Source organism: Pterocles gutturalis, unplaced genomic scaffold (genome assembly GCF_000699245.1).
Source record: "Pterocles gutturalis isolate BGI_N339 unplaced genomic scaffold, ASM69924v1 scaffold31506, whole genome shotgun sequence".
Classification (NCBI taxonomy): Eukaryota; Metazoa; Chordata; class Aves; order Pterocliformes; family Pteroclidae; genus Pterocles; species Pterocles gutturalis.
In genome coordinates, this window is record NW_010098842.1 from 1 (window position 1) to 59,472 (window position 59,472).

At 35.9% G+C, this 59,472-nt stretch overlaps 1 protein-coding gene across 1 annotated transcript; it reads left to right on the plus strand.

Moving 5' to 3' along the window:
• Nucleotides 1–10,715: 10,715 nt before the first annotated feature.
• On the plus strand, nt 10,716–57,984 carry HEATR5A (HEAT repeat containing 5A). The gene is made up of 31 exons (XM_010074473.1): nt 10,716–10,841; nt 11,901–12,112; nt 16,719–16,827; nt 17,346–17,495; nt 17,743–17,914; nt 19,013–19,173; nt 21,622–21,877; nt 22,983–23,138; nt 23,914–24,164; nt 27,322–27,433; nt 28,320–28,472; nt 29,799–29,898; nt 30,636–30,745; nt 34,975–35,138; nt 35,255–35,430; nt 36,887–36,992; nt 37,939–38,129; nt 38,584–38,743; nt 39,817–40,006; nt 40,733–40,902; nt 45,970–46,108; nt 47,242–47,421; nt 48,260–48,499; nt 49,214–49,395; nt 50,333–50,401; nt 50,821–51,000; nt 53,032–53,266; nt 53,686–53,934; nt 55,678–55,805; nt 56,738–56,885; nt 57,581–57,984. Exons 1-31 carry the CDS (start codon nt 10,716–10,718, stop codon nt 57,982–57,984), a joined length of 5,379 nt encoding a protein of 1,792 aa, XP_010072775.1.
• Nucleotides 57,985–59,472: the final 1,488 nt, after the last annotated feature.

Sequence of the window (59,472 nt, forward strand, 5' to 3'; positions counted from 1 at the left end):
AGCGGGAATGAGGGGAGGGGTGGGCGAGGGGGATGTTCCCCTGGTACGGGTCGATACGGAGCTTAATAGCGCAGGGATGGGTCTGGCATGCCCTTTGCAGTGAGTGTGCCTGCTTTTGGGGGCTGTTTGTACGTTTTTTTAAAATAAATCTTTGTAATTAAGAATATTTTTGGGGAATGGTAGCAGTATTGGAAATTCTAGTATGCAGAAGCGATGCGGGCTTTTGCAGTTTGAATTCCTGCCTGACCAGACAGGACAGCGAGCAAGTCTACACCATATAACTGGTAAAAACTTTGCACAGGGATGTAAAACCTATAAAGTTGCAGTAGTGTTGACATTTTGTCACGAGGGAAAAAATAATAGACATCGTAAGTTAGTTCAAATAAGAGTAAAGTTTATTGAGATATCGGTGATAAGAGAGGAGGCAGGCAGATGAAGTTAAGGTGAGCTCAGCTTTGTGCTTCTGTATGTGAAATCTGATATATTTGGAAGTTTGGATTCATTATTTGTAGTGTTTTGGGGTTTGATTTAGTAGGATTAAATGCTTATAGTTGTGACCATGAATTGTACTAAACTTTTAGTTTCACATGCCAGAAATATTTTCCCTGTCTTCAGAAATAGTCAGGCTATATTGTATGTTTTGGTGTTTTGCTACATAATATGTAATAGTCTCAGCTCGTGTGAAATAACAATTGAGACCGAGAAGATAGATTGCTTCTGGTTGTATGCTGAATGAACTTTGGGTTTCTTTTCCTCTTCCTGATGGTTTGACACAATGAAAAGGAGGTGGGGGGAGGGAGGAAGCCAGTTTACTGTTACACTGAGTCTAGCGATACATGGAAAACTTGTGCTTGATTCTTGAACAGAGGCTTGGTTTTATTGTCAGTAAAATAGCCCAATTACTGACTAGTTCATGGCGTTGTATGCCAACATGTCAAAAACTTTGTTAGTGAATGCAGGATGATCCTCTGTGTTAAAATTCTGAAGATCCTAATGAGGCAGGAGGTTAGAAACACCTTCTAAAAAAAAACAACTTTTCAGATTGTCGGATGTTTGTTCTGTTCAGTCCTTACCCTTGCAATTTTTACTGTTTTAAGGAAGCAGGAACTTAAAAAAGACATGCAGTATGCCTACGTGTACGTTAGAAACTAAAAAATAATGAAATTTCTATACAGTTACATATTTTTGAGCTGTTTTGCAGTTTTCTTTGAGGAACAGACCTTTAAAATCTCTAGAGAATCAGCCATCACAGTGAGGTATGTCAGTGATTTATACCTGGATGGTGGTCTCTCGTCAGCGAAACAAGTCTCCTGCAGGGTCTGCACCTGTGAGGGCTTCTGCTGCTAAATTTCTGTGTTGGTGTATTTCAGTGCAGTTGAAGTCTAGTGATAGCACTAGTTAAGCTAATACAATGATAACCATAAAGATTTTCAGGAAAACTAAATATACTTTTCCAGGATTTCAGGGCATCTTCCGCAAAAATTTTGTGTGGTTTAATTCAATGCTGAGCTAGACTGGATTCAGGGTTTATCTTAAGGGAACACTTGGAACTAAAATCAACCTGTGCTTTGGATTATATGCATATATATCACCTACTGTAAGTCAATTTAACTTTTTAACAAATAATAACGGCACTGTCAGGATGAAGTCATATTCACACATATATTGAAATTATTGTTAGGATTTAGGTGGACATGTATACTTCTGTGATTTTTAGGCACTTGCCTTGCTATCACATCAGCTTTCAAACCTGCAGAGAAATAAAACCAAAACATTCTTTGCATTTTTATTCAGCCTGAAGTTAGTTTTGCTTTTTTGAAGTTTAGTTAGTAAATTTTCTTGGGGGGTAGATATTTTAAACTCACTTTGTCAGAATCAGACTTCCAGATATGATACTGTTTTTTTTTAACTATTAGAAGCATTGTTTAATTATTTAGATGCAGTTTGACAGGTTGCTGGTAAAGTAATGTTCTGAGGCCCCTGTAATAGAGCCAAGTTATCTTTTGACTTAAAACTTTCTGAAATAAACCTAACTAATATTCAAGGGTTGTGGATGCTAGGGGGGACACAGTAGTGCCGGCTGTGGAGCTCAGGAAATGGCTGGTTTATGTTTCTCAATAACTGAATGTAGCTGTTTCTTTGTTTCCTGGAATAGTTTTCATGTGGACATAAAGTGATGCTAAGAAACATGAAAGCAAAGTATATGTACTTTTTAACACGATGAATGAATGTCTTCCAAAATCTGCATTTTTAAAAAATTTTTGAATGTTTTGCCTTGCTAAAACAGCTGTTGCATTTCCAGGCACATTTTTCAGGGTATTTTTTTCTCTTAGTTGCATCAAGCTTTGTCCTCAAAACTTCACAGCAATCATTCAGCATTCCTAGAAGACATTGTCTTGTCATTTCTTTCACACTTCAGCTAATGTATATTGTGTTGTAGTTCTTATCAATGTCACTGTTATGTATGAGGATTGTGGGTGGTCACATTCTTTGTGTGAATATTTTTAAAACCACCAAGCCCAGAACAAGGGTTCTGATAGATTTCCCTTAGATCTTTGTTGCCTTTAAGCTTTGTTGCTTTTTCAGATGCAGAGTGATTCTTCTGAAACTTGGAAATCAATAACATTTGATTAAGATTTTGCTAGGAAAACCAGTCATTTGGAACTGTTCCTGTGGGACTAAACAAGTACTTTGTATGAGCATCATTGTTCACAAAGCATCAAAATACAGCCCTTTTGTTTTGCAAGGCAGATGAAAGTAGCTGAGAAACTAACAAGAATTCTGTTTGGGCTGCATGGTATTTGTTCTTTAGCACAGCGTGAAATGCTGTGTGAACACGACAAGACCTACCTGGAAGGTGCAATATATGAAGATGCATTTGGGTTACATCTTTAACAAGTACCTGTGTAAATGCTGCCAACTTTTCAATTATAGAATACATACATAGTTTTCCTGGGGCAAATTGCTTCATCTAGAACACTGTTAAGCAGAGAGCCGGAAGGAAAGGGGTCTTGTTTCAACATGTATGATTTCAGAATCATGTTTCTAAGATGGATGATTGCATACAGAACTGTAACCTAAGTGGAAGTTGTTCTAGTCTGAAATCTTCAGCAGTAGTTAGAGGAAGTGGATGGTTGTGCAATAATCTGGGTTTTTTTGTTGCTCTTAGTCAAAGAGGTTCTTCATTGCTTTTTTGCTGTTTGGGATAAGCATGTGATGCAAGTGCGTACATATTTTTATTTAAAAAGGAAGATGGCTTGATTTGTGAGTGGAATTGAATGCCTTCGTGACACAGAATATGCAATAAAACATACGAGTACTCAACTGCGAGATTCACTGTCGTGCATTCACATGCTAGTGCACTTAAAATCTGACATTAGTGTGACAGTTCTGCTTGATTAAAAAGTCTTAAAATTTCAGACCTTCATCTCCATGGCCTGGTATTCTTTTTCTGTGTGCTCTGGATTCTGATCTTGTGATGATTTTCTCTTTTGGGCTGTTCTTGCAAACTGTTGGCGAACATCACTGTTAGTCCCGTTTTCTCTGTGCTTGGCTTCGAATTTCCCCACTGCTGGCCAATATAACGTAACACTGCAAAATATGTGGCATTCTTATGGCAATATATTAATTTTGAATGAAAAGCAAGCAAGTCTATTTGATGTCAAGGAGTAATTTGGTCCAAATTGATGAGACTGATCACTGATAAATTCAAGCACACGTTTGTGCATTGAAAGACAGGGCTCTGGTTTCATAAACCTCTTTGTAGTCCAGTGTGTACCAATGCTTCTGCTGAAGAAACAGTCAGTCTTCAAAGGAGTTAAGTTTCTCTTTCTCCCCTTTTTTCCCCTCTTTCTCTTGGTGTCTTGGTGCTGAAATGCCCTATACTTACTTGTATGTGTTGTTTGAAACTACATGCGAGAAAGCAGTGAAAGGGCGCATGAAATTCTCAGCTTTTTTTTCAGTTGGATGAGAGGCCCAGAGTGATTAGAACTGTGGAACATAAAATGTGTACAGAAGTGTCAATGTTGTGTTGGGACCAGCAGTTACCTGCCATTGCTTCACATCGCTCTGCGGAGTGAACAATTTCAGGCTTCTGTATATAGAGAAAAGGCACAAGTTGGCTGAATGCTGAGGATCCTGTCACACAAGGGCTATTGGAGTTCTGATGTACTTATGCTGACACTTTTATTTAGCTTTGTCTTCTCTTACTGAAGATTTTGAGGCAGACTTTGTTTCTGTGTGTTAGTTGGTAGTAGTTTGTGGAAGTCAATAAGTAAACAAAGGCTGCCTTGTCTTTCAAGAATAAATATCTTTATCTAGATGTTGGATGTTCACACTTCAATAGTGTTTCCAGTGTCTAAACTCCAAGCTCATCTGAGCTGGGATTTTAGTTATTGGCACTGAAAATCAGAACTTATTTCTTATCAAATTTTTAAGATTCTGTCATTATAGTTTATTTAAATTAGATTATTTCTATGTGTGCTAGAAATTCTAGCTAAGTTACAGCTGAAGATAACTCAGTCCTTCATTGACTGGGCAATTGGATCTCTGGTTTGAAGTTGCTGTGAGGTTGATCCTGCACTTTTTGGTTTCTCCAGACCTCTGTGCCTCCTTACCTTTGCCTACTAGCATAAACAGTACACTGTAACTATTGCACTTTGGTCTATGTTTCATTCCTTAATAGCTGAATTTGGCTGGTGTTTTAAGGTGGTTTTGCAACCCAGCTGGCAAAAAGAGCATCATACTCAGTTTCTCTTGTCAGAAGTAAGCTCAAGGGAGCTGGGCAGGAGTTTTGTTTATGTTTGGAGACAGTCTAAACAGGCATGTGCAAGGGCTTAGCATAGGCTTGAGCATCGATTGGCTTGCCATGCAGTCAGCTCAGATGCGTGGGTAACGATCATCCTATTAAACTTTTAAAACAGTGCTGCAGGAGTAACATCGATCTGAACTGTTAATGACTAGAACCAAACGTGTCAGGCAGCCTTCCTCTTTAATGTATTAGTTCACTTGTTGGATAGGTTATACTAAATCTTGCTTTTTGAGGGAAAAAACGTGAATTTGAAGTCATCACTGAAATGGAGTGAAGGACAACTTGAAGCTAATGAACGTGCTTCAGCTCTGTTTTTCAGCAGTGTGATGGTTATGGCATTGATTATACAGTCAGTCTAATAGGAGCTGTTATGAAAACACTGGTAATTATTACTGGTCATTTTTTAATCTTCCTCATTACTAATGCTTATTACGGGCAATGAGTAACAGTGATAATTTCTTAGAAGAATAGTGTCCTTTTTACTGATCTGCTAGGCTGGTCTTTGTTATGAAATTGAATCCGCAGGTTTATTATCTTTATGCTTTATGCCAGATTTAATGCAGAATTATTTTAGTACTTCTGAAATTAGAAAAATATAAATCATTATTCTTAAGTTAAACAGTGCTTTATTTTTGTCACTGCGTAGTGGATGTAAAGGACCTAGATCCTCATCTAGATTGTATACTAGATCCTCATCTGATTATCATGCTCAATTGATCTGATTTCTGTTTGAGCAGCACTTGTTCCTAGCAAAGAGAGGCAAACTGCTCGAACAACAAGAGATCAAATGTGAGAAATCTTAAAATAAAAATAAATTTCTAAGTACATACTTGATCTGTGTGGTAGTTTCCATTACTTGTGCTGAATCTTCCTTGAAATGATGAGTCATAATTTAAAGGCTTATTTTTTTTAGTGAGAGATCAGTTAGGAGTCTGCTTTATTGCATATTGCTTTTTTTTTCTTTTCTTTTTTTTTTCTTTTTTTTGAATGCAGAGACAAAATATGCCATGGGGTGAAAGGAAGGGGAAAAGTAAGATTCATTAAGTTGTTCACTATCGCTCTTAGCTTTTCGTTTGTTGTGTATTAATTTTTGTCTTAGACTTCCATGTGAAAGAAATATAACAGCCGATGGACTGCTTCCCTCAGCTTTTAAAGCCTGAAGAGATTAGCAATCTCAGAACAAACTTGATACACATGATAGATCTATTTGGTTTTTTGTCTCTGTTATAACTTTGTCATGGGTTCTCTGTTGGTTCCCATATTTTAAAGACAGTTGCTAAAGGCAGCTATTAATATCAGTCTTACCCTGGTTCAGTCACATTTTATTTTTTTTTCTTTTTTTTTAAATTTTTTTTTTTTTAAAAGAAGACACTTTTTTTTCAAGAGACCCTACAAGTCTCTTTTTTTCTCTTTGTAGTTTGTCAGGAACTTCAGAAACTCAGTTGCTGTCGCCTTTTAATGCTTGATTCACCCTATATTCCTTTCAACTTACAGGGCAGCATTCCATCTAGTGCTTATTCTAAGAGCTTTTATGAGCTCTCTTCTGATCAGTCTTGAACAATCTTGCTTGCCAAGTTGGCAGCTGACATATGAAAAATTTTTCATCAGTAATAAATAGGAACAACTTCTGCCATGTCCAGAAAATCCTTGTGACAGTTTTGAAGCATAGTATAAATGTGAAATAAACTTACCTCATAGGAAAAAAAGAGAGATTTTTGACTGATCTGCTTCTGTAGCACTGATGGGAAAGTAAATCTTGTAATTACTTCAGTTATCTGAAGACAAAACTAAAAGCATGGTGTGTCATGCTTGCTAGAAAATTCAATTTTTTTCATCACCCATGTATGCCTTTTCATTTTTTTTTGATGGCATAGTATGTGTTTCATTCAGTGAATTGTCACATTTATTTTTCCAGATTTCTTTTTCAGATTTAGAAGGATCAAAATCGTAACACTAGGGAAAGGGACTTGCAAATAATTCACCATTTTTAAACATGGGTTTCATGTAAATGTGGACGTATCTTTACATGCTTAGCTTGTACTTGCATCAATTACCAGTGTGTGAGGGTGTTCAAGAAACTGTAATAGCAGCAATGGCTGGCAAAACATCCAGTCTTTCATCGTGCTTGCCTAGCCCCCCACATGGCTATGACATGCCACTAATTAGAGCAGAGTTGCACCCATGTCTGGAGTGTATGTGTTTAGGTTTGATGTTTCCTTCTGCACTTAGAAATTGCCTAGTAACATCTTGTATGCATAACAAGGATGTATTTAATATTAAATACCCAGCTCGTCCTCATATTCTGTGCTTGTGTTCTGTTTCACATCGCCTTGTAAGCACCGTGCCTTTTGTGGCGTTCTCCAATTCCCTGCATTCTCACAAGGTTGTATGCCTGTGCCCTTTTTTTATTGTTATTTTTGAAGCTTCATAAGTATCTCTGGTGTGCAGGCTCACAACTCATTAAAGGGAGTCTCAGCAGGTGTTTAGGATAAGGTTTTTTTAATATGATGGAGAGTATAGTGTTTTGTGCGTAGCTTTGTGGAACCAAGGTTTGCTTGTTGGCCAGCATGGGAAAGATCAGGTCTGTGATTTTTTTGCTGGGTGGTTAGTTCTTGGTTTCTGCAAAACTAAATCCTGCATAATGAACAATCAGCCTCTGTAATTCAGAATTGATAGAGTCTTTCCTCTGAGAAATGCTAGCACTTCTAGCCATGTTAGCAGGTGTTCATTATAAAGATCAGCAAGTACACCATAACATTTTTATTTTTTAGATGATGCAAATTCTAAAAAAAAATTTCCAGTTGATTTTTGCAAATATATGCTTATACAGTAGAAGTGTCACATAGAAACGTTACAATAATAACTTCAGTGAAACAACATAAACTTTTGTCTTTGACAGACAGAAGAATGATGTCGGCAGTGTGAGTTTTGGCCAGGATAGTTGACAAAATGTAGACAAAATGTAGGGAAGGGGACCTAGGAGGTTTTTTTGTCCAACCTTTCACTCAAAGAAGGGTTAACTTTGAGTTCAGACCAGGTTGTTTAGGGTTTTGTCCGGTCTAGTCTTAGAAACCCCTGAGCATGTTCTGCGGGCTCTCAGCATCTGTCCCAGTGGCTGGTAATCCTTCCGGTGAAAATCTTTTTGTCTTCTATCCAACTGGAACCTTTCCCATTTCAATTTATGATACTTCTAGGATTTTTCCCTCCCATACACTTCAGTATAGAACCTGTCTTCATCTTCTTGGTAATCTTCCCTTGTAAAGCCTTCTGGTAGGTCCCCCTGAGCTTTCTCTTTGCCAGGCTGGACCCTGGTTCCCCAGGCTGAAAGAAGTTTAGATTACTTTGAAACCTATGTGTACTTTGAATTTGTTCTCAACTTCATTCTTTTAAAGACTGATTGAAAACTGATTAAAACTTTTAAAATAGAACCTGTATTTCATGTCCTGCCAGACTAAGTTCAAGTTGAATGAGGTTTAAAATGAAATGTTTTCACCCATTGATTCTAATGTTAAAATAATATCTGGGAGGTAGGAGAATGGATTGATAATCCTCATGTCATTTTGTATCCATAGTATCGTACAGGAATATTTCAGAACACTCGAATCACCTTTGGCAGCTCTGCTGGTTGTTGATTTAGACGTGAATGTGTTGTATTTTTTATGACTGAATGATAAGGACATGGTCATTCATGATAGCATTCCAGATTAATATAAAAAATATTCTCCACTTATGCTTCTTTAGGTATATTAAAGTAACGTTGGTCTGATGAAGGCACTGAAATAGTCTTCCTATAAAATAATTATGGTATTATGCTGTCTGTGTTTACTCTTTTTTTTTTTTTTCTTTAGAATTAATCTGACTTAACAAAACAGAAATAAGAGAAGTGTTTTCAGTAGTTAAATCAATCAAATTGTATGGTGAATGTGGTGGATCTGCCCAATTCAAATGCAACATATAAACAGCTAATAATATTTATGGAGATCCAGTTCAGTGCCTTTTGGTGAGCTATTAGCTCATTAAAATTGTCAGTATGCAAGACTTTGGAATTCTTGGGGTTTTCTTTGTAGAACAGACACTTGTATTTCGTGTTCTTTTAAAAAGTTGATTTTTGTGTTGAAGTCTTTTTCTAGAAAATTGGCCTCTTGACATCCTTTATCGAAGAACCTGGAGCAGGAGAAAGACAGTTTTTACAATGAGGAGAAATTATTTGTAGGTAAGTTAAGTGCCAATGTGTGACAATGATCTGTGATCTTTTCAGCTGGGCAAAACAGCTACGAGTTGTAATCCTCAACCCTGAATGTAAGTTGAATCAGTTGCCATGGCAGTAGGTGATGTAGATATACTAAGCATTGGTACAGGCCTTGGGTGAGATGAAGAGGAGGGTTTGTGACCTGTACGTGTAATTTTCATGCTGAGCAGTGATGAAACTCTACTCAAATATTCAATGAAATATGTAATCCTACTTTTTTTTTTGTGTGTGTCTCAAAAAATGTGAGGAGAGAGTTAAGTTCTGTGGGTGTTTTAGGATAACTGGTAAATTGTGAACACCTATGTACCTAGGCAGATGAACTATATATATAGGTATAATTAGGTATGTATATGTATAGGTATACTTAGGTATGTATATATATATCTGGTTGTAATTTTATAGTGTGGTGCCTTGTTAAGCTGCCTGGTATTTCAGGTAAATTTGAAGTGACAGTTCCATTACAGAAAATTAGATGTGACTAATTTCCTTTGTGAGTAAATTTTACATAAAAAATGTGTAGAAAGTAGTAAAGGTAACCTTCTGCTGTGCATTTGATGACAACCCAAGTACTGAATTATTTACCATTGCTTTGTATTGCCCCTTTGCTGTTTGACGGATCATTTTACACTATAGTATTGTGACTGCTTAGGGAAAAAAATGTGTGTTCAGCAATCTCCGTGACCTCTGGAAGGGATAATTTGTTTGGGAGTTTAAAATATGGTTGACATTTGACCAGAATCTCCTTGGCTATTTTTGTTTGCAGAGCCTGCAGAATATTATATTTTGTAGTTTGAGACTATGTGGCATTTAAATAGTGGGGAAAAAAGTTATCATTAGAAATATTTCTCGTCTTGGTTTTCTTCTTGTTATGCCTATCGACAATGTGAAAATTCCCAAAATAGTCCTAGAGACACAAGTAAAATATAACTTCTTTTGAACTTTGAGTTTTTGAAACATCCTTTTTTCAGGTGTGTGTTCTTTTTTGAAAAAAGACAGCATTCGAGGTTTGTTCAGCAGTGAAGTTCTGTTTTTTCTTTATGCCTTGCTTGGTATTGAGAATACATAAAGTTTTTTAATAAGACGTTAGCATTTCTATTTGTGAATATAATTAACGTGAGTTTGCTATGTGTAGGTTACTGCTATTCCTGCACTTAATTCTAGATTTCAAGAGTCATTATGTCTGGGGACAGCTGATCATTACTTTCAGGTGTATATTTGAATGAGTACTAGTAAACCTCACTTCATGAAAAACAAGATGAAAAAATAGTAGTTCACTGAGAATCCCTCTGATTTTTCTGAAGTATATTTAACTTTAATCCATATATTGCATCAATACCATTATCTAATTTCCGAAACCATTAAGTCTTAGTAAAGCCACATAAATAAAACTACTGTAATCCTTTTTTTTTTTAATTTTAAGTTTTCCTTTGCAAGTTTAGTGTTAATAAGCCAAAGATAAATATAATACGATTTCTGACTCTCTAGTAATTATTTCCTTTTTCTGCTTAGGTGTTTAAACTTCTGATTCAGTCACCACATATTAATGGGGAAGAAAACCTGATTGATTAACACAGTTCTGGTAGTTTTTTTGGTTTTGGTTTTTTTTTTTTTTTATTCCACGTTGTTTGAGGAGAGATTTGAGGAACATTTCAAGGAATGGAGTCAGCTCACAGTTTACTACTTAATGAAGAAGTGTATAACCAGCTTGGTGAATTTCAAAAAGCAGAGTTCATTTTTGAATGGTTACAGTTTTTGGAAAAACTTTTACCAGTGACTAGCAGAGTAAGTATAATAAGACTTGAGAAAAAAAAAAAAAAAGCACTTTATAGAGCTATTTATATCTGTCTTTTTTGTTATTTTGTTTAAAAGCGAAGAGCAGTATTGAGTTTCTTTTTGTTCATGTCTTTTATGTACACACAATGAAAGTATGTTCAGTGTTAGCAGTAACTATATAAATGTTACAAGTTTTTGGTCACAGCCCTTCAAGTGACAGAGCCACTTGTCTAATGAAACAAATTTGGGAAGTAAGCATCAAGTGAATTTTTTTTTTTAAACTCAATACTGCAATATTTTGCAACCGTGTGATGAAGAATGGCAGTCATGCTTCCACCTAGGATGGCACAACTCTTTGGTAGTTCTCTAGCAAGCAAGAGTATAACATCTTTCTCTGTTTTTTGTTTTCCTATTCAAATGATACAAGTTCTGTTTCCAGACAACTGTCCAATTGTTTGGTTCACTGTTTAATGTATATTAAGTAGCATGTGTGGGTATTTAACAGTGAACCAACCTAGATGATGCTATTTAAGACATATGTTATTTGTGTTAAAATATGCGAATGAAATGCAGTGCCAGGTTCTTGATTTTTTTATTTTTTAAGAAGCATTTTAAAAAATTGAGATAAGACTAAAATAGATTATTATTTTAAGGGAAGTTCTTTCCTTTGCATTGCTCAACCTCTTGAAATTCTGATAAAGTTCTTCTTTACTACTTAGATTACTATATTTCTATGAATTGTTTTATTTTAAAATAGGCATAAAAGAAGCAAGAAATGGCAATTTTCTTTTAGCAAAACATAACTCTTCGAGTGCCATAGGGAAAATACTCCTGAAATGCTGCTAGAAAGAATTACGCTCTGAAAAATTAGTGGTTTTTTAAAAATAATAAAATATTAATATATTTGATCTGACTTTTCTTTAAATAGAGAGGTGCAATAAAATGTTAGGTTTTAGTTAAGAATGTCAGAGTATCAGAATGCTAATAATGAAAAAAAAAGAGAATTAGCATCTTCAACTGACTTCTAAGTTTAACTGAAATTTAACTGGTTGCTGGTTTTATTTCCAGGCTGATATAAGGCAAAACCAGAAGAAACTGGTTGAACAATTGACTTCTTTATTAAACAATTCACCAGGACCTCCTACCAGACGGCTTGTTGCCAAGAATTTAGCTGTACTTTATAGCACTGGAGAAACTTTTTCTGTTTACCAAACAATTGACAAATGCAATGAACTCATTCGGAGTAAAGATGATTCACCAAGTTATCTTCCTACAAAACTGTAAGTATTTTTTTTTTAACCCCAAACTTCAAATCCAGTGATAACAAGAGAGGCAGATTTAAACGGTGAGAAGTTAATGTAGGAGATGGTGTACTCCCTCATTTCTGCCCATTTTTCAGTAGAAGCTTTGTACCATATGACACACAGAATTTGGGAGCCTCCCTAATTAGTATCATTATTGTGGGTGTATCCAGCTGTAAAAAGTAATTTTTTCTTTAGTATTACATCTCTAAAATTTTTAGGCTTGAGTATTACAAAGATAAACTGAATTCGTCTGAAACCTGAAAGCAAACTCAAATTGCTTCCTTCAATTTTTATTTTAATCGTTTAATATATGCTGTCTTCATGGCAGAATTACAAGTGGTCAAGTGCTTGTGTAGCATTTAATATACTCCTTTCTGTGTCTTTACTGGAAAGTTTTGAGTAAGAAGTTCAGCTGCCTATTGAGGGGAAAAATGTCAGTATTTCACAGCATAAGTTGCCTGTGAAAGTTTAATAAGCTTAACATATATTTCTCTTCCTTGTTTAGAAGTTTCTTGTTATGATTCACATAAATAGAACATAAAATCAATCACATTAAAATGCTTTAAAATTACATTACTTTTGAAGCATTTAATGCAGAGGCAGTTCAGTGGCTGATGGGAGTCAGTGTAGGTTGCCTATGTTAGCACAAAATTTGACGTACCTAGCTAGCTAGTATTTACTGGATCCACTGGAAAGAAATGCCTTGAGTGATTTGAAAGCTAAGATAAATTTATTTTTTTTAGGAGTGTAGGAATGCTCAACTTGTTGCTGTCATTCAGAACTATGATGACCATAGTATGCTTTAAGGTAATAGGGTAAGCTGAGGCTGGTTTGTGCTTTATGTTTTTGTTCAGTGAGGGGGACAAAACCAGCTTGCAATATCTATTGCTGTATTGAAGAAACCATGCTTTACAGCAAGTCAAACAAAATGCAGCTTGTTACAAAAAAGGTGAAGAATGCTTTTCATAAGTAACTTATTTAACATTAGTAAAAGAAAAAAAAATTACCTGACGTGGTGCATCTGAATTCACTACCGCAGGACAGATAGTAGAACGAAGAATGTGGTAGTATTATATACGATGTGTGTGCAGCAGGGACCAAAAAGGTAGAAGATAGTTGGTGATCTCCAGCCAACCAACTGAAAGTCAGGGCAGAGAGAATACCAGCAATGGGTACACAGTTATGAGGGGGCAGGTGTTTGAAAAACAGGGAGAAGGTAAGCAGTAAAACATAGAGGTACAACTCCAGGTGCAAAACACAGTTATTGAGTACATTTCTTACTCCAGCTGGGAAACTAGATCTAATTAGTTAGAGACATTTGAAATATTTGTAACTAAAGGCCTAGAACCTGGCCAATAGAACAGAGAAGTGTGAACTGTTATTGTTCCAAATCTTAAGGTGCAGAAAAATTATGAATAACCTTCATTCCTGAAACAATGCACATCTTTCACTATAGTGAAGAAAATTAACGGTAGAGGTAATAAAAGATCATTGTGCATTAATGATACTGTATACAAAGCAGAGCAGAATCTGTCTTTCTTCTTTGCTTTACATGCTAATCCTGTTTCTGACAACCCAGCTGAAGTTTCCTGAAAACAGATTTTTGCAAGGACTCAGTTGTATTTTCGAATGCCATAACATTTTTTGTTTCCCTCTTGTTCTAATTGACCTCTTGTGCAGTCATTTGAGTTAAGAATTAAGTTTGCTATAAAGTGTCGTAGTCCTGCAAAGTGGATTACTGCTGTAGTGCTGGCTCCTCAGCAGTGAGATGCATTAACATTATAGGTGAGTTGTAGTGTGGGACAGAGCTCTTGCAGCTGAAACAAGGAAGATGCCACATTGGAGGAAGTAGGATGATGTCGGCATAGCAAGGAGGGATGATGGAGACTGTTGGCAGTAAGGCAGAAATGGCAAGCACAGGCAGAAATGGCAGATAGCCAGACTCAGAAGGCAGAGGAGTAGCTGGGGGAGAAAGAGAGGGGTGGAAGTGTTCAGAATCTTGCTGAGTATGTAAGTGCTGGTGAGGAGAGGAAAAAAGTGATGAGGTGGAGAAAAAGGTAGCAGTAAAATATGGTTTACTTCAAAAAAGGTTTGGAAAAGGGATTTGTTATAGTACTGACATTGAAACAACAGACTACAGAAAAATAATTGGAACTACAGAACTCTGTTGAGTAAAATCTTTCATCTTGGGCTGCAAGTATATGGAAAACTTGGTGTTCAGTGAAGAAATACACTGCTTTTTCTTTTTTTTTTTTTTTTTTTAAATCTCGATTAAAGTGTTGTCTTTGTTTGCTGTCTGTCCTTATTTAGCATACATGCCCATGTTGTCTGGTAGCAACACTTCACCATCATTGTTCACAATACGTTGATTCACCTGAAAACTCCTTTAAATAAAGTTTCCAGTGAATTCTTCTCTTTTGTCATAAATAATAATTCTTCTTCTTTCATGTAGGTGGAAGATGGAAATGTTTTAGGCAAGCATTTTAAAAAGAATCTTAGTTAGGTGCTTATCTGCTACTAAAATTGAATGTGATATGAATGTTGTATCGGATCAGATAAACAGATCATGTAGTATGAGTACAGCTTATTTCTTTACTTTAAATTACAAAATTTTAAAAATATCCACTGGGGCTGCTTTTTTAACCATAAGTATTTTGAAGGCATTTGGCTGGCCAGCAAACTTTCATAGATGATCTCAGTGCTATTTTACCACATGTTTAAGTTCTTAGTTCTGCATTTTTGTTGGTACCTCTCCAAGTGCAATTGTTAAGGCAAAATTTGAGAGAAAGCTACTTAATTGTATCTTACCTAGAGAGTCATATATCAAAAGGGAGGTGTGCTGCCAGGGAGGAAAAAAAACAGAGTCCGAGAAGCTTTTCTCTGCAAAACTTGTATAAATTTACAGTCGTCTTTGGAAACTTCTGGTGGGTGCTTGTGAGATGACAGATGAAGTGACTCAATACATTTCAGACTTAGTGGAGAAACATTTGTGGAAAAAAAATAGACATCTAGAGTCATGATACAATCTTAGAAAACACTCACAAGAGCTTCCTAAGTCCTATGCTTTGAACTTATATAGAAACTTAAATATTGATATGCAGAAGTAGCTGGATTCTTGTCTTTAGTTGACTAGGTCTTACTCATCAACAAATATTGCTGCTTTGTTGCTAAAAATCACTGTTCAACACTGATTGGCTCTTCCATGCAACACTTAAGCACATCACAGTACAGCCAGCTGTGGAAGGGTGTTTCCAGGTTGTACCGTGATGTAATAAGGTTGTTCTGGTTTGGGGGGTTTTTTTTGTGTGTGTTGGTTAAATATTCCTTCTTTGGATTATGATGTGAAATAGATATTATTTAATCTTGAGGCTAATTAAGGAGAGTATTTGTGACCATCAGATGATCAATTTAGTAGTATGATGGTGCAGTACTAATTTTATGCTCAGCGACACCATGATCAAAATTAAAATCCAGACTGTTGGTGTGTACCAAGTTGGATAAAAGCAATAATTAAAAATATTGCTTTAAGGAAAATAGGAGTTTTGGTATGATAAGAGATAAAGAATATCAGTTTTGTTTTTCTTATGGTTCTTTGTCATTTAGGGAATTACTGTTAATATTAAATGCATTTTTCTAATTAAGGATGTGTTCAGTATGAGATTTTGAAATTCTTTGTGTGAAACTTCAGTTCAGTTGGGGAATAAGTAAAGTGTTGCTTTGTTGAAGGGGATGCTGAGCAGTGTCACTGCACATTTACGTAGGTCTGGCCAAAGAGCTGAAAGCTGATTAAAGCTATAATTACTTTTTTTCCTTGTGTTCATAAAATTAATTGCTTTAGTTATAGATCTGTCAATATGAAGGTAAAGTGTTTTCCTTAATCAGTCATTCAAAAGAGACTCTTTAATTAAACAACTCTTTCTTTAGTTCTTTTTTTTTTCCCCCTCAATATTTAGCAATTTTTGCTTTTGCTAAAGGAGTTGCCAATGAGCACAAAGACTCCAGTTGTCAGGTATTTCACCTGGAAACTATGTTCACAATCTGTGTGCGGTGAAAAGGACATGGGCTTATACTTTGATTTCCTTCCAAGTGTTTTCTTATTATGTATTATTATACATGAATATCAGAATTTTAATTACTAGACCATTTGCAGTCAGTCTACTATTGACTATGGAGTTGTAAATAAACCTGTCCCTGGCTACTTCTAGCAGCATCTGCCATAGCACAGTACATAGATGGCATGATGCCCAGCGTGCTTAGTTAGAAATTAATGTTAAGGTTTAAAGGTGGATATGAAAATTGCATGCCTATCATAAAATTTATTGGAAGATTGTATTATCTGAATTCTTGTATTATCCAAGTTATTTTCCCAACCCTTGTATCTGCATTTCTGCTAGAGCATGAGTATGGGCCACACACAGACCTTTTTTTTTTTTTTTTCCCCCTTTTGATAATCCACTTACATTTTTGGGACATTCTATTTAGTTATTTTGTTGTTTGCCCATTAATTACATTAGTCGTCTTAATCCCTTTCATCTATTACTGCATCCATTTTCACGCGTCTTTGGATTTGCTTTTGTTGTAGTGCTGCGGTGGTATGCTTGGGCTATTTATACAAAAAATTGGGAAGAATTTTGGGAAACAGTTTTACTGACACCGTTGGGAATGTGCTTAAAGCAATGAAGAATGCAGAGGTATTGGAACAGCATGTTTAAAAAATGATTGAAAAAATAATAGGATGTTTCCTGTTGGTAGCTGGACCAATGAACAGGAGAAAGTGCATGATACCAAAATATAAATAAATTGTGGAAAGTCATAGGATAAAATTCAGTGTCTAAATTCCAAAGAATTACTGGAGAGTTAAATGGATTATTACTATAAAAGGATGGATCATAGCTATTCTTAATCTGATTTCATGAGATAACTTGATAAACTAGAAAATTTAATTGCCTTATTAATGAGATATTTTTTGCTCCATTTGTACTTCACGTTTTGAGTTTTAAACTGCTAGTGAGTACTTTCCAGTAGAACATAGGATTACTATTTTCACTTGCTTATAGAGTTATAGAGCTTTCACTTACTTCAGCATAAACAGATCCCCAAAAGTCTAAAACACGCAAACCAGTGTTTACCCATTTCAGTAGTCAGCATTTTGTATTTCCAAGGAGCTTAGGGTTTCAAAACTTTAACATTTGTCTTTTTCATTTTTCAGTCTCAAGGTCGTTATGAAATCATGCTTAGTTTGCAAAATATATTAAATGGTTTAGGAGCTGCTGCTATCCCCTGTCATAGAGATATTTACAAAGCTGCCCGATCATGTTTGACAGATCGATCCATGGCAGTCCGCTGTGCTGCTGCAAAGGTAAAGTGCTCTAATAGCTGTTTTTACTAAGTAAGCTCCCTAAATAAAATTCTGATTTAATGGATGATGAACACAGCAGCTTATATCTATTTCTTTGATATTGCCTTCGCAGGAAAAATTCAAGTCATTTTAGTATGAAGCAACATGCTTGTTTTGTTGGGGAGAACTCTGTATATTATGTAGCAAACTGAAATTTGTACTGAGTGCTTTTCGACATTAAAACATTTTTGTTTCCCTTTTTTTCTAGTGTCTTCTTGAACTTCAGAATGAAGCAGTATTTATGTGGAGTACAGACCTGGATAGTGTTGTGACTTTGTGTTTTAAATCCTTTGAAGGTTCCAATTATGATGTACGATTAGCAGTTTCAAAACTATTAGGCACAGTATTGGCTAGAGCTCTAACATCTAAACAGGCAGCAGGTAAAGTATGTACTTTCTTTGCTGGTTCCTCATCTGTAAAAATCTGTCAGATGATAAACTCTCAAGTTCTGTTGAAGCCCAAATTAAAATCACAACGTAAGCTTCATCTGGCTGTTCATATCTCAGGTTTGGTCTTTTTTGTAACATTTTTCTTGTGAAGTGCTGGGGTTTTGGTTGTGTTAACATATACATAGTATCATTCAGACTGGGCATTTTTAGTCCAGTCTTAGGAGCCGAAAGTTAATATCTAACTGTAATCTAAGCAAAAAATGTAACAGGATGCAGAGTAAGTGTGACTGAGACTGTTCTGCTTTTAATGGCATCAGAGAAGATCTTTATTGCAATAGGCAGCAAATGACAAAAGTATGTGCCTTTAAGCCCAGCTTAATGCCTTTCAAAATTCTTGAGGCTGTGTATTTACATTGGAAACTCTGAAGTCTTGATTTATAAAGTATTTTTCTAAGAATCTTTTGGAGAGAATTATTGTTTTATATCAAACAGTCAGCACTTATCTTTTCCAAATAAAGTAAAAAAAAAAATACTCTGACCTCATTATAGGCTCAGTAGTTTTCTTTAATCTTTGTAAGCAATGTAGTTGAATTTCTAAAGTGCTAAGATAAGGTTATAGAATAAGCTCATCAACTGTTTGGTTGGCTGTTTTTATTGTTTTTAGTTATTTTTAGTTAAAAAGAAGTTAGAGCTAAGTGAGACAGAAGCTCGGTGGAGGGCTACAGGGGGCTGGGGGGGAGAGGTGGAGGGAGCAGCACATGAAGAAGTGCACAGTCCTGAAGTTGCTGCATTGTATCCGATAACCTGCTGATACTGGTTTGTTTGTGGTGGGTTTGTTTGTTTGTTTGCTTGGACATGATTATCCATTGTAGTTTAAGCTCACCCGGCAAACTAAGCACCACAGCAGCCTCTTGCTAAAAACCTCACTGGCTGAGGCAAGGACAGGGAGGGTTCACTCACCACTTAGGGTCGCGGGCATACTGAATTTGTGTGATTTTTTTCTCTAAAACAGTTAGAGTTGAAACTTCTCTTTTATAATTTAACAAGTTTTACAGAGCTATTCCTCTAAAGATTTACACCTATTCTTAGCATCCACCAGGCATAACTTCCGCAGAATCTCTTTGGAAGAAGTGATGGAGCTATTGGGAACTGGATTTCTGCGTGGAAGTTGTGGATTTCTACGAGCCAGTGGTGATATGTTGAAAGGAACCAGTTCAGTCAGCAGAGATGTTAGAGTTGGAGTCACCCAGGTTTGGAGTATATTATTTTTGAGGTTGATGAACAGTCCTATAATAACTGTTTTGCTCTCCATACATTTCTTATTTCATCTTTTTTTGTATCTGTGATGAAATGTAACTTAAAATAAGGATTTACATCTTGAGTTATGCTAGAAAGAAAAGAAAAGATATTTCTGATATTGCTTATTATCTGATTGTTTGAAATTTTCAGAGTTAAATATGTATTAATTGTGAAAGCTTCATGTGATATGAATTTCAAGTGGGCGATATAAATAAGTCCTTTCCCCAAATTTTTAATTTAAAACTTAATACCTTATGCCTAAAAAATGAAAGGAAGAAGTTGCAAGAATTCTTTGAACTTGGAATAGTTGCCTTCTGTACACTTCCAGTACTGTTCTGAGAGAATGGTTCTGCTTTGACTAAGTGTGTGAAAAACAAAGAAAACAGGATTTAGTGGGGGGAAAAAAAGTATCTGTTTTGCTGTGTTCCAGGATGCTCAGGTAGAGGACAGAATCTTGTTAACTGATTGAAGTCAGACTATATAGGACGTGCTGGTAAAAACAGTATAAATTTTTCAGATAATATCAGATTGGCTTATTCCTATAAATATTATCTTAAACAGTATTTACATGCTGAGACCTAGATATTAAAATGTTAAACTTGTGAATTAAGACTAAAAGTCATAATGAACATTTATATATGAAACAGCTGTGTTTATTTTAATATGTTACAGTCCCCACAGCTATTTGATACATTCCCTTTGCCAGCAAGAGAGTTTTTCAGTGCGTTTCAACTTCTGCAGTGCAAAAAATCTGTAAATTAGCTTGAATTACTGATAGAAGCTGCCAGACTGTGCACTGAAACAGCTAGAAGGTGCTCACAAATTGTCTTCTGTGCTCAGATCATACTGGGTGGAAGCATTAACTTCTGGCAGAGAGACAGAAAAGCTGGGGAACAATAATACCTTGGCAGCGCTTTGCCTAGAAAATGCATGCCAGACTCCTAAGGTGTTCTGTATACGTGGTGGTTTTATTAGTTTTCCAGGAACAGATATTTCAGTTCAGTGTTTTGACTATTTGTACTCTTTTTTGGAGGTTGTCTCCTTTTCCATGCAATTCTATGTTAACACAATAGTACCTGTGCTAGACGTTAGCAGAGAACGCTTAAAATAGGACAATGTTTCTATAGGAAAAAATTGAGAAATTGTGTGTATATCAGTGCCTGTGAACAGAAAAGACATTTATAAATTGTATTAATTATTATGTGAATTGCAGCTTATTATAAATTAAAAAATAGGAAAAACACTGAAGATTACTTCTTACATATGGAAGAAGAATTTATATTTGTTCAAGACATAGCCAGGTTCAAGATGTAGTTCAAAATATAGCCGTGGCAGTATGACTTTTCACAAGTGTATTTATCCTGTTGAATGCCTCAGTTTTCAAATCTATAAAACAGGTAATGTGCTGCTATATTATGAATCCTAAGTAGTATTCATCAAGAGCCATTAAATGCTAACAGGATCTAATGGTGCAATTTCTCCATCTACAGTACTTTCTTTTACGTGAATAATTTCATTGTTAATATTAGACACGAGACAAAGTATGCATGAGGCAAATATAGATGTTCACTGGTATGGGTAGTAGTTGTGAACTTTCTTATGAGGATTTTTGTGTGTTCATTTGCATATCCTCATTTTTTATATTCACTTTTCTTGATAGCACATTTATTCATTTTAAAAGATCCAACACACGCACATTGAAGGCATTTGTAAGGGAGCATATTATGTGGCAAAATAAATGGTCTTGTGGATTGGATTTGTAAAGTGACTCTGCATTCTTTCTCTTTGTTGTGACAAACATAGTCTTTTTATGGTACCTCCATTGCAAGACAAACAATTAAAATTCATTGAGATGAAAGGCAGTGCTTGGGGGCTGCAAATATTCCCTAATTCAAAGCCTATAATAACAAAATTCTCTCAGGGTTATGGGTTATAGTTTTGTAACATAGTGGTTCTTAAAATGCATTCATACATTAAATTTGGGTTCCATGTGCAGAATGTTAAATAGCTGGAAGCTGTTGTTCAGTGAGACCAAACACAATGTTTTACATAACAAGTGCCTGTGCAGGGTAAACTGCCATTTCTCACACTCTGGAATGAAATAACATGGGCAAGCAGCTTGAATTAATTTACAGTTAAAGCAGGCTGCAATATTGCCGGTACAGCTTTGATAGTAATTTAAAACACTTTAATAGATCAAAAAAAATTGCAGCTACCTGAAAGTGAGAATGTACGTGATTTATGGATGCATTAATGTATAAGTAATCTCAGTTTAGTGAAGTTCTGGTTGTGGCAATGTGCAGAGATTTAAAAAAAAAAAAAATGTATGTGGGGTAGCTGGGAGTGGTTTTCCAGATGATTTTGCTCTAAAATATGGCTTCTTTTCAAATCTCTTCCAGGCATATGTGGTATTTGTCTCTACGTTAGGAGCACGATGGCTTGAAAGGAACTTCTCTACTTTCCTTTCCCATATTCTAGATCTTGTGTCTCAGTCTCACCCTAAGGCTATTCAGAGTCAGATGGATGCTATCGGCTGTCGCCGCTGTGTTTCATTTATCCTTCGAGCTACAGTAGGAGGCCTTCTTGGGGAAAAAGCTCAAATTGCAGCTGCCAAGGAGATTTGCCAGGCCATCTGGAAACTGAAGAAAGTTGTGGGTATGGGTCTAACAAGATTATCCATTTGGGCCTCTGTTTCTCCTTTTTTAAGTGATTGTCCAACTTCCTAATCCAGAGACTGCAGAAACAGAGTATATCGTGCTGATTTATTACCATAATAATGTAGAGGGCTTTTGATGGGCTGGTTATTTGTTTGTGCGTGTTTCTGCGTGTGTGTACCCACACAAGTGTAAACATCTATTTTTAACACTTCTTCCCTGGAAAATATAATTTTAAGCAATTACAAATATAATTAAATAATAAATAAATGCAGTAATAAAAATATAGACAGTATTGTAAAATAATTTAAATTGTCAGTTAATATGCAACCAGGTTCTGCCTTCCTGTTCAGAGCAGCTGACACTACTGATGTTAGAAAAAAAAGAAGCATTTGTTCTCAGTCGGCAAAATGAGCATTTCTCCTGGAGGAAAACAGATCTCTTGCATGATAAAGTCTTGTACAGAGCTTCCAAAAAAAAGCTGCTGATCTCCCACAATCATCCTTGTAGGGGAAAAGAAAGACGATGCTGGGCATAACCAGTTGTCCCCTGGTGTACGGCTGCATATTGTATCCTAGTTAAATATGTAAATGTTAAATGTCTAAACTGACATAACCATTTGTGTATCAAAAGATGGACTTTCAAAACAGATTTTTCCCTCTCTCTTTATTCCCGGCTCCTGCCATCTTGCTTGCTTGCTCTTGCTCTATTTCACTTTTTCCTTCCCTTTTTTCTTACTACGTAGTAAAATCTGGCAAGTTATATCAAAGGTGACATCTTAAAGACATGTTTGGCGAGGCTGAGAATAGCATGCTTCTTACTAGCTGCTGTTCCCCATCACTTAAAGATAAGCAATTTGATAGTTTCCATTTTATCTGCCCTCCTGCCATCACAGACATTACTACACTGTCCATTTGAGTAGTAGAAATGTACTTGTCTCAGTGAAGGTAAACCTTTACGAAAACAGTTTGGACAGTAATAAAAATGGTGATGATAAAAGCTCATCTGGTAGTATAAACAGCTTACCATAGCAAAATCCTTTTTCTGATTTGTTTGTTTCATTTTGGTAATGATTTCATGGGGATCTTCCTGTATTGTGTTATCAGATGCTGCAATGAGTGACAGTAACTTGGAAACAAGAGTTAGTACAACAGATGTAACAGCAAGTCAGCATGTGCTTGTGTGTGCACTTCAGGAACTTGGAAGTCTCATCCATGGCTTAAGAACTACAGCAGCACCATTATTGCAAGACTCCAGTACAGGTACAAGCCCTGAATTATTTTGCAAACCAGAGTACAGAATATATTCCTTTGTTCTCTGTAATAGTCTCTGATTTCTTATAGCTGGACTGTCAGTTCTTTCAAATCTGTTGGGATCCGATGTCTGGCATTGACTTTCTTTTGGCATTCAGTCGCCTCACATGGAATTCCTTAGTTCTTCTATACTTTTCTGTTTTCTTTCACTAAACTAAAAAAAATGCTGGAGGAAGTCTTCAGGCATTACCCAAACAGTTCTGTATCTTCTCTGGCCTGTACTAGTATGTTAATTTAAAAAAAAAAAAAAATCAGCATCAAATTTAACTCCGTTAAGGGTTGTATTTAAAGTCCAACACTTTGTCATCTTTTTAGTAATTCAGTTTGATTGAGCTAGGTATCTTTGTCTACCTTTATTGTTTCCATTTAGCTGCAGAGGGAATTTTATTTTTTTTTCTGGATAGGCTCAAGTGGACATCTGTTTCCACTGCATGGATTTCTGCCTCCTTGGGAATACTTACATTTTCTATGCGTGTTGGTGAATAACTACGTAATATGTTAGGTTTTCTCCACATTGTTACTTTTCATTCAGGGTAGTTTTTTGAAAAGTATTGAACTATTTAAATTCGATAAGAAATATTTCACTATAAAAGTCAATAGTATTTTTTAAAGAGAGTACAGAAACTGGACAGTGCTATGTTCACCAATCCTCTGTATACATTTTTGCTTGTTTGACAATCTGCTTGCCTATTTATTAAGTGTGTTTATGCATTTTATTTTTCAGGAGTTCTGGAAGCAGTAATTTCTGTTATTCTTCATCCCAGCATTTCAGTTAGACTAACAGCAGCTTGGTGTTTACGCTGTATTGCAGTAGCATTGCCCTCCTACGTGTCCCTGCTGTTGGATCGTTGCATTGAACGTCTTAGTGCATTGAAATCCTCCCCAGAAGCAGTAACTGGCTACAGTTTTGCTGTTTCTGCTTTGCTGGGTGCAGTAAAACACTGTCCTTTAGGAATTCCACATGGAAAAGGGAAGGTATGGTCTGAATACTTTACTTATAGGCAGTTCTTTGATGTTTTTGCCGTAGTGTTTGCATGTATTCTTTTTAAAATTATCACATAACCTGGTATAGTGACAAGATGTTTTCTTTCCTCAATAAGGGGATTTTGAAGCATACCATAACTCAAATAAGCAAGTGTTTTTCTCACATGTGTAATTTCTCAGGAAGTGTCACTAATGACTTTACTAACCACTCATACTGCTGCCTTTTTCTAGGGGGGAAGTTTGTTGTTTTGGGACACAGGTCAGTTCTGTGGAGCTGTAAGGACTTAACAGTCTAATAAAAGGTTTACCTGGAGAAGACTTTTCTTGAGTAGAGTTAACGTTTTTCAGGATTTCAAACAAAATTCTTTACAGCAAGATCAAACTTTCTGCAATTCTGGCCCAGGTCGATATTGGCTTAAATTAGAAAGCTGACCTTTCAGCAGTCTTAATGGTGAGACAAGGCTAGTCTGGAGTACGTACAGCTGAAATGTATCAGACTTTGCCAAAGGAAAAGATCTTTCTTTTATAAAAAAATAATCAGAAGTATGCATACAGATCTATGGCATGCTGCGATGTTAGAAGTAAGTTTCCTGGAAAGAGACTCGTTCAAGCACAGATTAAGCCAAATTAATATTTCCCAGGCCCATCAATGACTCTCCACTGTACAGTTTAGTCAGGGCTTACACCAATAACAGCAATTATATATTACCTTGAAAATCTGTGTTCAAGTCCAATAAAATCTTTAATCAAGTCCAACAGGTACATGCTTTTCATTTTGTTTTACATAATTTAACAGAAAACAGTTTCATGCGTTAACATAGTCTAAGATGCTTGTACCAATCTCTCCACCAGTGCAAATAGGATATACTGTGCTCTGAAGTTTTAGGGATATGCAGATGTAGAAATAAAGACCAGAAGAAGAAACTGTTTCCATCTCAATGAGAACTTTATTCATGGAGTTACTCACAGCTGGCAGACCATGGTGCAACACAAATATCAGCAGTACACGCTAATTCTCTGCATAATGTAGAAACTTACATTCTCAGTTCTGAAATCTGTTTTGGAGGCAGTGGACATTAGAGAAGTAGCACACTTTGACACAAGGATTGTGGTTTTTTCCATACTATTACACCACTGTAAGATGAAAGGAATGCTTTAGTACATTAGGAAAAATGTCCCTTGCAGTGATTCCAGCCCACCCTTTCTGCATTGTTGAGTATTAACAGTTCCATGCCACTCCTAAAGAGGCATTGCTAGCTACAGTTCTCAGTATTCCAAGTCCCAGCTGCTGATGAAGGAATTTATAAAGGTAAAAGAAGCGCCTGTTTTTCTTAGCTTTTAAAAATTTTTTCGCATGATTACTGAAAGACCATGGGGAGAGAACAAAACAAATACTGTTTGCCCAGTTATGTAGATAAGATGCCGTTCAAATACTATACACCTAAGCTGAGCTGAAGTTTCTATTTAACAGAGAAACTTAATTCTTAACAAAGATTTCTTTCAGAGGAATACAATAGGTTGAAATAGGGCCAAGAGGAGGTGTGGGAGGGCACAGAAAAGTGTGGGAGAAACACTGTATTCTGTACTAAGCTGGCAGGGGGTAGGACAGAGGAGGTGACAAAAGCCCTTTTCCATTCTCTCCTAGGAACACTGCCAGCTTCCAGACTAGCTCCTCTTCTGAGGAGCTGAAAGAGACCGGTGTTAAATAGGGCAGTTTTGAAAAGGAAATAGCAAATGTAGACAGTAGTGACCTGGACAGAAGCTGTTTTATTAATATATTTTCCTTGGAGAGAGTGGTTAGAATTGCAGGTGGAACCTATTCAAGCAAACAAAATAATTAGTGGGTTTGTATATATTTAGCATTCCATACCAGTGCTTATACTTCAATTCAAAAAAATCCTTCAAAAATAAGACATTTCTCCTAGTACACAGAGACAAAAATTGTCAGAAATCATTAAATGAAATCCTTTCTAGGATGCTTGTTTATCAGGTAATTTAGGTGTACTAAGCTTATAGTAATTTTTAATAGTATCATTTAAAAAGTGCTGTTTTAATTTTGGAAGAAAGTATTTTAAATCTATCAAGAGCCTATCAAAATAAATGCCTTCATTTGCAACCATCTGATAGTGTTATAGAATTGGAGAAACTAATATTTTCAGATTTAATATTTCATTAAGTTTTTGAAGTGTACAAATTACAAGCTTTCATGTGCAAACTTTCATGAAGTTTTATAATTTTTCAAATAATTTATATTTAAAGATGCTGTCTACACTGACCAAATAAATTACAGCGTGCAAAAAAATTGTAGGAGGTAATTGGCTATACTGAGGCTTTTCATTATATTATTGATAATGGCACTTCTTACTTGTAATACTAATTTAGAAGCAGTCTGTTTTGGCAACCAGACATAATGCAAGATGTAAGAAATACTTTTTTTGGTACACGTGAAACATAATTGAAGCAAACCATTTGCAGAATACTTTTTCAAGTTGTAGCCATACTGTGGTAATTGTCTATGGAAACGCTGTATGTTCCTCTGTGTAAATTCTGGGTAGCTCGGGCTTTGGTAATGAGCACCTTGCATTTGTCAAATAATAGTAGGCACATGCAATTATTGTGGAGAAGCTAAGATAGGATTAATTCTAACTGTACCATACCATTCTAAATTGTTTGTTTAGTCATACCACTTGATCAGAAACTGTCAGAGAGAATGATAGACCTTATTCTAAAACAGGGATAAAAAGATCGTTACCCCTTTCATCACTTCTTCAGAGCTCTAATTTGTTGGTCTCATGCCATCCTTTTTCTACATAGTGGCATAAACAGAATATCAAAACATTTTTATCCTTGCTGCACATATTCCTGTGAGAATTATCAGCTCTCATTTTACTCTTGATAAAAGAATGGGACAAAGCAGCACAATATCTTACCTAGCACCCCATAGGAACAGTTGAAACTGTCCCAGGCTAGTACTGGAGCTGGCCATTGCAACTTCATGACTCTTGAGTTTCTTGCCATAGTGTGAGAAGAAGATGGCATTCTATTTGGGCACACTGAAATAGGATTACTTATCACAGCAAATAATATTGAAAAATCATTTGGTAGTTACTAAGATGGTGATGCTCTGTTTTTCTTTTTAACTTTGAAGGTAATCATGACAGTAGCAGAGGATTTGTTGTGTTCTGCTTCTCAGAACAGTCGCATTTCACTGCAGCGAACACAGGCTGGATGGCTGTTGATAGCAGCCCTCATGACATTAGGTAGTAGCTTTCTACAGTTTTTCTTAAACTAAATTAAGCTGTTCTGTGTTCTTTGTCTTTAGTTCTTTTGATGTTTCATTTAATTTAGCACTGCAAAATAATTATTAAAAAACAATGTAAGCTGTAATCTTTTAGAAAAACTTTCTAAAATAAACATGTAATTTCTTCCAAATTTGCTATTAGTTCATTGGGAACGATGTCTGAAAAACAGTGACTGCATGGAACCACTATTAATTAAATGTAGAAGATAAATTTCAAAGTCAATCTAACCAAATGTCTTCATGGTTATGAAGTGTTACACTGATACTTTTTAAGATCTATCCCTGAACAAAATGAGATAATTTTTATTTCCCTCTTGTCAGGTATTTGAAATCTTACAGATCTTTCTGATATTTATTAGTGGTCAGATTATTGACTGTGACCACTAAAGTACTCATGAAGAATGTGTTTTATCTATTTTGTTCATATTTTTAAGGCACCTTTCATGTTTTCAGCTATTACTTCTGTCCAACAGCTCCCTTTTTTTTTTTTTTTTAGACTAGGGAAAACACACCTTGTACATTAACCTGTAACAAATATTTGCTTTTCTGAACGTCACTACTGCTTATTATATCTCTTTTATGCTGGTGATCCACGGGGTCTGTACTTAGTAAAACAGAGATTATAATTGGCTTGGTGACATACATGTAAATGTGTCACTGGGTATGTAGTTATGTATGAAAATGGAGTACCAAGACAGTAAATGATACATGAGACAAGAGCTAGTAAAGTGGCATAAAGTTTTGTTCACAGCTGTTATGATTTCATGATCATAGATAAAAGAATGAAAGAGAAAATTTAATTTTATTAATTCTTACATTGGCATGACAACTGTCAATGTTTACAGGTCCTGCAGTTGTCCAGCACCATCTGCCACGAATGCTGCTACTGTGGAAATGCATCTTTCCATCATCTTCTAAGGACCTAGAAAGAGAGAAGACACGAGGAGATTCATTTACCTGGCAAGTAACACTGGAAGGTCGTGCTGGTGCTCTCTGTGGTAAGCGGGTTTTACTGTGTCTTCTCTGTGTATTTATAGTTTGGCTCTTTGTTTGTTTTTCATCTGAAAGAACAACAATACTTCATATTGATATTTTTTTCACTGAGTGGTAAAGGAAGTATTCACTCCCCAATAGAAGTACTTGTGTATATATATACTTAACCTGTATATATCTCTATACATGTGTTTCATTTTTGCAAGAAAACAAACAAACAAAAAAACCCAAGAGGGTTTTCCCTCTTTTTCTTCTGATCAGTCTATTTCCAAATAGTAGAGTGATATCAGAAGCTTCTCTCCTCTTGTTTAACATACATGTCAGAGAAATGAATGAAGACCCAAACCAGGGTATGTTCTGTTGTTTATACAGTCTGTTATATTTGGTAAATAGCAGTTGTGTTTCCTAATAGCTTACTTACTGTAAGCAAAATAGAATTGGTGAGTCAGTCAAACACATTTGTGAGAGTGGGAAAACTCAGGTAAGAGTTACGACAAGGAAGTTGCAATTCTCAGCCAGTAAAGAGTGCTATGTATTTGGCTGCTATCTGGTAGGTTGCAGTTTTTCATCGTGAAATATTGTGAATTTGGGTTTCCAAGGGATGACTCTAATGATTTTCAAATACTTCATGTGTTTCAGCCATATATTCTAGAGTACTCACGGATCCTTTGCATTGCAGAAATGTGAACACTAGTATAGTTATCACCCCTCTCTTTCACTATTAAAGTCTATCAAGAAGTGTGGAATTCAGTAGTGATTTCATTTTAGAAGTAACCTAAACAATTAACCCGTAAATATTTTCTTTTGCTTTTGGAAATATGTCTTTAATACTGTATATTCTCTAGGTGTTTTTTGAACTACTAACTCAAGTTTAATTTTCTCAAAATAATGAAAAAAAACTTGTGTACATATAAGTTGTTTCTAAAAGTACAGTAATTAAGCTAAATTTAAATAGAAAACTAGCAAAGTAAGCAGTAGGTCATCTGATTATCATCCTTCTCCCCCTTTTTTTTTATTATTATCATGGACTTATAATGAAGTTAAGTTATATCCTATAATTTGTAACAAAAAGCAAAAAAATGCTTGCATTGCAATTAGAAGTCAGAATATGAACATCCAAGCTGGGACACCAAAAGCATCTGTAAATATGACTTGTTTAATTTGAGATTTTTGTCAGTTTCTTAAATTATTTATCAAAGTACTTGAAAAAATTTTTGCATGCTTTCTTCTACTTTTAAATTATTGGTGAAGTAATAATGTGATTACTTCACTAATGTGATATTTTTTTTCTTCTTCACACTAATTAAGTTAAAATTCAATTCCTTTTCCAGCTATCAAAAGTTTGGTTTCCCACTGTCCTGGTCTTCTTACAGATGAAGTGGTTCGGAGACTTCTTCCTCCTCTCCCAAGTGCTGTTGATTTATTGACACAGTAAGTGTGTGTGTCAAACTGTTAAATGAGATTCTGGTTTTGAAAAGCTACAGAGTAATCTTCTTGTATTTGATTTAGTGCACTTTCTAAATAACTTTATTTTCAAAGTACAGAAATAGTGTATAGAATTTAGTTGTATAGCTGAAGACTTTAGCTGGCATAATGTGTCTTGCAGATTCCAGTTTCGTGTAAAAACGCTAGGGAATAAATTATTGCATGCTTTTGTTAAGTTAGTGGGTTTTAATCTGCTTTTTTAATCAAACATACACATTCATGTTTAAGCATGATCATTGTTTTATAAAATAAAGTTCAAGAATTTGCTTGGACAAAAAGTTTTAGAGCTGGGCATTTTTTATATCTAGATTCAGAGCTAAGCTGGAAAGGGTTTTATAATTTTAAAATTTTTGCCTTAAGAATATGTAGTGATTTAATGTATTTGGGCTCTAAACTCAAATTTACAGAGAGGTATCCACAAAAAAATTAATTGTGATGAAGGTAATTGTAATATAGTACAATCAAAGGCCATAGACAGCCTTATTTATTTCTCTAGTATTAAAGTACTAACTGGGAATGGAGGACAGAGAGGTTCTGCTTCTACTATCGGTAATACAAATTAAAACTGTACTTACAATACGTGTAGATTTTAAAAGTATTCATTAGAATGTTACAAATGAAACCAGATTGTTGCATAGTGCTTAAAGTCTTTAATATCTCTGATATGCTTTTTACATTTTAAGGCTTTCTTCAATATATAAATCATATGGAAATTCTTTAAAAATGTCATCAACAGTTTACAGACATAAACTTTATGAATTACTAGCAGTATTGCCTCCAAAGACCTATGAAGGTATGTATTTCCTTACAAAGAGAGATCTGTTAAAAATACCATGGGCTCATTTTAAAGATTTTGTTCAACATAGATTCAGCTAGCAAGGATTAGTTCCACCTTTTCCAATAAACAAATTTTATTCCCTCTGTTTAGATTTGATGAAATTATAGTGAAGTCACTATACGGTTTGAAAAGTTAGTGTTCATGATAATCATTTTTCCCCCTCTCCTATTACAAGTACAGACATTTGTCCTGTTTTTAGTTGAAACTTGAAGGTGGACAACCTTGCAATTTTAAATTACTTGAGGAATTGACTTTGTTTTGATACCTGTTTTACTTTCCATTGCATCTTGAATCCAAAAGGTGTAATCTTAGCATAAAGCAATTGAATATAGTCCATTAAAAGAATGTAATTGCTTCAAGTAGACCTGTATGTTACAGATATATTCATCTGATTCTGTGCAGATTGTGGATAAAAAATTTGTATTTAAAGAAAAATTTCAAAGACATCTGGGGTTAGGCTCACTTTTCTGGAGTGGCACATAACTAGCAGTATTTAAAATCTAGTCCTCTAATCCAGGAACTATGCACTGTAGTTAGACAGGTCTAACAGTTCAACTAAAACATTACATATCTTTGTCATCTTTAAATTGTAATGTGAATATAGTTTGCCATAGAGTGCTGTATGGACTGAAATTAGGAACCAGAGTGTTTCACAGTTGTAAAGAGAAGTACAGGGTATTTCATCAGGATGGAGAGAATATGGGCCAGCCAGCCACTGAATTGGCTGTGTTGTCTGGATCATGGAGGGAATCCTTACTGAAATAATCTGCTCCATCTAGTGGTAACTGCTAAGTGAATCTTCATAAAGACAAATCTGACCTTTGTCTTAAAGCTGTTGTCGCATTAGAAGTCTGTATATAACACTTGAGGCATAGTATATAGTAGTCATTTGTGATTTGGGCTTAAAAGACTGAAAATGACACTTGCATCCCTTACAGCAAATTATTTCTTCTGTTCTTTTATTACAGGGGCAATGTTTTACAGCATATGAATATTTGGGTATTGGTGATTTTGGTGATTTATTGGTTTGTTTGGGATTTTTGGATGTGATCTAACTTTATTGAAATATAGACAGTCTTTTACAGTGTGACCTGTAAAGTCTGAATCTTGTGAGAGAGCATCCTAGCTGAGGGTGCTGCAATCTAGAAACAAGAAATAAAGAAAAAGCTTAAAAGTTGTGTTATAAATAAGTGGTGACCCTGCTGAAACCTTTGTAAATAGCCTTAGAATCAAACACTAGTTTGACAGATGTAGTCTCAGAGTTGTTCCCCTCTTTGTAGTACAGCAGTATGAGACTGGGGTAAGAATGGAAATGGATATATTGCCAGAACTTATTTTCCAAGTCTGTTATATATTTTAACATGTAAATATGTATAATTTAGAAATGAAAAAAAATGTTTTTAAAGTAGCTTGAAACAAAAACCTTTCTTTCCATATTGCTTCCAGTGTGACAGCTTCGTGTAGAAACTGTATGTCTTGCAAATACTAGTGTTTTTTAAAATTATTTGGGAAAACAATATGATTATGGAAGCTGGGGTGCTTTTTTCGGTGTCTGGTTTTAGTCATTGTCACTAGAAAGAATAGTAGGTGTACTCTGTGTTGCACAGTCTGGCACATTTTACATGTCTCAGAGTGACACACTGAATGAGAAGCTTTCACCAGTTCATAGTTTTATTTATTTTCATTTTCTTCAATCTAGGTAGTTAGCCAGGGGCTAGAAACATACAAGTTTTTTCTTTTTGATAATGGGGATGTATGCTAGGAGTTGTTACTCAAGCTTTTAGTATTTGCAAATAATGTGCAAAGCTTTTTTTCTTTAGCAGAAGAGGAACAAAACAAAATACACAGCAAAATAAACAGTTGGTCTTTTTTTCACAGCTCCAAACCTCCTTCTCAACTCAAACCTTTAGATTTCTGAGGCCTGAGGTACTAGGACTTGTTAAGGCTCTGGTTGGTCTTCTGCTGCTCTCTTTTTGCCTCTCTTGCTGCTTTCTGTCATCAATGAAAATCACTATCTGTTCAAACAGCAGAACTACGAAGGCTTACTCTGAGTGTGCATGAGCAGTAGATGATTTTTTGCATTATTTCAGCAACGACAGATATGAGAAGAATGTATTAGGTTAACTTGAACATCAGTGAAAAACATTTAACATGTTCCAGTTGCTGTCTGCTGTCATGTGTGAACAGTTGAGACTTTGCAATTTAGCTGATACAAAGTATGTAGTTGTTAAGCTGGGAAAAGCAGGTCCTGTTTCCAAGAGGATGATTTATATTCTTGATCATTTTCACATCATTAGTTCCAGATGCTGATGTCCTCCTTTTTTTGAGGCCAAAACATTTATTTCCTGTGAGTTAATATAAAAATTTTAATTATTATAGTGTCCAATTTTATACTTTCACACAAATAATTTTGGTAGTTTTAATTTTGATTATTATGTTTGCTGATGTTTTCTGTGGTCTGAAATTAATGTGTTTTGTCAGACAACTCATTAGGGTTCTTTTCATTCTTCAGCTTTTTGTGCTTGCTGTGTTCCACTGTCCAAGCCATAACAATGAGTACAAGAATTTACTTCTCTGTCTTAATAGGATGAGATGAATAGCTAGAATGCTGGAACAGCATTCTGTCTCAAAATTTTGAACTGCTTTACGTTGGGATAATATTATTTGACATGTTGACAACGGCCAAGTGTCTGGGACTAAAATAAATATTAAGTTGGTTAAAAATTGCTTAGTATCTCCTTTAAACTTTATTTGAAAAGTTTTTTTCATAGAAAAGGGATTTTTCAATTTTTTTTATTGTGATCTATAATAATTACTGAAAGAACAGTTTCTAGTTTTTGTTTTTAATTAATGTGGTTTTTTAAAAGGCTCAATTTCTGTCCCTTTCACACACTATCTGTGCATCTTGGAATGTATTTGATAGTGCTAGCCTTTTACGTTCGATTTGAGTTAAGCATTTTGGGAAAAATTGCATACTTGCTAATTAATCAGGGAGTCAGGCAAAGCAACAAATGCAGGCAGGGGAGGGAGGCTGACGGGAACAGGAGTTTGGGGCGTAGCAGGGAGGAAGTCCGCTTTCTCAGAGCAGGTCTAAGATTCAGCAAGAGTAAAACAGCTAGTTGCAGCTACCAGCTCCGACTATGCAATGGTTCTGCTTGTGCTCATGAGGTGCTGGCAACTGTGTTGTCCCACTTTTTGGGAGTTCTCTGTATTGAAAGATTATAAGCAAAAACAGTGCAAGGAGGGAATTGTGTGATCATCTAACAAAAAAACTGAATGCGAAGAACTGGATATGTGGAGTTAAGCCCCTCCTTAATGCTGATATATCCCAATTCATGAGGACTTGACTTTGCAGTCTTAATGCTCTGGAGGTAAATTCTTATGTAATATTTGCATAAAGAGGGTGTACATTCTTTAAGATCAGTTCTGCAGTGTTTTTCAACGTAACTTACTCATCAGATGAGCCAGACCTTTTTCATCAAATGTGGTTCAGCACTGGAAATGTTCTCCCACTGCAGGAACAATTTTATTAACTTGAAATAGTCTGACTCAGAATGCCTAATGTTCTTGTTTATGTATAATGTACAAACTTGTCTGAAATATTATGTACACAAATATGTGAAAGTTTTAACTACCAGTGTAAATTGTCATCATGTAACCTACAGTAAATTCCTCATGTTTTGCTTTTCGAGTGCAAACTCCTGAAATAAGGGAGCACATTCCACAGCTTTTGGTTATTTATCAAACTTACAGATGTTTTAAATCACATCTGCTTGCCAAGTCCAAGTATTCCTGCATGGTTATGTAATACATTCCACAGCATTAATTTTCAGGAAATAGAAGAAAATATGTCTGTGCTTGTAACTGCCTTTTTTCCTCTACTTTAGTTCTAAATGTAACTAACTTACTGGATTAGCAGTTGTATGGCATTATGTCTTCTGTAACGGTAAAGGTGTCTGGTTTTCAGCTTCTAGGTTGCTCTATGTTCTTAGTTTGCTTATCTTTGATAGTGGTCTGTTGTTTCTGCTGTAGCGAGAGTGTTCTTCAAGTAACTAACTACTTGAAGACTTAAGAAAACTGTTAGATGGATGTTGCTATTTCAGTATAAATACTGTGCTCTCCAAGTTGCTTGTGGCAAGTAATTAACCAAAGATTTTGAATATTTTTTTCCCTTTAATTGAAAGGAAGCTTCTGCGCTGTTCTAAAGGAATTAGTGGCTGACTTGACTGTCCCAGATAGCCAGATCGATGCCTCTACGTTCTTGCTTCCACCACTTTGTCATGAGAATGATCTCCTTTTACTTGGTCCCTTACTGCAGGAGACTGACCACCGATTTATTGAAGAGCAGGTACTTTTTGAACTAGTCTAATGGTGGTATTACATTTTCCTACAGTTCTAGTTATTTGGGTCAGTGGTGGTTTGACTTGTTCAAAAACACAGCTCTCGCTTTTTGCCTTCTTGCAGCTCCTTTTAGGTAACAGCATAGCTGGCGGCAGCCTGGAGTATGACCCCTACTCAATTTATGAGAAAGTTGCAAAAGGCGATTCAGTACCTAAACCACTACCTCCTGTATTGTCTGTTATCAGTGCAGCAACTCGTCTTTTTGGAGTTATGTTTTCCCATGTAGCAGAATCTCACAGGTAAAGTAGTAAGTGTAACTGTTGGGGAATTTTGGAGATGCTAAAAGAAGGTCACAGTGTTTGAGACTGAACACAAAAGAAAACAATGCTGGTAAAATAATGAATGGTATAAGTGGATTCTGTAAACCATGTGAATAATATAATTCAGACTAACAAATGATAAGACTTTCTGTTTCAAGTTACTCACAATGAAAAGGTGCATCCGGTAAGAGGTTACTGTCATTGTAACAAATTCCGCTGACCAAGAAAAATAATGTTTTGTTTTGATAGCCAGATCAAAATTGAAGTTTTTTTAAGAGGTATTGCACAATTATTATAGTGCTTAATACGTAATCACTAAATGCCTTAGAACCAAAGAGGGACAAAAGGGGTAGGAAACTGTAGTAAAATTTAACCCTTATCCTGCCTCGTTCTTTATTAAAAAATGGATGGGAAGAGATAAGAGTGTATGTCTTAACACAGTTCTGTGAAGGTACAAGAATGCTTGAAAGGGATTAGAGACTTTTCTTGGTTTGGCATGTGTGTATCTATCTTCCTACTGCACACATGATGTTTTGGTTTGTTTCACATCTATAAGCACACTTATTGCTGAGGCATGACGTTCCTCAAGACTTTTGGATGCTGTTGCTCATTCTGTGTGCTGCTGGTAATTTTCTTGAATGCAGCATTAGAGGAAATCAATTATTTTTAAAAGAAACCGTTTTATGTTTTCAGAGCCAACTGTAGTTAGACCTTGGATCATGATTGTTATAGGTGGTGATGGTTTTGTAATTTCCTGTAAGGGATGAGTGCTTAGCATGCGAGTCCTGAGTCTTCATGTCTTGACTACTTTGAATGCTCAGGATTCAGTGTAATCCCAGGGCAGCTGTTTGTGTATGAGCATACCTGCCAATAAAATCAGCACATGCTTTATCATATGTTCTTCTGATTTGCATTTCCTTCCTTATGCTGTCTTCACTGGCTGCTTTTTTGTTGTTGTTTTTTCCTGGTTTTCTGGGCTTTTTGCCCTACTGTCACCAAGCTGTGATTGGTTTTCTTCACCTGTTTCTGAAGACCTGAACTAATTGCTGTAGATAACTGCACTTTCCTTTTCCCTCCTCCTTTCCCAATTGTAAGCTAAAATGCATCATTCCCATACACAGTTCGTTTTAATAACGTCTGTCTAATGTTATTCAGATATAAGTGATTATGTGTGAATAGACATTTTATAAGGAAACAAAGGCAAAAAGCTCCTGTTCATAGAGTGATTACCTATTCTAATATGGAATTTAAAAATTTTTGTAGTAGGTAGGGATGCCAGCTGAAAGAAAATGCTCCAGAGCTAGGGTAATAGATTTGTTCCACCTCTGTTTTTATAATATATAGGCTTTGTTACGTGTTTTAAAATAAAATAAAAACATTTTATTTGTTTCCTTAATTTTTTAATTCTGTGGTTTCTTTTCTGTTTTTGTTTAAGGATTCAGGTGTTAGAGCAGTTGTTGAATTCCATAAAACAAGCAAAAGGATCACGGCAACAAATAGTACAACTACATGTTGTGTCAGCCTTTTCTACGTGCTTAAAGGTGAATCTCCTCTCTTTCCTTTGTTTTTCTCTCTCTGTTACTAAAACATGTCATCTGTTGGTTCAAATGTGTCTACAGAGAAGTTCTTGTTTTGAATAACAGTCAAGGTGAAGATCAGGCCTGTCTTCTGTGATAACACATTTTTTTGTGATGTCACACTTAAGTGCTGAAGAGTCACACTTTACTTTTTCCTTTTTTTTTTAATGTTAAACGGTTAGGGAAAACTATTCTAGTAGAGTGTTGTGTACTATCACCCATACTAGTGTCATTCAAATAGGAGAAAGATGGAGAAATTCTGTTTGTGTAATTTCTGTCTTTATCACTCTCTTTCATATTTCTTACTGCATATATAAAAAAGTAACAACTGGTAAAATAAAGTAATCTTATAACTATCTGCTATTTGTTGCTTTTCCCTGATGAATTATTTGTATTTTCCTCTGTTGGTGTGCAGTTTTCATTCTTCCCTTGTTAAGGCTTTCTTCAAGCTAAGGCAAAATGTTTTCAGAATAGACAAGACCTTTCATTGTACAGTATTTGTATTTGGGGCATATTTAATACACAATCCAGATAAGTGCTTTAGCTTTTGCTCATGCTCTTTTTTTGACTGGGATTTTTCTTTATGTCATCATTCTGTTTTCACTGGTTTTCTTCTTGATATTATTTCCTGAGTTTTGTGCTAGTGTGTTGTTTGTGTTTTTTTTTTCTACTGCAATCTATCCAGTATTTCTTAGAATCTGAATGTTGATATTATAATGTTGTGCTCTATGATGTAAACTTATCTGGAGTTAGACTTCTAACTCTCCAACCAGCAAATAAAATAGAGGAGGAGATAAAAGGGGAAGAAAATAAAATTCCTTCTGAAAGTCTTGAAATTTTTGCATGACTGACAGAAAAACACATTCCAATTACTGTCTTGCTGTTTAGTATATTTATTATCTTTTTGTAGCACTTGGCTAACTGCAAGGGAAGTTTAGGTCCAGAAGAAGTTAGAAGGTCTGCCCTGACGTTGGTAATGGGTGCCTTGGAAAGCAATAATCCACTCCTAAGATGTGCTGCCTCAGAGTGTTTGGCCAGACTGGCGCAGGTGGTTTCTGACAGTGCCTTCACTGCTGGATTAGCACAAGTCAGTTTTGACAAGTAAGTTCAAAAAATGTGGTAGGTTACTTGTTGAGTTTATAAAAATGTTCGAGAATTCTATCTGGCCCCTATTATGATGATAATTTTTGAAAGCTGATTTCCTTCATGAATTGGATGTCACTTCAGAAATTAACAGGAAAAAGCACTGCCCGACTTCAGCAAAACTAAGAAATACAGGCTGATCTTTAACAAGATTGTCTAAGTAAGCATGTAGACTTTCAAATAAATTAAATTGGCTGCTGTTCTAGCAACATATTTCAAGTGTATCTAAAATAATTTTTAGTTCTTCCTTCAGATAAGAGATCATAAATTAAGTTAGAATTTTGGCAATATAACAATGTCTAAGAAAGTATTTTGCTAATTATATACAAGAAATTCCATTTGTAGATATGCTTATTACTTAGTATCAGTCTTGGTGATTGCACTAACAGCTGTCTTTCCTTATAATTAATAGGCTCAAATCTGCTAGGGACGTGGTGTCAAGAACAGGCCATTCTTTGGCTCTGGGATGTCTGTATAGGTACTTAGGAGGAATAGGTTCTACTCAGCACCTGAATGCATGTGTTGGAATCCTTTATACTTTATCTCAGGACAGTACTTCTCCCGATGTACAGGTACTTATCACTTATCTGAAAATGTTATATTACAAATTAACTGATTTATATTCTGGAGTGTAAGTGTTTTCTTGTAAGAATAACACTTCACAACCTCTTAGGCATACCTCACAGGTGATGGCTGGAGTGCAAAGACAGTGAAAACCATAGGCCGCGAAATCCACCTTCCAAGCAAGAGCTATGATGAGATACAGGAGCTTCTTATTTAATGATCAGTGAGGCTGATAAGGCTAAGATATGCTGCCTTCAAAAACAATATCTGATGTTTTAGAAATTCATTAATTTGATGTTCACCTACACCTTGACCTTGACTAGATAGTACCTAGGTTTTTTGTTTGTGTCAGTTTTTTGCTGCTACAATGTTAGCCTCACAGCATTTTTCCTTAAAGGGTTATGTAGTAAATTACAGGGATTTGTAGCCTAAATGCTGTAGAACTTGGTCAATATATTTCCTTGAAGATGTTTTGAAGACTAATTCAAATTATTTATGGCTAAAACTGTTATCTATCAGAATAGCTTTAACAGACATCAATTGTGTTCCATGTAATTGTCTAAATCTCAGTTAAAAAAAATTTTTAAAGCTTTATCTACAACATCTTTACACAGAGAAGAACTATTTGTTGACATGAAACAGATGTGGCTGTTGGTGCAAAGTAACTGAGAATAAAACAATCTGTTGTTTCGGCAACTTTGTTATGTTATTTTTTCATAATTCCTTTATTCTTGGACATGGAACTGTAAGGAATTTTATAAAGAGTAGAATGTATTTGAGGAATAATAATCACTATTAAATTAATTTACTATTAGATTTTTTTTTAAATTAACAGTGACAAATTTAAGATGGTTCTTTTATTGCAGAACATGTAGTTTCTTGTAAAATATTCAAAATTACTTCTTAAGAACCAGGTTCTTAAAGTTTCTTTCTATAACCTCTCCATTTGTCCCTTTGGAACCTAAAAGTGCAACTTCTTTTACACTTAATTACTGAATTTCACTTGAACTATCAAATTTTTAAAATTCCAATGTTTATTCTATCTTATAGATATTACATGACTGCTTCTTGTACTTTACAGGCATGGGCACTACACTCTCTGTCACTGATAGTAGATTTAGCTGGCCCCTTGTATCATGTGCATGTGGAACCTACCTTATCTCTTATTCTCATGTTGTTGTTGACTGTACCTCCTGCTTATGCTGAAGTTCACCAAAGCCTTGGTCGCTGTTTAAATGCACTTATTACCACGCTGGGCCCCGAGTTGCAAGGTATGCAATATGCAGTGTTGTTGGTTTGTTTGGTTTAGCAACAAAATTGCTAAATTTTCTTTGAATGTGTAACTCAAATGTTATCAACAAATAAGCATGTGTTAATTTTTTTTCTTCATTGCAAGGCAGTCTTTCACAGGCCCTGAGTTTATGCAATCAAGATGACATGACTGATAGTCTTCTAAAAATAGTGTTTCTTTTCAACGTTTTTTCCTTTGTTTGAACTGGTTCTCCAAGCCTTGCCTTGGACTGAAAATTCTTACATTTAGGATGAAAACCTAAAGCCCCATCCCTGGAGGTGTTCAAGGCCAGGCTGGATGAGGCTTTGAGCAACCTGGGCTAGTGGAGGGTGTTCCTGCCCATGGCAGGGGGGTTGGAACTCAATCATCTTTAAGGTCCTTTCCAACTCTAGCCATTCTATGATTCTATGATTGTATAAAATGGAAGGTATTGATATTTCAAAAGTTAGGAGCCAGTCTGTGTCTTCTCTATTATGCAGACATTTAAAATTCACATCTAAATCAGGTTTTAGATACCTAGACACTGAAATTTCCACAAAGCAATGTAACCTTACTTATTGATGTCCGAATATGATTCAGATATAGACAGTATCCTTCAAGAGGATGAGTTATCGGTGGATTGGAAAAAAGACAGACTATCATGTTTTGAAAGAAAAGGTGGTGTTTTAAAAACAAAAACCAAACCCCTTTTTTCTTTGAAATACAGGCAGCAGTACAACAGTTTCAGCCTTAAGAACTTCCTGTCTCGTGGGCTGTGCAGTGATGCAAGATAATCCTGACTGCCTTGTTCAGGCTCAAGCCATCTCTTGCCTTCAGCAGCTTCACATGTTTGCTCCTCGACATGTCAACTTGTCTAGCCTTGTAAGCTGCCTATGTGTGAGTATATGTTTACTAGCTTATATGCTTGTATTTTAAAACATTTTGTTCAGAAACGCATAAAAAGTGCAGATGCTTCTTTAACCAGAGAAACTGATCATTATGTAGTGGTGAGGTGTTTGATATCCTCCTACAGGCCTCTGTTTTTTCAGTTTTTTCCTCAGTTTCTGCTTCCACTTTACAAAACAAGCACATTCTGTAGAAATCTTGGCTTTCTGAACGGCTTGCAAATGAGTTCTGCTGCTCCTACTGAGACCAGTTGTCTGTCAGTATATACCATCTATTAAAACTTTGTGCTGTATTTTTACCAGCTGTTTTATGTTGGACAGTATTTTTGCTCTGTTGCTTTTTATGTCTCGGGTGAAGGATTGATTAAGAAAAATAATTCGTGTGTACTAATTACTGAGAATTGTTTTGTTAGGGTTTTTTTTTTTCATGGTAGTGAAAAATTGTAGCTTTCTCTAACTTGGTAATTTCTGTAGCACTAATGCTTCAGTGTACTGACTTCTTGTCGGTCAGTATAAAAATTTCTGACACATACGTAAGTAATAGTTAAACTAGGTCTTCGGAAAAAATGAACAAAACTCTTTTTCAGCCCTGTTTGACAAAGAGGTGGGGGTTTTTGTTTGTTTGCTGGGGCTTATTTCGTTTGGCCCTGCCGCTCACACCAATCTTCCTCTCCCAAAGTCTCTCTGTCTTTGAATAGCTGCTGTTTACAAACACTTAATTCTATCAAAAAAGCAAAAATAATTTTCTGGTAGTTATTAGTGTTAGTGGTTTTTCAAGGGCTAGCTAGTTTGGTATCTTTATTTTTTTAATGAGGCTATCTAGTCTCCCTGTAAATCAGAGGGAAGCAAAAAAACTCAGATAATAAAGTATGGTGGTGGTGGTTTGTTTTCTTTTTTTTCTTTTGTAATCTCTCTTGTGTATTTTAACACAGTTCCTATTTATATCTTCCCCTGGGTAGCACTTGTATATCAATAGTAACAATATATTGATTTTGTATGAAGTTCAGATTCCTTCCATTTATCTTTATTCAGTTTGACTAGAAACGTGATTGTGGGAGCCAGGAAGAACTGAAGGAGAAGCTCTTTCAGCCCCACATTGTGTTAGGCATGGATATACTAGTTTTGCAGAAGAACTGGAAGTCCTCTAAAGCATTCCTTCTTTTAACATGTACCAGCTATCATTTTTTCTTCTCTGGGTAAAATGTTTTTTCTTACCTTGATAAAATCACAGCAAGTCGTATAAGTCACTCTGTTGCTGAGAGGCTGTATTACATTTGTGATCGTGTAAGTTCATGGAGGTTACAGTCTGCTTCCGTGTACAGTATGATCTCTATAACTAATAGCAAGTACCTACTAATGAAGAGAATGTCGTGATAAAATCATGTCTATATGGTGTTGCTGATTTTTATTGTTTTTGCAAATCTTCTCAAAGTACTTCATATACTTTATAAGAACAATTAAATTGCTCAGTTGAGAAGAATCATGGTTCAGGTGTGTGTGTTCGTGTATCTGTACACACGTGCATGTTCACCTCTATCCCAGAAATGATTGTGAGCTTCACAGGGGAGGAGTCCAACAAAGTCAGTCACCTGACATGGATGAACTTTTCTCATTATAAACAACTTGTTGCAGAACTAAGGCCAGTGTTGCTGATACTGACAATTCAGTAAACGTCAGTATGTCTGTCATGAGTGTCATTAACAAAGAAGGTTTTTGAGTGTGTGCTTTGCAGGTCTGGGAGGAGATTGTTGCAGAATCAGAGTTCTGCATTTGTAAAACTCACCATCCATCCATGTGGTTTCCACCCACAAAATCACCATCTTGATAGGGAAGCAGAATAAACTGTTGGACTGGACCTGAAATCTCCTCCTGACTCTGTTGTTGGCTTGGAAGGTGACCCTCAGCAAGTCATTCTCCATGAGTTTAAATTTCGGCAAGTGGAGAACAAGGTGTGACTGTCCTTTGCACCACCTTTTGAAATCTGAAGAGGAAGTGGAGTATGAAAGGTGGATACTAGATACTGTGGATATTCACCACTGCGTTCTTTATTTAAGGCAGGAAAACAGGAGAGGCAATGAATCTGTGGTCAGATAAGTGATCTCTTCCCTTTCTGTCCATAGAAACATGAACTCTCACTCATAAAATCTTGAAAACAAATGTGCGAAGGATTTTTTTTTTCTTGAGTAACATTTGAACCAACTCCCCTCTCCACCCTTTTTTCCAAAGGTTTCTGGAAGATTTGTGTGTCTTCAAACCTGCCTTTTAAAAAATCTGAAATAGACATTCTCTTTTCTTTCTTTTCTCTCTTTTTCCCTTCTCTCTTCTCTTTTTCCCTTCTCTCTTCTCTTTTTCCCTTCTCTCTTCTCTTTTTCCCTTCTCTCTTCTCTTTTTCCCTTCTCTCTTCTCTTTTTTTTTTTCTTTTCTTTTCTCTTCTAAATAAATGTAGCATTAGGCATGCTAACACAATTGCTGTGAGCAGCTGCAAGCTGCCTCTTCCACCTGTCTTCCTAGCCCCTAGAGCATGAGGTGGTTCAGGTCTCCAAAGGCTTTAGACTATTCAGTTCACTAGCAGTAACAGCACATGACTCAGGCAACGGATAGTTTTTGTTGTTTCTTTTTAGTTCTGTACATGTGCCTGTCATTGTCTAGCTTCCCTTCTTCAGCTTCTGAAAGTATTCCTTGTTTGTCAACTGGATCTTTTTTCATGGGGCTTTGCATCTAACACAGTAATACTTATCCTGTCAGTTAAATTCTTGGCTCCAGCAGAATAGAAATCATATGCTTTTATTCATGTCTAACATTAGCTCTAAAGCTAACTTATGTGAGCACAGGCTTCTAAAGTAAGCTCTATGATGTAGCGAACACCAGTTCTCAGCTGCAAGACATTAAAGATATTTTGAAACACAATAAGTATACAATGTCAATAACTATGCTGTGCTGTTGTCTTGGTACTGTTTGTTTAAGTACTAATTTTAGGGGCAGCTGGCTTGCAATTTAAGTGTGTTGGACATTAAACTTAAGATAAACGAACTAAGCAAATTAGGGTTTTGATATGTTTGAGGTAAGATTATGAATGTTAAAATATGCTGAATTTACATGTAATGTTCTCCGTCTGTGGTTGGTATCACTGTGATATCTATATTTTGGTTTTGTCATGACTGGTTTGTCATTTGTTTTTGTGCAGGAAATCTTGTTGGATAATTCTGTGTTGGTAGGTCTCTGTGCCTTGTAATCCTAAACTTTTGCAGTTTGCAGTGGTGTTTTTGTTTCATCTTTTCCTTTTAACCATTTTAATTTAATTTACATTTTAATGTAATTTCTTTTAGCATGTCAAATGACATTTGATTGTCATCCTAACCAGACCCTTCCTAACTTTCTGCAGATGGCAGACATACATTTCATTTATGTGCTCTAGTGAGGCATAATTTTTTTTAACGTGTTAAGCACAGAAAGGGAACTGTTTGTTCATTTAAGTTTGTATGTGATGCTTGCATTTTGTGTCTGTTATTTAGTCCTGTCCCCTGCTTAGAATGTCAGTGAATGAGAGGGATGAAAAATGTGCATCTTGCATTATTCAGTAGCCTGAATTGGATCCTCTGTTTTTTCCCCTGTTAAAAATGAGCACGCAATTTATGCATGTCCACCTTGAAGTAGAGCGTGTAGCCTGCTTGCATAAATATTGCATTAAAAGCTTCACTTCTTGTTTTTAAAGTTTCAATTAAAATACCTTGCAGACATACTTATTGAGTCAGGTTTCTTTTCTTTTAGAAGAATTACGCAGGGAGTGTATCTTTGTGTGTATTCAGTAATGTAATTCTGAGTATTGTCGATTCATGTGCATGCACAAAAAATTCAGAAGATGAAGTTTAGTTTTGTTAATGTAACAAAGCTGAAATTCTGTATCTCTTACTCTTTTTGTCCTTAAGTTGTTCTTTTTAAGTGTATATTAACTTGTATATATTAGTCATGTTGACTAACATATATTGACCTGTTGCTGACAAATGAGAAGCATGACCTTACTGCAAGGTTTCCCTGCAGCAGACACTCAGCTCTGTCTATTTAAGGATGGTGACAGCTAGGTGTACACAATTGCTTAGTTGTAGAGAATAACTTTTTTGGTGATAACCTAAGCTTAATTTAAAAGCTGCATAAATATTGGTGTAGCCATCTTGGCTGGCCACACAGCTGGTTCACTGTTCGGGATGCCCTTCAGAATGTCCTTAAAATTGAAAGCATGCAAATAAAAATCAGAAAGCTCCACTCTAACAAAGAAAACTTAAGGCTATGTCTTGGGTTTTTAAAGTGTTTTTCTTTGTTCCTGTAATAATGAGTCTGTTAGAATGTATTTTTCGCTATGAAAAAACAAACACTGGCCTGGTGGTGTTAATATGGTGATGCTATAAACTGCTCAGGAGAGCTGACTTGTCTCAGTGTGATACATTCACCAGTCTCACCCTTCCTCTCACCTTCTCTCAAATATAACTTAATGTAATCTGAGTATATAATACTTCTTGTGATGAAATTGCAGTAGCAGTGTTCTCTTTGCTCTTCCTTATAAACTTCCTTTCATGCATGGAGTTCAGATTTACTAAAGCATGAATGACTGTCTTGCCCTTGGTTACACTGCATTTCTCTAGTTAAATCTGAGGATGATTTGAGTGATTTTCTCTTGCACTGAGTTTTCAAACCCATTATCCATACCCTGTAGTCAAAGAATAGAGTTAATTGTTTATGAAGACCATGATTTGGCTGTCACTGAAGTTAATGGAGGTCTTTCTGGAAGTTGGATCCAGCCCAAACCAGTCTTAAAAGTTCCGTTTGGAGAGAAAATGTTAAAAGTACTGATATGTTAAAATTGATTATGAGAGTTGCAAAGCCTTCCCTTTAAAAGGTTTAAAAAAAAAGTTTAAAATAAAACTGAGCAAAAAGAGCATCAATTACATGCTTATTGACTTCACAGATTTGTCGTAACAACAGTTGTTCAGAAAATACTGACCCTACAGAGGTATTACTATAAAGGTTTGTTAGCCATCTTACTGTTTCTTCTTGCATGTTTCAGGTGAATCTCTGTAGCTCATACTTATTATTGAGACGTGCAGTGGTAGCTTGCTTATGTCAACTTGTGCAAAGAGAAGCTGCTGAGGTATCAGAATATGCTGTTGCATTAGTTAAAGAGAGCAGAGAAGATTTCACTCCAGGTAACGTATTGAAGTTCTAAGATCAAAGCGCTTGACACATTGATAGTGAATTTTAAACACACACTGCTATGGATATGAAAATCTTGCTGCATTCTTGAAATCTTACACTCAAAAAGGTTTTTCTGCTTCAGTTCTCTATATAATACCAAATTATGGAAGCATCCAAACCCTTTCTTAGTGATAAAATGAAGATACAATTGCTTTTCATATGCTGTAGGTCACTAAATGAGGAAATGCAAGTGGAGTTCCAGAGAAACGTAGCCTATCTAGTCAGTAGCTGTTCTAGTAGCTGCTTCATAGTCCTGCATTTTACATGCATATTCATGGTTTTATTTTCCCACATAAATCTCTTCTTAAATTAAAAATCTGTCATTGAGGGAAGGTGTACAAAACCTGTTGAAGAAAGTTTCTGTTGAACTCCTTGGAGACCTAGTTAAATAATGATCAGCAGGGGTCCCTAGCATTTTTAGCTTCCTAAAGGTTTGGGTTTTTTGCTAAAAGGCCTGAGAATGATCACTAGTTCATCCTCATGTGCCTTCCTGGGAGGGGACAGTGGTAATAAATTATTTCCCTTTGGATTTCAATTCAACCTCATGTGGAATTTTTCAGAAAAGATAGAATAAAGACATTTTGTAAAACTGCTGATTTTTAAAATTGGTAATAGTGAGGAAATAAAAATGGGTCATATTAATTTAACAAATTATTTCCATGTCTGCTTTTGAGCTTTGCTGGAGAATAATTTTAATTTCCCTTTTAAGTTAAAACATTGTTTTAGTATTACCTTACGAGTCCGTGTGAGGAATCAGTTGGCTGAAGATTATTTTTTTTCAGGAGCTCAGATGCTATGATAATGGCAATGCTGTGAAATTCAGAGTAGGAATCTTTTTTTTTTTTTCCTTTGGGATAACTTTCTTCCTGTTGTTGCTATGTTTCTGTAAAAGTTCAAAGTGTGTTTTGTACTCAGATGATTTAGACATGGTATTACAGCAATTAATACTATTATTTCAAAAGTATTTCGGGGCTAGATGGTTGTTCACAAGATACTCTGTGTGCAACCTTTGGTGAGGTTTCTGTGGTCATTACTGCAGTTTTGTGATGGACAGCATTCAGCTCACAGACTTTGTTCTTAGCAGATGTTGACATCAGAGAAATAGGCCTGGAGGGGGCATTGCTGGGCTTGCTGGACAAAGAATTGGATGAAAGATTGTGCCAAGATATCAAAGAGACTCTGACTCATATGCTTACTTCAATGGCAGTTGAAAAGCTCTCTTTTTGGTTGAAGCTTTGTAAAGATGTTCTTGCTGCCTCAGCTGGTAAGTCCTGATACACTGTATTTGAGCACACAGTGAAAATAAGGCCTGCAGCAGTACAGTACGTCACTGAGGGAAAGTATTCATGTGTACTGAATGTTTGAATGTTTATGAAGTGTATCGTTGTCCTTCATATTGAAACACTGGACCCTTTAACTTAGTTCTTTCAGAAGGAATATAATTTTCTCCCTTCTGAATGCCTTTTCGCTATTGAACAAGTAAACGTTTTAGTATATCTTGCCTGTTCATTTTCTTGTTGATTTATAGTCCTAATGGTAACTTATTTCCACATCAGAAATGGAAATACAGAATACATTTAAGCTTCTGCATCCTGTGCAAGTACCTACAAGAAAAATATTCAGACCTTCTCTCCTATTAATAACAGGAATTATGCAGACCTACTATATCATAATGAAACTCTTGAGCAGATAGAATTAGTTACTGTGCTGAATATTGGGCAGAGGGGGAGATGACTGTTCTTTTACCTGCAGTGCAGGAGGAAAACAACTTGGATTTAGATTTTTTCATTTGGAAAGGTACTAGCTTCTACTTAATTTTAAAGGGTTTTTCTTTCACATCCTTCACTGCAGTTCTTCATTTACTTTTGTGGTATTGAACTTGTCTTCCAGAAGTAATATCAGCCAAATGCAGACAGTTTTGTTACATTTTATTCTTAATTCTGGCATTTACTTTAAGACGCCAAAGTTGAAGGGAGTCATAGTGAACTGGAGGCTAGAAATGGACTTGAAGAGATTTTCTTTTGATACCTTCTGTAGTTTTCAGTTACAGTAAGAATGAATATTACATTTCCACTTTTTTTTTTTTCCCCTGTGTCCTATAGATTTCAATACAGTAGCTTCAGTAGATACCACTCAAGAAGAGGAAACTGCCAAAGTGGATGATGCATCTGTATTGACATCTGACAGCGATGAGAGGTTCCATCCTTTCAGTAATCCACGATGGTCTACTAGAGTTTTTGCTGCAGAGTGTGTTTGTAAAATTATAAGCCAGTGTGAGAATGCAGGCAGTGCACATTTTGATGTAACTTTGGCTCAGGAAAGAAAACAACGTGATTCAAGAGGTATGTGTTAAGCACTGAAATAATTTCACAGAATGCAAAGTATGCTTAAAATAAATGTTAGCTTCCTGCAGCTTAATAAAGTTCATCATAAATTTGTTGTTTGTAATCGTTGAAACTTTTAACTGCTTTGATTAGAAGCCTATATTTATTAAGGTGTAGAGCAATTTTTATTTGCCAAAATAAATGCAAAATACCACTGCACTTTCCTTTTTATAGTACCATGGCATGCGCGTAGGAAGCCGTTGTTTCTGCATAAGCATTGGCAATCAGAAGTGATAGCTGACACCGGCCTCCAACTTCACAGTTTGACATCTGGGAGTATGACAAGAAAACTCCACTTTTTTTTCTCTCCATAATTTGCATAATTACCAGTAGAAACACAGTGCCAATTTTTCAGTACCTTTCTGTGTTTTCTGTGTTTATCTGGAGGTGTTTTCCTCAAAACTCTTGTTTAAAAAATCTGCCTTATACATAATGATATTTATACTTTGTTCTAAGTACTTTTTTTTTTTTTTTTTTTTTTTTGCATTCAACTGTCAAGGAGCCTAGATCACCTAATATAAGATCTCCAAGTGAGATTGTTGTTTGTTGTACGTGTAAGCTGCCTAACATATACATTTGAAAAATGTTAGGAACAGTCTTGTAGAATATATTATGTCTAAAGCTAAATTTAATAAAACTGTTTTATTTTTTGAATTTCTGTTTTCTCTTCAGATGACTTTTTGGTATTGCATTTAGCTGACTTGATCCGTATGGCCTTTATGGCTGCGACAGATCACAGTGATCAACTTCGTCTTTCTGGGCTTCAAACATTGCTAATTGTTGTTCGGAAGTTTGCAGCTGTTCCAGAACCAGAGTTTCCAGGTCATGTAATTCTGGAGCAATATCAAGCCAATGTAAGGACCATTGCTAATACCTTAGAATTAGAGTTACAGTTAATCACAAAAAGAAATTTGCTTTTTGCAATCTGTAGTGCTAGAGTTGGGTTTCAGTTTGTTATTGAAACTATTATTAATTTATTCGGTCTTAAATTCCTTAGAAAGCATCTTTTCAGTTGGTATATGTTTTAGCCCCAAAGTTCTTCAAGTTTCAGCATTTTTCCCCTCTTCCCTGTTTGAGTACAGCAAAAATAAAATAGAATACTGGGGTTTTTTTGGGAAGCATTTTTCCAAATTGCAGAAATACTGCAAGAAATATTAGGAACAACTATAATTTAAAACTCTGCTTAGAAATAAGTAGCCTTTGCACAGCTAATTTTTATTAGCCTTTAGTGAAATAGCTTTCAGGAGTGAGAGGAGGTGAAATCTCTGCAACCTGGAAGTATATGTTTGTGTGTTCTTCCGTCAACAAACGTGGTTTGTACTCTCCCCTTCTTTCATTTTGCAAAGCTGACCAACTCCAGCTATTTGTTTCCTTAAATCTGTATTCTTTCTGAGTAAGGAATGAGTAAGGAAATGTCACTCATTAGCTGTCTTGCAAGTTTTTCATGGTTGGGAACATTGTTTTTTCTTTTGAGGGCTTCTCATTAAGTCAAGAGTTCAGGAAGGAAGAGGTTTCTGTTTCAGTTTTAGACTGTGCAAAACTACACACTGTTTCGGTTTTAGACTGTGCAAAAAACAGAATCAACTTTGAAGACCCCTCTCAAAGAGAACCATGTCTTCAGTGTAAGCAAAACAAAACAATAGGTCTCTTTAGCCTCACTGAAAGAGTCTTTGGAACAATGGAAAGCAAACTCTGCTTTATAAAGGAAAATTGCAACAAAGCCTGCTTATGAAAAGTGATTGTTTAGTTAATTGCTCACTATGTATTAAGTGTTGTATAACTTCTCTTCAGGTTGGAGCAGCACTTAGGCCTGCCTTCGCTCCTGAAACTCCCCCTGATGTCACAGCAAAAGCATGTCAGGCAAGTGGTAAAAGTCGAAGTCTTAGGTAACAGACCCTCTGGAATTTTCTTTTTGCTTGATACGCGACACAAGAAAGAGGAAATAAATCATCTAGCCTCAAGTCCTCAGTGCACACAATATAATGGTCACCCTTGTTACCTCTATATTGTAACAACTCAAAGACTTTGTGCACTTTAAAATCTTTTTGAGAAACTTTGTAGCAGTTGATCCTTTGACTGTTATTTATGACATCCCTCTAATTTTTTTCTTTCATTACTTATGTATACTAAACAATAATGTAGTTTAACATTCATTATTGTGCAAGAGTAACTATCTCAGTAGAAATTAAATGTGGTTTTCATGATTTTACAGATGGAAAAAAGAGTATTCAGTGGTGTTTGGCTCTTGTTTCTCATTATTTTCTGTTTTATAACACTAGGTGTGCAGTGCCTGGATAGCAAGTGGTGTAGTAAGTGATCTTAATGACCTCCGAAGGGTTCACCAGTTGCTTGTATCCTCTTTGGTCAAAGTGCAGGCTGGGAAAGAAGCACAAAGTCAACAATATAATGAAAGCACCTCAACTATGGAGATACTGGCTGTGCTTAAGGCTTGGGCAGAGGTTAGTGTAACAGCTCTGTAATGACAGTCTTGATATTTAGTAGATGAGTTAAAACCTTTCAAACGGAAAGGTTTCAGGAATTTTGCTTTGCTTTGATACCTCTAAATAGTACATGAACTTTGTAAACTTGACAAAAGCACTGCTAGTTAAACTGCTTGTATTATACTATACATTAAGAAATATGTTGAGTTTCTTCAATATGTTCTAATATTTCAATATTCATTTTTAATTGGCATGGTATAAATGGCTGTGGTGATGGTCCACTGAACAAACCATTTTAAAAAGGTGTCATTTTTCTCATTGCCTGTTGACATTTCATTTTTTACAGGTAGTTCTTGTAAGTTAACAATGTCAGTTCTGTACTGCATTGTCTAACTACCTTAAAGTCAGATCACCTGAATGCCTGTTTTAATACATGTAAATGCAAGGTTAGATATTTAAAAATAAAAAATGTGAACAATGTCTGTGATCTCTAGATGTGTCTTAGAAAGCACTGATAATGAGCTTGGATGCTGATCGCTGATAAACAGCTAAATATGAGCATGTTATGTAGGTAATATGATATTTCTGTGTAGCTATGTATTTCTGGGAGCTATTTTGAAGGAGAAAGCAGGCAATAGATAGCTTTTCTGTGAACATTCGTAGAAAAACATACCAACCTCTGGTGTCCATACTTGAGAAAGGATATTGCAAAATAGAAAAGCCATTGGAGAAAACATGTAGATGTGGTGCTTAGGGACATGGGTTAGTGAGTTAGGTGGTGTGGGTTGACGTTTGGACTTGATGATCCTTGAGGTCTTGTCCAACCTTTATGATTCTATGAAAAGCTAGCAAGTGGGAATATAAATCTTGAAAACTTGCTTACACTGAGAGATTTAAATAGATCAGTCTATTTCACTAAGGTGCTGTGATCAATTTAAAATTATTATATAGAGAAAAAGCTTTTAATGCCATATAACGAAAACCTGTCACTGGTCAGAAGGTGAGACAAAATTCAGACTAGATGTGAGGGTCAACTGTAAGAAGCGAAGATCTGTAGATTGTTCCAGTTGAAGTCTTCAAGGCAAACTCTGTATAACTTCCTCTGTATACTAGATCTCAGATGTGAGAAACTATGATGAAGTAAACTAGGGATAAGCTTGGTGACCTGTAATTTACAGGTATTTCACTTAAGCCCTAAGCAGTTTCTTCTCACTTAGGATCTTACCTATTTCATGTTTCCAGAATTTGAAGGAATGCCTTCATCCCTTCCCGTTGTGGAGAGGAGTGAGAGAGGGGCTTGGTGAGCTCTTAGTTGCTGCATTGGGTCAATCCACTACAACCAGCAATGTTGAAAAAGATACAGAAATCATCATTACAGGAGACTGATACAAAAGCTGACTTAAGATGAGTTGAGCTAATCTCCTATGTCTCCTTTATAGTTGAGAAGAGCTTCCCTGTAGGGGTATTTTGGTGAGACTAAAGAGGGCTGCTAGTCTGAAACATTTTTTTGATAACTGGAGAGGCAATAGAGAAATTAACCTTCTCACATTGAACCTATTGATGGTAAAACCCAAAGTTTGCAAATGAGGCAAGACTGTACTCTTTATTCTTTACTGCTAACACAGACTAATGCATAGTTTTGAGAAGTTGGTTGCACGTGCAATATGTCATTTCAGCTTAAAGATTGAGGAATTTATTTTATAATAAGTTCTTCAGTCTTGTAGCTATAACAGGGTTTGATGGTTGGAAGTTGAAGCTGGACAAGTAATATAGTAATTTTGAAGACCAAAGAAGCTAACTGCAGCTATGTTTAGAAATTTTAGTAGGTTTCCCTGTATTGGGATTTTTGCATCAAGATTAGGTGGGGGAGTGGGTTAGGATTAGGGTTAAAAGGTTTAGAAAATAAGTGCTTTTTCACCCATGCCTACTGGATTTGAAGCAGGATAGATTCTACGAAACCTCATGCCCACTCATCAGGCAGTCATGCTAGTGATCACGGTAGTTTTCCAAGTTTTAATATTTCAAATTTCTCTCCAAATATATAAACAGGTTTACATAGTTGCAGTTGAAAAGCAGAAAAATCAAAGTGATGCACACAATCACTGTTTAAAAATTGCTAACTCTGCAGAAGAAAGCTACAGAGATGTAACATCTTCAGCCAGTGGACTTCTGGACTTAGTACAGGCAGATCTTGGAACACTGAGCAAGCTCTGGCTTGCTGCACTTCAGGATTTTGCTCTCTTAACTTTGCCTTCAGAATATGCATCACAACTACCTGGTGAAGGTAAGGAGGCAAATCAACTGTATTTTCATAGGTCACCTCAAGTACACAACATTAATGTTGTAGCTGACTTTTGTTAATATCACAGTAAAATTAAATTGTATAGAGAATATGCATACTTCTGTATCTGTCTAAAGATACAGACTGCTTTTGAGAACTGAAGTTTCACTGATGTGAAAAGTAGTTTGTTTGGTATTCTTGTTTGTTGGGTAATTTTATGGTTGAAAGAAGAAAAAGTTAATTGTATTGGATTCTATCCAAATAAATCTAAGAGAAGTACCCTCATTAGCCTGAATTTTAATATTGCACATAAATTAAGGTAAATATCATTTCAATAAAAAGAATCCCCTTTTGTAAGAATGAGAAAATACGATAGTTGAAAATAAATTACATACTTAAAACTGTTACTTCTCTTCTTGTAGGTGGCACATTTTATACAGCAGAGACAATTGAAAATGCCAGACCCCATTACTACAACTCCTGGGCACTGATACTTTATGCTACAGCATTATGGCTTACTAGCACAGGTTTCGTCGTTGTTGATCCAGACGAAGGAGTTGCGAATCTCTCGAGACCTGTCACCCCAACTACAATGTGTCAAGATTCTTCTACCAGGCCCTCGGTGAAATCCCCTGAGGATGTGAATACTGACAGATTTCATCTTATCTTGGGTTAGTGAGTGCATAATCTGTCTAGATGCTGTAATCCAAAGTGTCATTTTTAATAGATAAAACTTTTATCAAAAAAAAAATATTTAATTATTCACATTTTATTGCATTGTTGAATATTGCACCTCTTAGAAAAATATACAGTCAGAAGAATTTTAAGTCCTAGTGAGAAAAGTGTGTTTTCCCAAATGTGGCAGAAAGAACATTCAGTGTGAGCTAAACAAGTCCTAATCAAGTGCCTACTTCTCTGCTTATAAACATGCAAGTTCGAGGGTGGATTTTATCACAGTTGTAGCACACAGTTACAGAGTGTATGGTTTGGTATCAGTGAAGTACAGTTTTACGTCACAGAATAGTGTGTAGGTTAGAAGGGATTTGTGGAGGTCATCTTGTCCACCACCAGTTGCTTAAGCAGGGCCACCTAAAGCCAGTTGCCCAGTTTTCCAGATGGCTTTTGAATATCTCCATGGATGGTTACTCCACATTCTCACTGGGCAACCTGTGCCAGTGCTCAGTCACCTTCAGTAAAGAAAGTGTTTCCTTAAGTTCACATAAAGCTCTGTTTAGGCCTCCACTTCTACATAGGCTAATCAGGTAGATGAATTCAGTCCCAGATCTCTAAATTTACACAATTATACATTTCTGGTGGTTTTTATTTTTTTTCTTTGGTGTCTCCTTTGTATCCTTCTCTCGTGATCCATTTTTAGAATAGGTTTATATGACCCAGATGTGTATGGCTTCATTTGAATGCCAATGTTCCTGCACAGAGGAACTCCTTTTGAACTCCATTGCCCCCTCAGGTAAAAGTGGGACCTCTGATAAAAAGCTGCTCATTTCCCCTGCTTCGTGTACTACTGCTGGATTAGTGCTTCACATTTTATATACTTTACCTTGGACACCTGGCTTGTTTATTCTGGTTCTGAAAATAATTTTATATACTTTACCATGGATACCTGGCTTGTTTATTCTGGTTCTGAAAATATTCGACTTGTTCATTTTCATCTCCTACAGAGGAACGGAAAGAATTTTAAAACACAGACACTTTCTGTTGCACAGCAGTTCTTTACTGTACATTGATCAGTTTGCCAAGTTAGCATACATTTTGGAATTATAGCTGTACAACTGGGATGAGAATATGGTTCACAGTTTATATGAAGGTTATCTCCAGTGTCATAAAATGTCATCTGAAGATTACTGAAAGCTCAGAAAAAAATGATTGCTTTTATGTGGTCTAGGATTTGCAAGCTTCACTTCATGTCATATACTTTTTTCTGGTGATCCACTTGTGGTAGCTGTGATCTTCAGCATTTTTGTAAAATGAGAAGAAAAAGACTTAGCCTTTGAGTTTGTGAACTATTATTACTTGCTCCATTATTTCCTTCTATTACATAAATCAGTGTGATTAGACAAATATTTGCTATGTACTCATTATGAATTGTCTGCTTGTTCATTGGCCCTAGAGTTCAATGTTTTTACTCAGAAATTGCTCTTTTTTTTTTATTGATGTTAATAGCCAGTTATAATAGTGTCTTATACTGTCCAGAAGCTGAAGTTCTTCATTGTTTCAAGGGAAATAGAGTACTTGCCCCAATATATTAGCAATAGGAGATTAATTAACTTAATACAAAATGCAAATGCTATTTCTTTGTCTGCCCAACCAACATGCCCAACAAGTACTTAGTAATTGACAAAATTACTTCTTAAACTTTCAAGCAAATCTGGGTTTTTTTCTTCTGATGCTTACAGGAATTAGTGTGGAATTTCTCTGCTCTCCTCGATCAGATGCAGCAATGGAGAACATCATTGCCTGCTTACGTGCCCTACAGGCACTCTTCGATGTTCCATGGCCGAGGTCTAAAATAGGTGGTGATCAGGTAATGTCTTAGTGATCAAAAGCCTCTGAGAAGTAAGGCATAATTTTAGTTTGAACAGTATCTCTACTCTCTATTATATATCCAGGAATCTTCAACACAAAAGTAATAGGTGAATTATGTGCTTTACCAAAATCCAAAGCTGTAGAGGGAGGAGAGAAAAAGAGCACAACATGGAACCTGTAAGAAGACAGTGAAGGGCAGAGAACTTGAGGACATTTCATCAGGAGGGAGTAATTAGATGAGTAGGATGAGAGCCAGGTAAAAACAGAATTCCAGGAAAAAATGTTCTCTTACTCTCTCTGCCCAGGGACAGTTCAGTTAATTCTCTTGTAAATATTGAAGATGATAAATGGAAGCTGGACAAAAGCAGCGGTATTTAAAAAAAAAAAAATCAAACCCAAAAACCCCACAACATACCAGTGATCCTAAAAAGTAGTAGTAACGTCAAAATTCCTTTTTTTTTCCACTTTAAATTAAGGTTTATACCATCCTGTGTGCTATGCAATTGCCTAGCACAGCAAAAGTGTTAAAGCCTGTCTTCTAAGTGATAAAACGTAAGCTTTGCTGACTAGTGGTGCTCTCTCCAAGGAAATGCGTGTACTGTAGGAGGGGTACAATGTAGTATCCCCACCGTCAGGAGTTAAAAAGCCATAAGATAAAGATGACTTCATCATTGTTTTAGTAGTTTTAAGTGCTTTCTCTCTTAACTACTGTGATTAGTATTTTGTTGGGAGAATTGAGCAAGACTGCTGCGGCTGGGAGCTAGGAGCTAGATGTTGAAGAAAATGCCAGCTCCAGTGATTGTGTCAGTTATACCATGTTCCTTAGTGAGATTAATAAGAGTAATGCTGTTGGCTTTAACAAATATTAACAAGTTTCTAAAATTCCTGCATTAAAATGGGGATATATATTAAGCATTTTTCTTACTGTAGGAGTTGGGTGTAGAGCTGCTGAATGTTTTACATCGACTGATACTGACCAGAGAATCACCAGATATTCAGCTTGCTGCCCTTGAAGTGGTTCGGCTGATTCTTTTTGCAGCTCAGGAACATGTGAAGGAAAAGCGGAGAAGTGCAGAAGGTATAGTAATGCCTGAGATCTTGAATGCATATTGTCAGGGTTAAAGCAATTTTTTTCTTGGAAAACTGGGTTCTTGAGGGTGATATTCCAAGATGCATCTTAATTGAAGTGTTTCACAGTTCGTGACTGATCCTGGTTTACTTAAGTCAGTCCAGGCACCTAACATAAGAAACTGGGGTGGTATGATAGATAGCAGGTGGTTTTGGTGGTGACTACAGGGCATGAAGTGAGGAGCAAAACTGGAGAAACTGCTATTGGGATAGTCTTGTGTGGTGTCAGGGAGGGAGGAGTCTTAGTGAAAAGCTGGGATCAGCTGCAGTGGAGCAGTGGAGAGACTCAGCACACACACAGCTGTTACAAGCCAGACTTCACTAGTTCCTAAACTTCCTTAAGTTCTTTTTCTAAAAGAAAAAAACTGGGAGAAGAAGCTTACATCAGGTGACATCATACTGGCACAGTGCCTCAGCACGTTGTACATCTATATCTATTGCACACACCTTTGCCTTTTGACAATCAGTGCACAGTTTGCTTATTCAGAAGGATGGAGGTTTGCCAGTAGAACTTTGAATACATATGTATGCACATATATGTGCATCAAGATTATCACTTGGTGATGCAGCAGTCTTAAGAAATAAACTTTTTGGAAACAAGGCACAACCTGCAGTCTTTTACCATACTTCTTCTTTTTGTTTTAGTTGATGATGGTGCTGCAGAAAAGGAAACGTTACCGGAATTTGGAGAAGGCAAAGATACAGGAGGACTGGTGCCTGGGAAATCATTAGTCTTCGCGACACTGGAGTTGTGTGTTTGCATTCTCGTCAGACAGCTTCCCCAGCTCAACCCTAAATTAACTTGTAGCCCTGCAGTTCAATCTGGAAAACATCTGTCAGAAGATGGAAGTAGACTGGTAGCAGCAGCATTAGTTATTCTCTCTGATGTTCCTGCAATCTGCTCTCCTGAAGGTATGCTGTTGCATCACAAGGAAAGATCAATGAAAGAATATTGGGTTCTTCTGAGCTTATTACCTAATTTTCTCAGCTGGATAAATCTGGCAGCAAGTTTTGTTGATTTGCTTGTGACAGTTTCCTGTTCTAATTAAATTTTTGACTGTCAGATTACAAAACAAGTTACAAAACTGAAGCAATTAAAATAGTTTTTCTTTTCCTCCCACATGTAGTAGTGCAATTAATAGATTCATTTTGTACAAGGAAGTACATGATAGCTACACAATTCTATTGTATTTGAATTGTCTCTTCTGGAATTTATAATGCAGATGTAAATTAAATTTAAATGGGAAATGTATCATGTTACGTTTCACTAAAAACCATCATTTGAACATTAGGAAACCACTCTAAGGAGTTATGGTTGACTTCTCAGATTAGTTGACTTTTACCTCTGATTCATTTTGGATTCACTCCAATCATTAATATGGTTCCCGCCCTCCAAATCATATTCATACGTATGATCTTTCAGTACTGTTACAGCCACACCTATAAACCATTTCTGCTCTACTCCTTTGTTGTCACCTTAGGTATCTGTGTTACACCTTATGCAAATTTTTGCATTTGCCAGCCTTGGAATTTTTTTTTCCTTGATTTTTTTTTTTATTTTTTTTTTTCTCCATTACAAGATTGTTCTTCAGCGGATAGCATATTCCAAATGGAGTAGTAGGCAGTTCTTGCTGGCATTGTAGGGTGATGATAATGATTTATTTTTTTCATCTGCAGCTCTTCATATATCAGTTCAAAGTAAAAGGAAACAAACATAGCATCACTTAGATCTGAGGGCAACTATCTTGTATGAAAAATAATAGTGATTTTTCTTTTCTCCCTGTAGTTCTTTTTGCCTTTAGCTGTCCAAATTATTTGACAAACTAACAGTTTGCAAGATCAGACCAGATGGGATGTTTACACTTGAGAACTTAAGTATTTAAGTCAGGTGACTAAAATGAGGAGCTTGCTTATACAGTCAGTTGAATAAGGAAGCATCTCCAAAAGTCAGCTCATACAATCAAAGAGAAGATAATTCCTATGTGGAATGGCATGATTTTTTCTTCTTTAATAAGCAACTGAAGTTACAGTCCTATGACTATCATGGCTCTTACTTCAGGCACCTGTCATGATATGTATGCATAACAAAATTTTCAAATAAATGATGTTCATGAACTGCATTCCTACTGAATTCCAACAGTCAACTTGCAGAGACTTGACTGTTTAAAAATAGAAGGTAGATGTCCTCAGGTTCAGAAAATACCTATGCATATGTCAGAGACCTCATTATTCAACACAATCATCAGTATATTGAAATCTTAAAAACATTAGCATTTTGCTGATTAGGGAAGGACATAGGCAATTCAGCCATATACTTAACTCTGTACTTTGCTAAATAAGAACTTAATACAGGAGCAATGCATAAGTATGCACGTTTCTAGATGGTCTCCAATATGTGCAGAATTCTGTATCACTATTAGATTCAAAGACAAAAGAATATGCAAAACTGCTATGCCAAGTTATTCCTGTGATTTTTTTAAATATTTTTTTAATAGGCTCTTATGCTGACAGGTTAGCTGTCAGATACTCAGGGAGAG

Excerpts from the sequence above, each read along its gene's own strand:
- HEATR5A (XM_010074473.1), top strand. The coding sequence starts at position 10,716 with ATGGAGTCAGCTCACAGTTTACTACTTAATGAAGAAGTGTATAACCAG. Across the intron at positions 47,422-48,259 it reads TGTTCTTGCTGCCTCAGCTG|ATTTCAATACAGTAGCTTCA; the intron begins GTAAGTCCTGAT and ends TGTGTCCTATAG. Across the intron at positions 50,402-50,820 it reads TCACAGCAAAAGCATGTCAG|GTGTGCAGTGCCTGGATAGC; the intron begins GCAAGTGGTAAA and ends TTATAACACTAG.